General features: G+C 36.5%; 1 protein-coding gene across 1 annotated transcript; it reads right to left on the reverse strand.

Annotated features, from left to right (window-relative positions):
* Positions 1-47,848: 47,848 nt before the first annotated feature.
* LOC137246988 (uncharacterized) lies at positions 47,849-57,990 on the reverse strand. Its single transcript, XM_067778055.1, has 3 exons — positions 57,871-57,990; positions 48,153-48,323; positions 47,849-48,070 (listed from the first exon to the last, which is right to left on the reverse strand). Exons 1-3 carry the CDS (start codon positions 57,898-57,900, stop codon positions 47,903-47,905), a joined length of 369 nt encoding a protein of 122 aa, XP_067634156.1. The 5' UTR covers positions 57,901-57,990; the 3' UTR covers positions 47,849-47,902.
* Between the last annotated feature and the right edge of the window lie 10,953 nt (positions 57,991-68,943).

Genomic DNA, 68,943 nt, shown 5'->3' on the forward strand with positions numbered 1-68,943 from the left:
TGCACATTATTGCATTTCATGTGGTATACACTGAAATGAGTAATGAATTGGTGCCACAGCAACATCAACAGAGGAGCATAAGAAGAAGACGGCGGGTTAACACAAATCCGCCGGAGTTACCTGCTTTTATTCTGCAAAGCAATTTTCTGGCGGCCACGTCGAGTTGAGTTCGCCTTTCGCCATATGCCAAAATCTAATTAAGCATTCTTTAAAAATCCTTGCGCAATTTCTGGATGGATGCATCAAATATACAAAGAGCTCTTCCGTTGCTTATGATATACTTTTCGACTTAAAATAAAGAATATTGTTGCTGTTGTTGTTGTATTAACAGTGAGAATATTGTGGTAGAATGTAAATACATATTTTGGCGCAAATTTGTACAAATAAGTGTTCTTTCTTAAAAGAACCAATTTCCTTTAACTATTTTGATGCATTCCCTTCAATTTAACTAGTGAAAAAACTCCTATGAAATGGCAAAGAAATCTCCCTCTCCCTCACATTCATAATACCTACTTTTCTCCCATAACCGGTTCCTCTTTTTCGAACATTGTTCAGAATAGGAAGAAAGGGAGAAGTGAAAAAACTCTCAAGGAATTTTTATTTAGAATACGAGGAATGGGAGAATGGAAAAAACTCGCACGGAATTTTCGTTTAGAATTGGGCTGTAAATTTACTCAAGCAGGTTACCACCCGCTGCGTCTTGTCTCATTGTTTACTTACACATTTGCATTAGCAAGGTTACATATTTGCATATTTTCTTCCATACAAGAACAACAACAAAATTTAAATAATCCTTGCACATGCTTCCGCTCTTGTTGCCTCATCTCTACAGCTCTGTGCTTACGTCTTTTCCTCTTTTTGCTTTTGTCAACCAGTTCTGAACGGTATTTCCTCTTGAAAATTTGTTCGTAAGTTTTATTTTATTATGTTCGCATTAAAAGCTGTAGATCTTTGGCGTACAGTCCAGTGCATATGAATAGAGATAATAATTTGGCGATAAGGCTTTGGGATTCAAGGGGTTGATAAGCGCAATTCAGAGCTACCGCAACCCAAAATTCAACCTCACCTACGCCTTGGCGAATTCTGTTACATATATGAATGTATCATACACATATTTAACAGACGAGGCCCTGGAGTCATGAAACTAGGGAGTAGGAACCATGGCCTACAAGGTTCAAAGTGGTTATATGAAATAGTTCCTGAAATGGTCGGGCAAGTACCTTAATGGTGCTTGTTACCGGAACGTACTGAATCTATATCCTGCAAATGACCAGCAACATCGATAGCACTCCCCAAAACATTCCGAAAATATCTTTATCGTTACAAAAACAACAACAACATAAAGCTTTGGTATATGGGTCGCTTTCTCCAGTTTTTTCGCATCGCCCAACCTGACATTGTCATCGACCAAATCATCGGCGACCTTATTCACAGCGGGGATACGGCAAATGTCGACCATATTAGATATCCACGTCCATGGCATTACACTGCCGCCTCTCTTACACCCAAAAATATGTGTGTGGCCTTCAATCCGGATCTATATTTTGGCGCGAATGCAACTATAATTGTACCTAAAATTCATAACCGTAATAAAATCCTTAAATCTCTTGCCTGCAGCACTTGGGGCAAAGACAAAGGAATGCTCATTACCACTTACAAAGAAATTGGGCGGCATATTGTATGCTACGCGTCCCCGATATTGTCGCAAAGCCTAAAAGTCACTCACTGGAATAAAATACAGGCCTGCCAAAACACTGCTCTCACAACCGCTACGGCCTGTCTTCTTATGTCCTCAGAACACCACCTACACAATGAGGTAATACTCTCACCCATTAGGGAGACAAACGAAATGCTGAACAAACAGTTTCTTTTGAATACCTAGAAATCTGGGCATCCCAACAGACATCTGATTGATGAGCCCACATCTCTCGCAAAAGAGGTCATCTTCGTAAGCATCACACGGCACCAGAGAACACAGCCGTGTGAACCAAAAAAACACAAACAGCTCCTCAGTGACCCCAGGGGGTTAGGGGGCTTAGAATATACCCGACGCAGGTATGCCTGTCGTGAGAGGCGACTAAAATACCAATTGTCAACCTCGCCTACCCTTGGCGAATCCTCTTTCTTTGACAGCCGGGGCTGTGGCGGCCCCAAGTTCCTTATGAATACATGGGGTGGGAGGAGTTATGGCCTAGAAGGTTTCTTGTGGTCATACCAAATCGTTCCCAAGAATGTTTGAGCTATAACCTTAATGGAGCTTGTTACCCCAACATACCGGACCTGCATCCGGAAAAGGACCATCAACATCGCTAACACTTCCCAAGGCTTCCGCAGAATTTCCTTATCGCTACAACAATAACAACAAGGTCCTCAGTCATATCCACAAACAGGCGTCGGACCTTTATGCAAGAAATTGCCCGCCGAAACCAGTTCTTAAACAAAAATACCCAAAACTCGAAGAAGAGGAACGCACTCTCCCTAGGGAAACAAACGTTACTCTAGCTCAACTTCGATCTGCGTACTGTAACAGGGTAAACTCTTACCTATCCAGAATCAACCCCGACATACATAATGTATGTCCTGATTGCAATTTGTCCCCATATAACACCAACCATCTGGCCAATCGCAATGTGGAACCAATGCCTCTAACACCCCTCTCACAATGGTCCACCCCTGTTGAAACTGCAAGTTTCATTGGACTCCCGTTCGAGAGTTATGATGACAAATTGTGATCGGTCTGATCGGTCGCGCGTATTGAATGGGCGAACAAATTCAGAAACAAACAACAAATTCGAAGCTATTCGTTACAACTAATGTGCGAAACTGTCGCTTTGCTGCTGGCTTTACCTATTCATGTGACGGAGACTGTACATTTTAGATGTGTACTTGTGTGTAGGTTGTTCACCACAACGGGGTGACTTAATATTTAACCACATTTAGCATGTCCTTATTTAGGGTAATTATTTGTGCAATTTTCATTGTTGTCGGCAAAAGTTAATAATATCATCATCAAAATCAGTCGCAGCAGCAGCTAACTAAGATAGTCTAAGCGACGACGAAAGATTCACTTAGTCTTTGTGATGTATAATTTTGATTTTTTACATGTTTTTGCTTTTTATATGTTTTTGACAGCAAATAACCAAATAAGGAAGCATTTCGAAATTAATGTAGTTAATGTGAAAAACCATTCGCTTTGGGTATAGTTATTCGAAATTAAGTAAGGTCAAATAGAATGCTTAGCGTGTGTGTTTTAAAGGGCTAGTCAAAGTGCTTCGCCCCATTCAATAGATGCGACCGGTTACAAATTGTCATCAATATCCTCTAACGGGAGTCCAAGGAAACTTGCTGTTTCAACAGGGTGGACCATAATGTGAGGGGTGTTAGAGGCGTTGATTCCACATTACAATTAAAGAGATGGCATTGCAAGCAGGGCATACATTTTGTATGTCGGGGTTAATTCTGGATTTGTAGGAGATTAACCTGTTACAGTATCCAGATCGAAGTTGAGCTAGAGTGACTCGCCTTTCCCTGGGTAGTGTACGTTCCTTTACCGCAAGTTTTCGGTACTGTTCCTTGAGTACTGGATTCACCGGGCAATTCCTGGCATAAAGGTCCGGCGCCTCTTTGTGGAGTTCACTGAGGACCTGCTTATGTTTTTTTGCTTCATAGGTGCCGTGCTGAGTTCACAGGTGCCGTATTTCCTCATAATGCTTGCGGAGATGACTCCTTAAATCCCTGGGCGGTGTTGGCTCATCAATCAGATGTCTGTTGGGATGCCCAGGTTTCTGGGTATTCAACAGGAACTGTTTGGTTAGCATCTCATTTCTCTCCCTGATGGGGAGTATTCTCGCCTCATTATGTAGATGGTGTTCTGGGGACATAAGAAGACAGCCAGGTTTCGCGCGGCGAAAAAACTGGAGAGATCAGGGAGGCAGCCGTTTATTCTGTTGCAAAGCTCATCGATCTGTGGGCCTGGGCCTGTGGCCATTATTGTGCAGTCATCGGTGCAGAAAACAATAGTCACTCCTTCTGGTGGCGAAGGTAGCTTTGATATGTAGAAATTAAACAAAAGTGGGGATAAGACACCGCCCTGTAGCACCCTTGTTTAATTCTTCTTGGTTTTGATGTTTCGTTTTTAAATCCACCTTTTAAGACATGGGGGAAGGGTAGAGCCTTCCAGGTCTTGCAGTAACGTACCATGGTTGACCGTATCAAAAGCTTTTGATAGGTCTAGCGCAAAGAGCACTTTTCTATGATGGGGGTTTTGATTTAAACCGCAAAGATGTTGTTGTCGTTGTTGTTGTTGTTGTTGTTGTTGTTGTTGAAGCGAGAAAGACACTCCCCGAAGGCCTTGGGGAGCGTTATCGATGTTGGTGGTCAGATCCGGTACGTTGCGGTAACAAGCACCATAAATCTACTAGCCCGACCATCATGGGAACGATTTGGTATGACCGCATGGAACCTTCTAGGCTATACCGCCCTCCCATCCCCTAGATCAATCAGGATTTCGGGGTCGCCAGAGCCTCGGCTGTTAATGAAACAGGATTCGCCATGGGTAGGTGAGGTTGACAATTGGGTTGGAGAAGCTTATATTGCGCTGGCAACCCCTTGAGAGGGGTCGCCTCTTACGACAGGCATACTTACAGTGATTATATTAGTTAACACCACACACATTCAAACTTCACAAACATTCACATAGTGGGTTGCCTGCATTCTCTAAGTCACATCGCAGCACACGAGAATGCGATAAACGCTGACTAAGCATATTCACATCATGGGAACATTACTGGTGATATGATATCAACAACATAAGCCACCTGCATTCTTCACTCCAGTTACAAAAGCGCATGCATATGAAATAAATGCTGATGCCTCACTACCGCTCCGTGGGAACATAGTTCACACTGCCAGTACTGCGCATACCTTAGCTTCATATTTCTATACGAGCATCCAACAAACGTCAACCGCGCGTCACCAGCGGATGGGAACATTGGCAGTGATACGATACCACTGCAACATATGAAAATACCAACAACGATGCGACGCCGCTGCAATTGGGCCGTCGTTAAGAATTAATAAAAAGCCATACTAATATAGTTTTAAGTTCAGTTGAAGTTCAGTTGTATTTCAGTTGTATTCTTCTCATGTAAAAGTAATAAAGTGAAAAACACCGGCATAAGCCGGCAAAAAAATAATTTTTTTTAAGTTTTAAACCCACAACGGGTTAACTGGCGCCCAACGGCCCAGTCGCGAGTTAAAAGGCCCTAAAGTAGTGCCCCGCGAATTTAATGCTCCAAAAGGCCCTAAAGCAGTGCCTCGCAAACAGATTCGCGGAAAACTCATCGCGACAACGGGAATCCACAACTGAATAGCTTCAGTAGAAGAAAGTCACGCACCCACGCAGAGTGCGCATCGAGGGAACCAGAGTAGCAGAGAATTTCTATAACTATCGAGAAAAGATGCAAAAAGGACCAAAAACCCTCTACGCCGTGGGACTAATGTAAGAAATAATTAAATTAGAGTAATATATAGTTAACCAATAAAGATAGAACTAAGTTAAGTGAAGTGAAAGTGAACTGCTATCGTTAAATAATTTTTGTTTTTACTAACTTGCGAGGTTGGTAAGCGAATGAGAAAAATGGCTCAGAATAATATACTTAGGCCTCCACTCCTAAATACAGGAGCAACAGCTGCCTCAACAGCACCTGCAAACCTTTCCCCTCCCCAAGTCGTAACAACGACCGAGGAATTTAGGGAAGTTGTAAGAAGCACCCTAGCCGAAATCCTTCAGACCGACGCTTCAGTCCTGACCAGAATCAGTGCTCAACCCCCTTTGCTAACTGATCAGACAATTGACGAGAGGTTCAGAAATAGCATTTCCGACATGGACAAAATCCCTGACGTCGTCCGTTCCCTAAGAGAGTTCAGCGGAAACCCTACTGAGTTCAGTAGTTGGAAGAAGAGCGTAGAAAGAGTACTAAAAATTTACGAACCCAGTGTAGGTACTCCAAGGTATTTTGGTATCCTGAACATTATCAGAAACAAAATTATCGGTGGTGCAGATGCCGCGCTCGAAGCATACAACACCCCGCTCAATTGGAAGGCAATTTCGCGTTGTCTTACAACGCACTACGCCGACAAGAGGGATCTCAGCACCCTCGAGTACCAAATGACCTGTCTCATCCAAGGACGGAAGTCGGTACAGGAGTTCTACGCAGAAGTTTACAAGCACCTATCTCTCATCCTCAATAAAATTTCCTGTATGGAAATTAACGACGAAGCCATGCGTGTACTCACCAATACATATCGCGATAAAGCACTAGATACCTTCGTAAGAGGATTATCAGGCGACCTCTCCAGGCTTCTCGGCATGAAAGAACCTGCAGACTTACCCGAAGCATTACATTTATGCACTAAATTAGAAAACCAAAACTTTAGGTCTATACATGCTAACAACCAATATAGCTTTCCGAAGATACTGAGTTCACCTGCAACCCCATTCGACACCCACCAAAAACCTTCTATTCCCGCAAGGAAGTTCCAACACGGAAATCATCCCTTCTACCCACAGCTCGCCCACATACCTCAACCAACCCCTCCCATGATACAGTTCCCCCCACAGTTCCAGCATACCTCATATCAACAACCCATATACCAACAACACATATACCGACAGCCCTATCCTCAGTACTACTATGGGCAAGGTGTACCTCCTGGTAGACCTCTTAACAACAAACCACCTCCAAGACCAACTCAGCCAAAGCCGCCGGTACCAATGGAAGTAGACCAGTCGCTGAAAACGAGGAATGTTAACTACATCAACAGACCTAACGACAACAATGCTACGTCGAAACGACCACCGCCCACGCAATCCCATCAACATATTAGGAATTTCCCAAACAAAGTTCAACGTGTAAACCATATTTCCCCAACCCCCGATTCCACCACAACCGACTCCGGCCAATACGAAGGCGACACCAACACATACGATCCGGAGAGCGAGGAACAATCATGGCAGGACTACTACAACACTTACGAACAACAGGAGCACCAGTATCGCCAAGACGACGCAAACGAATACGTGGACGTTCATTTTTTAGATTAACTCCCTCATCGCTTCCTTACTTTGAATGTAAAACAAGCGATGGCAGAATACTTAAATTCCTTATCGACACTGGTTCAAACAAAAATTACATTCAGCCCGCGTTAGTTACAAACCCTAAACCAAATGACAGCGTGTTCTTTGCAAACTCCGTAGGCGGAAAAATAAGGGTATCACATCATACCGAACTTAACCTTTTTGGCCTTAGAGATAAAAAGCTAAAGTTCTTTATCCTACCAACCCTGAAATCCTTTCACGCCATAATTGGCAACGACAGCTTAAAACAACTGAAAGCTGTTATTTACACCTCTAACGACTACATGCTTATAGAAAACAAAATAAAAGTCCCCATTAAGCAACAAATTTCTAAGTCAGTGAACAACATAGAAATAAAAACTGAACATATGAATCCAGAACAAAAAGTCATTATCGGGAATTTAGTGCAACAGTTCCCCACATTATTCGCCGAACCTGATAAAAAACTAACATACACCACTAGAATCGTCGGCGAAATCCGTACAACAAACGACTCTCCAATTTACACCAAATATTACCCTTATCCAATGTCTCTAAAAAATGAGGTTGAAAAACAGGTCAATAAACTTGTCGAAGATGGGATTATACGACCATCTCACTCCCCCTATAATTCCCCCGTTTGGATCGTTAACAAGAAACCAGACTCTGCAGGAAATAAACAATACAGGCTAGTAATTGACTACAGGAAGCTCAACTCGGTTACTATTGCAGACAGGTACCCCATCCCCGAAATAAACGAAGTACTAGCGCAACTAGGACGTAATAGGTTCTTTTCCGTCATCGATCTGAAAAGCGGATTCCACCAAATACCCCTGAAAGAATCAGATATCGAAAAAACCGCATTTTCCATAAACAACGCAAAATATGAATTTACTAGACTCCCTTTTGGACTGAAAAACGCACCATCAATTTTCCAACGCACCCTCGACGATATACTACGGCAACATATAGGGAAGTTGTGTTACGTCTACATAGACGATATCATAATTTTCAGCAAGACAGAACAAGACCATGCTAAATCCTTACAAATAATTTTCGATACACTAGAGCAAGCCAATATGAAAATCCAGCTAGACAAATGCAAATTCTTCGCGCAGGAAGTAGAATTTTTAGGATTCATAGTCACTGCAGACGGCATTAGAGCAAATCCATTAAAGATTGAAGCAATAGAAAAGGTACCTATACCAAAAACACTAAAGGACCTCAGATCTTTCCTAGGAATGTCTGGGTTTTACAGACGTTTCATTAGGGACTACGCCAAAATAGCAAAACCTCTTACTCTCATCTTAAGAGGGGAGGAAGGACGAATGAGTAAACATTTATCCGCAAAAACAGCAATAACCATGAACAGCGAAGCAATAGACGCCTTCAATAAAATAAAAAGGACGCTTACGTCCAACGACGTGATGTTACAATACCCCAATTTTGGTAAAGAATTCCATCTAACTACCGACGCCTCCAATTACGCAATAGGAGCAGTGCTTGAACAAGATAATAAACCAATTCTATTCATATCTAGAACCCTATCAAAGGCCGAGGAAAACTACGCAACAAATGAGAAGGAAATGTTAGCCATCATTTGGGCCCTCAAATCTTTGAGAAGCTATCTTTACGGCCCTGCCGTAGTCAAAATCTTCACAGACCACCAACCTCTTACATATGCCCTCAGCAACAAGAACAGCAATAGCAAACTGAAGAGATGGAAAGCCATCTTGGAGGAGTACAACTATGAGATCAAATACAAGCCCGGCCACACAAACGTCGTAGCGGACGCACTTTCTAGACCACCACAAGAAATAAATTCATTGACACCCACCCAACACAGCGACGAAAGTTCATGTCAAACCCTTATTCCCTACACCGATGCACCCATCAATGCATTCAAGAACCAAATTTTTATTTCAGTAGGAGAAATTCCTTCATACCAATTTAAGATAATTTTCCCCACCTACCACCGTCATATCATAATCGAAAGAGATTTTACGGAGGAAACTCTCACCACCCTACTTAAACGATACTTAAATCCTTCAACAACAAACTGCATAAGAACCGAAGATGGCATTCTGGGCAAAATCCAAACAATATACCAAACTCATTTTAGCAGATACAGAGTACTCTATACCCGCAAATTCATAAAGGATATCTTGAACGAAGCGGAACAAGAAACAGAAATCATAAAGGAGCATAATAGAGCTCATCGAAATGCAATAGAAAATAAAAAACAGCTTTTAGATAAATGCTATTTCCCGCAAATGACTGCTAAAATAAAAAGAATCACAAAACAATGCAAAATATGCAATGAAAATAAGTACGAAAGACATCCGACTGCCCCAATCATACAAGCAACCCCAATTCCCAATTACCCAGGACACATTGTCCATATCGATATATATCACACAAACAATAAGGTTATCCTCACAGCCATCGACAAATTCTCTAAATACGCCCAAGCGAAAGTACTTAGATCAAGGGCGACAGAGGATATAAAACAACCCCTTCAAGAATTGCTAACCTCTTTTGGTATCCCAGAAAAAATCGTTATTGATAACGAAAAATCCTTAAACTCTGTAACCATAACCTTTATGCTCGAAAACCAATACGGAATAGAGATTTACAAGACACCCCCTTACACCAGTACTGTCAACGGCCAGGTTGAACGCTTCCATTCCACCCTTTCAGAAATAATGCGATGCGTGAAAAGTGAAAGGACGTACGATAGCTTCGAAGATCTACTTAACAGATCACTCTGCAAGTACAATTATTCCATCCATTCGACAATTAAGAGAAAACCAATAGAAGTATTTTTCGGAAGGACTGTAAGTACCGACCCCGAACAATTGGAAAACCACAGGCAAGAAAACATAAAAAACTTAGCTGAAAAACAAATAAAAGATTTAGAATTCCACAATAAAAAAAGATCAATCTTCAAAATTTACAGTCCCAATGACATCATCTATGTCAGAATAAACAAAAGAGTAGGCAATAAGCTTACACCCAGGTACAGGAAGGAGGTCGTCAGAGAAGACAGGAACTCCACAGTCATAACCCAATCAGGGAAGACGGTGCACAAAGGGCTGATAAGGAGCTGATAAAAAAAAAAAAAAAAAAAAAAAAAAAAAAAAAAAAAAAAAAAAAAAAAAAAAAATTTTTAAAAGAAGAAAAATCACTTTTTCTCATTTCTTATCTTACCTCCATGTAACGAATTTTCCATCGATTAACACGCCATAGGCGAACGATTTAACAAATAAATTTCACAAAACTTCGAATAAATAGAGTAAGGAAATTTCATAAAATGGTCGTATCCCCAAAATTTTTATTTTTTTTTTTCTCTCCAGCCTACTCGCCTGCACTACCCAGGGAGAAGTCCAAATTCACGACTATTCCTCATCCCACCTAATAACCATCGATAATGGTTTCTCAAAAATCAAGGATGGCACCCTTAACTTTATCCACATCATTGATACCGCAGTCTACCGTCAAGTTCTGCAAAACATTACTGAGATGATAGACAAAGTTTTAACCACCGAAAATCCTATTTATCCCACCTTGCAACACGAGGCCCAACAAGCTATTGAAATGTTGGAAATCGTAGAGCCCCCTCATAGTCCCAGACAAAGAAGATCCCTAGATATCCTTGGCACTGCCTGGAAATACCTGGCAGGAAACCCAGATCATGACGACCTAATTATGATAAATGGTAATTTAGAAAAACTAATTAACAATAATAATAAGCAATATTATATAAACAATGCTTTTAAGCAGCAGATAAATAATCTAACGAAAATCACTAACGATATATTAAGTACCTTTCAGAACGAAGAGGTAATTGTAAACGAAATCGCTTTAAATTTACAAAATAAAATTAGGCTTATAAAAGAAGAAATAATTAACATAAAATATGCCATACAATGGGCTAGATTAGGTATTATAAATTCCATGATTTTGAATAGGAAAGAAATTGAAATATCCATTAAGGAGTTTAATAAGGAAAATATGCCCTTCAACACAATGGAAGAGGCTCTAGAATTAGCCGAAATTAGCGTATTAAGCAACTCAACTTCTATTTTGTATGTCTTGAAAATTCCATTAACTACAGAAGTAATTTATAACAATTTTATTATAAAATCAGTAATAAAAAAAGATATAATGATTAATTTAAAATTCAATAATATTATTCAAAATAAAGAAGAAATATTCGGAATAAAAACTAGTTGTAAAAAATATAACTCAATTAGCATTTGTAAGCAAGACGAATTGTTAGATTTAAAAAATGACTTTTGTATAACTAACCTAATTAAAAGCCTTAATTCTTCGTGCCCCATGATAAATTGCCACCACATACCAAGAGACGAGCTAATTGCCCCAGGAATACTATTCCTTAACGATTACCATGGCAATATAAGTATCAGCGGAGATATGCGCAAAATAAATGGCACCTATATAATGAACTTCAAAAATGAGACGGTAATAGCTAACGGCAGAACTTATAAGAATTTCGAAACACCTCCTTTAAGGGTGATGCCAGCAATAGCACAGCCAAATCCAAGGGAGGAGAGCTTCACCAAACTTTTGTCACTCGAAGCCCTTAGCGAGTTACACCTGAACAACACTATAAAAATCCAGTCCCTCCAAACAGAAAACACGGCCAACCGAATATTCTCAGGGATTACCATAATCCTAGTTATCCTTGTCATTGCCAGCCTCAGGAGGCACTGCAGGAAAAAAACAAATAAACCTACAGAGCAACCATTACAACCAATCACTCAAGGCAGCCAGAGCCAAGAAACAACCAGGCAAGCCCAAGTCCCAGTACCCGAAGTAAGGACTTTTCAAATTTTTCAGACGATCGAGGACAACCGTCTTTAAGAGGGGAGGAGTTAACACCACACACATTCAAACTTCACAAACATTCACATAGTGGGTTGCCTGCATTCTCTAAGTCACATCGCAGCACACGAGAATGCGATAAACGCTGACTAAGCATATTCACATCATGGGAACATTACTGGTGATATGATATCAACAACATAAGCCACCTGCATTCTTCACTCCAGTTACAAAAGCGCATGCATATGAAATAAATGCTGATGCCTCACTACCGCTCCGTGGGAACATAGTTCACACTGCCAGTACTGCGCATACCTTAGCTTCATATTTCTATACGAGCATCCAACAAACGTCAACCGCGCGTCACCAGCGGATGGGAACATTGGCAGTGATACGATACCACTGCAACATATGAAAATACCAACAACGATGCGACGCCGCTGCAATTGGGCCGTCGTTAAGAATTAATAAAAAGCCATACTAATATAGTTTTAAGTTCAGTTGAAGTTCAGTTGTATTTCAGTTGTATTCTTCTCATGTAAAAGTAATAAAGTGAAAAACACCGGCATAAGCCGGCAAAAAAATAATTTTTTTTAAGTTTTAAACCCACAACGGGTTAACTTATTCTAAGCCCCGTAACCCGATGACATTACCTATGTTGGGGTGGATTGTGTACAAGTAAGAGCTAAACCAGTTACACTATCCAGAACTAAGTTGTGCCAGAGTGACTCGTGTCTCGCTGGATTGTTCTCTTTTCCTCTTCGGCAAGGATGGGATAATGTATATTAATAACGGGATTCACCGGGCGCGACCTAGCGAAGATATTTACCAACTCAGTGCGGTATAGGGCCTTCTTATGCTTACCTTAATCAAACGGCTGATTTGGTATGTACCGGATCTCATCTTGGTGCTTTCGGAGATATTTCCTTATCACTCTGGGATCATGCAGTTGTTTGCTGGAGGTTCCGCTTTGTGAAAATTCAGCAAAAATTGTCTGTTCAGCATTTCATTATGCTTCTTTATATAAAGTTCTTTTGCCTCAATATGAAGGTGGTGTTCCTTCAGGGGTCATAAGAATAAATCTCGTGGCCGTGCTGAGTGCAAGGTTTTTTCCAGGTTTGCAGCCTTCTCCAATTTATATTTATTTTTAAGCAGGGCTGCTAAACTGGCGATGGGCAGACATGAGAGGTCGATTAGTTGCTCTGTAAGATGTTGGCAGCGTCTCCACGGTGAGGATTTTGTTGCCGCTTTGTACTTTAAATACCATTTCAGAGGCACTTAAAGGTAAGAGTGCTTTCGAATCACACCAGCGGGTTAAGGGGCGGCATGTATGCCTGTCGTAAGAGGCGACTAAAATACCAAATTGATTCAAGGGGTTGCCAACGCAATTTATAGCTTCTCCAACCCATTTTTTAACCTCACCTACCCGTGATGAATCCTCCTTCTTTAGTAGCCGAGGCTCTGGCGACCCCAATTTCGTCATGGCTCTAGGGAGTGGGAGGGCGGTTTGGCCTAGAAGGTTTCATGTGGTAATATTACATCGTTCCCGAAATGGTCGGGCTAGTACATTAATGGTGCTTGTTATAGCCACGTACCAGATCTGCATCCGGTAAAGGACCATCAACATCGATAACACTCCCCAAAATCGTCACGGAATGTCCTTATCGCTACAACAACAACAAAAAGTGGTTTCAAATGTTATACCTAAGATCTTCCAATACTTGCGTTGTCTGCTTCTTCCACAACGTAAACAGGATGGTTGTGGACTTGGTCGGCGATATATCAGATTTCGCGAGGTGAAAAACTAGGCTGGAGAGATATCTATTTATTTTGGAAATTTATTCGTCTATTTTGAGACCAATTACTATTGCCATTATCGTGCAATTGGCGGCATAGGAAATGATGGTAACTCCTTTTTGTGGGGTACGTTGCATTGATATATAGAAACTAAACAGAAAATGGAATAGAATAGGTTGAAGCGGCGCTTGACAACCATTCAGATAATTTGGGGTGCATTTTTTTAGACAAGAGGGAAGAGGTGACAGGTCTTCTGCCACAATCACAGCCCAATGATTGGTTTAGCTTGTTTAGTCCGTAATTTTTTTTGGGTATTTTATATTTTTCAGAACCCATATTGATGGTCGGCTAATAGAAAATTCGCTTCAGCGACAAGTTGAAAACGTGCGCTAGGTAGCATACTTCCCCATCACCAAGGTGTTTTAGCATCGGCTAGGCTAAACTGGCTGGGACTGTTGAGTTGAAGGGCTTCGCCTTTTCATCAGCTTCTTTAACCTCTGTGGCATGACGGCAATGGCTATAACATTGTGACCGTCAATTTGTCTACTTAAGGATGCGTTACAAATTTCCAGAGAAACCACTAACGCATTTCTTCGAGTTCGACAGAGTTTTATCGCCAAATGCGATGCATATTTTATATTTGAATTTTGTCGGGTTGGGCAAAGGGTTTAATGGTTGATCCCAATCTATCTACACCCGCAGAGAGAATAAAGCTGTTTAGATGCGTTTCGCATTTGGAACGTTTGTGTTTGTTTAACAGTCACATCAAAGTTGAGACTCCCTATAGAATCAGCAATCTGTCTGTCATACCATCAGCTTTATTCTTTCCTTCGGTATTACTGTGGCAGGGAGCTCAGTACAGAAATTTTAGATTTTATTTCAAATTATTTCAATGCTGGGGATGTTCATACGCTCAGTCTATAGTATTGAAGTCCGCTGAGAACTCACTATATCGCCTATAAATCATCAACTAACATAATATATTCCATGTCGGAGTTTAACACCATTTAAACCGGTGTGGCTGGAGCCAGGGCTGAGGGAATGGGTTGTTGTAGCAATAAGGCGACGAGCTTTGAACACGGGCGAGATAACCGACGAAGGGTGACATGTTTGATCACCACCAGTGGTGTGTTTTGCTGTGGTTGCCTAGTTGTGAGATATTTGCCCTAGTTGTAACAGTCGTTGCTCGCTGCGGTACACTTTTAGGCGCGGGTGCAGTGACAAAGGAGGTCGTGCTTTTGTAACCCTATGTTGCAGGTTATGGTAATACATCTAATTTTGTCTATGGTTGCAGTTACTATTACGGCTATACAAACGCCTTTGGTTACTGTAACAGTCACTATAAGGGTCACGGTAACGGTTATGGTTACCCAAACAAATTACCTGTTTATACTACCAGCATTCCGAAAAGTTTGTACCCACAACTAAATACTTTATATACATAATTAATGACCACCGTGGTGGGGAAGTAGCGGCCTCGCTTCCAACACCGGAGTATTTCATTCATGTCCATTGAAAAGCATAACGCAAATTAGAAAAAAGCTCGCTTAGATATTCTCGGAGCTATACTCGCATGTATACCCAATTTACTGCAGTAACCCATAGTTGTTACTAATATCGTTTACCACGTAAGCATACTTATTATTTTTAAAAGCTTAACCGCACACAATTAGTTATTCAATGGCTGCCATAATGGATTTCTTTGCTGAATATAATAGAATTCCATAAAAAGGATTCAAGTGGCTTGTAAGCTAAGTGTAAGCCAATACTTACTAACGAGTATATTAGCAAAAAATCTTGGTAAAATGCATTTAACGCATAGAATCGATTGTAACGACATTTGTTTGATGTTACGAGCTTCAATATAAAGAAACAATCGAATAAAAGCATTACATACTTTTAGGGGCATTAACACTATTTTACTTCCTTTATATTAGGTCGGTTGAATGTTTGTCCGCTTTTCATACAAATCTTGCAATCGATTTTTAAATAACTTCTCATTAAGCTACAAACGTGAAACTTCACATATAGATTAAGACATCGAGACAATGCAACAAAGTGAGGGAAGAAATTCGTTAGGTGTCGCACGGATCGAAATAATTAGGTGAGAACTTAAACCTGCTTTTAGGTAATTCTCGATGAGCTAGAGACTTGAACTTTCAAACTCGATTCAGAGGCCGATGACAGTCTAAAACGCATAATAAAAGGTTTCGCTAGGTGGCGCACAGATCGAGATATTTAGAAAAATCGTACGGAACGGAGCAATTTTGCTATCGATTTTTCAGCTACAAACGTGAAAATTCATATATAGATTTAGACACCGTGACAAAAGAACAAAATCAGAAAAAATTCCGTTAGGTGGCGCACGGATCGCAATAATTACATGAGAATTTGAAAATTTTTCAACATTGATATAGATTTTTAAGTAACTTTTCATTGAGCTACAAACGTGAAACTTCACAGATAGATTAACACACCGAGACAATGTAACAAAAGTAGAAAAAAATTCCGTTAGGGGGCTCACAGTAGAGCTGCAAAAGTATCGATATAAATATCGATACATCGAGTACTAGGTTCATGGTGCGATTATCGATGTTTTTTTTCTAAATATCGAGTACTGTATTCCCATTTCTTATACCTTTTTCTAGCGGCAGAATTACCAGCGTCTAAAACTTTGGTAAGATAAATAAAACATGAATAAATAAAATTACATACATTATGTCAGATTTGTGTTTATTTTAGATGAATACCTAACAAGTTGATGGCTATGAATATTGAAAAATTCTTACAAAAGTTCAATGTGAAAGGTACGTTATTTTTTCATCTTATATACACATATATACATGTATTCGTGTATGTAGATATACACGCAACAGAAGACGTCATTGAGTTAGAAGACGAAAATTGTGTTGCCAAAAAGCTACGAAGTACAAAGTCAGGCATTTGGATCCATTTTGACAAAATCAGTAATACTTTTGAAAAAAATTCGATATATGTAGATCACGATATATTGATACCCTCCCTCTTAAATATCGAAAATATCGAGTAAGCCGTATATCGATACTTTTGCAGCTCTAGCTCACAGTTCGAAATAATTAGAAAAGAATTTGGAAATTTGGAATTTTGAGATTGATTTTTAAGTAACTTCTAATTGAGCTACAAACGTGAAGCTTCACATATGCATAGGTTAAGACACCGTGACAAAGGAACAAAATGAAAAAAAAAATTCTGTTAGATGGCGCACGGATCGAAATAATTAGATGAGAATTTAGAAATTTGAAACCGGCTTTTAATTAACTTCTCGATGTTCTGGAGGCTTAAAATTTCAAACTTTATTCAGATGACAGTATAAAAAAGTGGACTTATCTTTTATATTTTTATTTCTCATAAATATTTTTACTATTTCTGCGTCAAACTTTTAACATCAAAGTTCAGCAAAAATATGTTTTTATACAAGGATACATTTTTCGCTCACCTTGTCCATTTATATAAAGGAAATAAATGCTTATAATGATATATGTAAAATGCACTTTTGATGTTTTTAATTGTTTTTAATCTTTTTAGTCCTGAGGATGATCTCAGATTGAGGTCGAAATAGCGATCAATTATTAAACAAATATATTTATCGAAACATATAAGATATTTGGTTTTTTATTTATGCGTGGCCTTGAGGTCGAAGAATTGAATAATTTAAGTATTGAAAGCCGAAAAACAACAAATAAAAAAGGAAATGCTTAAAAAAAATTTTTTTTTTTTCATTTTATTATTCTCCGAGATGAAAGAAAACAAGTAAGGAAGGATAAGTTCGGGTGTAACCGAACATTACATACTCAGTTGAAAGCTATGGTGACAACATAAGGGAAAATCACCATGTAGGAAAAAGAACCTAGGGTAACCCTGGAATGTGGTTCTATAACATGTGTATCAAATGAAAGGTATTAAAGAGTATTTTATGAGGGAGTGGGCCATAGTTCTATAGGTGGACGCCATTTGGGAATATCGCCATAAAAGTGGACCAGGGGTGACCCTAGAATTTGTTTGTACGATATGGGTATCAAATTAAAGGTATTAATGAGGGTTTTAAAAGGGAGTGGTGGTAGTTGTATAGGTGGTCGCCTTTTCGAGATTTCGGCATAAAGGTGGACCAGGGGTGACTCTAGAATGCGTTTGTACAATATTGGTATCAAACGAAAGGTGTTAATGAGTATTTTAAAAGGGAGTGGACCTTAGTTCTATAGGTGGACGCCTTTTCGAGATATCGCCATAAAGGTGGACGAGGGGTGACTCTAGAATGTGTTTGTACAATATGGGTATCAAATTAAAGGTATTAATGAGGGTTTTAAAAGGAAGTGGTGGTAGTTGTATAGGTGGTCGCCTTTTCGAGATATCGGCATAAAGGTGGACCAGGGTGACTCTAGAATGCGTTTGTACAATATGGGTATCAAACGAAAGGTGTTAATGAGTATTTTAAAAGGGAGTGGGCCTTAGTTCTATAGGTGGATGCCTTTTCGATATTTCGGCATAAAGGTGGACCAGGGTGACTCTAGAATGCGTTTGTACAATATGGGTATCAAACGAAAGGTGTTAATGAGTATTTTAAAAGGGAGTGGGCCTTAGTTCTATAGGTGGACGCCTTTTCGAGATATCGCCATAAAGGCGGACCAGGGGTGACTATAGAATGTGTTTGTACGATATCGGTATCAAATTAAAGGTATTAATGAGGCTTTTAAAAGGGAGTGGTGGTAGTTGTATACGTGAAGGCGTTTTCCAGATATCGACCTAAATGTGGACCAGGGTGACCCAGAACATCATCTGTTGGATACCGCTAATTTATTTATATATATAATACCACGAACAGTATTCCTGCCAAGATTTGAAGGGTTTTTTTATTTCGCTCTGCATAAATTTTTTATTTCATTCTACTTAATAAGGTAGGTGTCACACCCATTTTACAAAGTTTTTTTCTAAAGTTATATTTTGCGTCAATAAACCAATCCATGCGGCCACCGTGGTGTGATGGTAGCGTGCTCCGCCTGCCACACCGTGTGCCCTGGGTTCGCACCCCGAGCAAAGCAACTTCAAAATTTTAGAAATAAGGTTTTTCAATTAGAAGAAAATTTTTCTAAGCTGGGTCGCCCCTCGGCAGTGTTTGGCTAGCGCTCCAGGTGTATTTCTGCCATGAAAAGCTCTCAGTGAAAACTCATCTGCCTTGCAGATGCCGTTCGGAGTCGGCATAAAACATGTAGGTCCCGTCCGGTCTATTTGTAGGGAAAATCAAGAGGAGCACGACGCAAATTGGAAGAGAAACCAATCCAAATACCATGTTTCATCCCTTTTTTCGTATTTGATATAGAATTATAGCATTTTTTTCGTTTTTGGTAATTTTCTATATCGAAAAAGTGGGCGTGGTCATAGTCGGATTTCTTCCGTTTTTTATACCAATATAAAGTGTATTCAGATAAGTACGTGAACTGAGTTGATTTTTGCTCAAGTTATCGTGTTAACGGCCGAGCGGAAGGACAGACGGTCGACTGTGTATAAAAACTGGGCGTAGCTTCAACCGATTTCGCCCTTTTTCACAGAAATAAGTTATTGTCCCAGAATCTAAGCCCCTACCAAATTTCACAGGGATTGGTAAATTTTTGTTCGACTTATGGCATTAAAAGTATCCTAGACAAATTAAATGAAAAAGGGCGGAGCAACGCCCATTTTGAAATTTTCTTTTTTTTTTGTATTTTGTTGTACCATATCATTACTGGAGTTGAATGTTGACATAATTTACTTATATTCTGTAAAGATATTAAATTTTTTGTTAAAATTTGACTTTAAAAAAATTTTTTTTTTAAAAGTGGGCGTGGTCGTTCTCTGATTTTGCTAATTTTTATTAAGCATACATATAGTAATAGAAGTAACGTTCCTGCTAAATTTCATCATGATATCTTTAACGATTGCCAAATTACAGCTTGCAAAAATTTTAAATTACCTTCTTTTAAAAGTGGGCGGCGCCATGCTCATTGTCCAAAATTTTACTAATTTTCTATTCAGCGTCATCAGTTCAACTCACCTACCAAGTTTCATCGCTTTATCCGTCTTTGGTAATGAATTATCGCACTTTTCCTGTTTTTCGAAATTTTCGATATCGAAAAAGTGGGCGTGGTTATAGTACGATATTGTTTATTTTGAATAGCGATCTGAGATGAGTGCTCAGGAACCTACATACCAAATTTCAGCAAGATACCTCAAAATTTACTCAAGTTATCGTGTTAACGGACAGACGGACGGACGGACGGACATGGCTCAATCAAATTTTTTTTCGATCCTGATGATTTTGATATATGCAAGTCTATATCTATCTCGATTCCTTTATACCTGTACAACCAACCGTTATCCAATCAAAGTTAATATACTCTGTGAGATCTGCTCAACTGAGTATAAAAATTTTCAATGTAGAAAAATTACAACATAAAATTTAAAATAAATGTAAAATATATATAATTATTAATAAATATAATATGATTTAAAGAGTAAATAAATAAAAAAAAATGTAATAAAATTTTTCAAAAAATGTACGTCTCACAAATACTCCCTCTCCCTTTGAAGTAAATCCTCCGCTATTTCTTAATAAATTCGTATTTATTTTCACTCATCATTCATTGCACGTCGACTTCCACGAAAATCGTATGGTAAATAATAAAATTTCAATAAAAGTGAATGTTTTTCAAATTAATTCTATACCAACTTCGTTTTTTCATTTCCTCTGCGGCAATGCCTTGTCAACGATTCAACCGCCCACATCCTTCGCCCTCATTCCATTTTCTAGTTTTCCTCTTCAATTCACGTGATTACAAAGTAATTTATTGGCAAAACAGCTAAAACGAAGAATACCCACACATAGACAAAGAGAGAAAAAAATGAGAAATATAACCTAACTAAATAAATATACGATTGGCTAAAGTAATAAAATTGAGTTACTTTGCTCACTTATTTTTATTTCGTAAACGTTTGTATTGCACTTCGTTATTTACTTTTAATACCCTGTAGGAAAATATGTAAGTAATTTCAATATTTCAATCAACAATACCAAGAAAATTGTGCACCTTGTGCTTCCCACCCAATCACCGATAAAGGATAACAAAATTAGACACCGTCCATAACTCCGAGCCATACATCAGGACAGGTATGATGAGCGAGTTGTAGAGCGTGATTTCCGTTCGTCGAAAGAGAACTTTACTTTTTAATTGCCCATTAAGTCTAAAGTAGCACTTGTTGGCAAGAGTTATTCTCCATTTGATTTCCAAGCTCACATTGTTTTTGCTGGTAATGCTCGTTCCCAAATAAGCGAAATCCTTCACAGTCCCGAATTTACATTCGTCAAAAGTGACGTAGTTGCCAAGGCACGAATGCGCCCATTCTTTCTTGGATGGCAACAAGTACTTCGTCTTGTCCTCATTTACCGCAATACTCACTTATTTGCTTCTTTATGTAACACAGAGAAGGAAGAGCGTTTGTTAAGGTCAATAATATCTATATCATTAGCAATTGTGCGCTCTTATAATAGATTGTACCATCACAATCTTAGAATAGTTTGTACCATCACGGCATGAAAGGGAGTCGTCTCTCCCTAGAGCGCATGTCTGCAGATTTGAATTCAAGTGTGCTCCCCCGTAAACCGCACAAATTACCCCAGAATAATTGCGGCTTTATACCTGGTAATTCTATTATCGACCAGATACTCACGATGTGCCAGATCCTGGAAATACTCACGAAAATAGAATCGATGGTTATTATAATTTGTCTAACTTTGATAGCAAAAAATATGTGTTTGTATGCTGCCATATCTGAATTGAAGTTCCCCGAAGGGTTGATAGGGCTCTACCAAATGACGTTAAGCAACACCAGCAGCGGATTGGGAAGGACCGCTTCGAGCCATTTAAAACAAGACGAGGCTTCCTACGTAATGAGAGAGAGAGGTGTCAGCAGCCGCGATACCGCATAATGAGAGAGAAATATGCTGCCACTGCTCGGTCACATCGTCAGGTGGAAGGGTGCTCTTAGTGAGCAGGTGTGAGAGCCCAGTGTAAAAATCATGAGCTGTCTGTTTCGTGAGCAACTTTTCAACGGAAAGCTTTACATGCTTGACACTGCACGCGAAATGAGGGAGAGCCCTCCAAGGCAACAACCTACTGCAGAAATAAAGTATGAGTAGGATTATTTCACCGTCAGCATGATTTTCGGAAGAAGAATTACCCTAGGTTCAACGAGGCTTAACAAAGGTAAAATGTAAAGTTCAGAAGAGCTTGCAGATGGACTGAAGGGGAATATTTAGATTAGTTGCAGTAGTCATAGAGAATTGGGTTACCAGGATCCACAGAACCTCATACAGTAGCTACAGCTATTCGGGGGAAAATTAGCGTTAGATCACCTACATTGCGATTAACGGGTAAATAAAACAGGATAGTAAAACATTATTTCCACTATATTTATACATATATGTCACACAGCCCGCCATCTAGGCAAAAGAGTGCGTAGGGTGGCATCTACAGGCAATCATCTAAATCGTTATAACTCTCGGCTTATTTCATCTTTACCAATCATATTTGGTATGTGAGTATTAAAAATCAAGTCTTAGCAGTTCGGGAAAATGAGCGGTGGCACCTTCACCCTCTTACCAAACCTAACCCCCCTCCCCGTACCAAAACTCTTTTTTTTAATTGTTATAAATTTCAGTGTATTCCAGAATTTTTAAAAAGGAAGCAATGCCACCCGCATTTTGGGACTATCTCCAGAACGATTGGGCATTTTACACGTTATTACTTATTTTGAAGTTTGAAGAGTGTCTCAAGTATCATAAAAGGACTCTTTTTAGGAGACGCTCTATAAGATCAGTTTTTTTAATACAAGCTTGGAAAACAATGCAATGTTTGGCACAAACTAAAAGTATAGTAACCTACAAGTCTCCACGTAACGCTGGCAATCTACAAGTCTTCATGGCTGCCTTGCATGTGAAATAGGGTATGGCTTCCATGTTTAATGATTGATTGGAAAATTTAATGCTCCTAACGGCATTGTCCTAGCATAGATGTTGCCTATAGCTCTAAAATTATGCAACAACCTCTTAACATCGACTTTCCCTACAGGGTGCGTACTTAATATACGCAGTAAGTGTACTTCCTCGTTGTCAACTTAGCTGTGTTTGTGTGTCCCTGGCGTATACTAATCGAGCCAAATCCCAAAAATCAACAAACAAATGAAAAGAAAATTCAATAAAGAAGAAAATCCAACATTGATAAAGCAAAGAAAAAACGCACAAAAAAAAATAAAGAAAATGATATCGAATTCAACAGAAGCAGCCATTATGCAAACAAACCAAGAAGCAAAAAAGAATATCTACTACTGATTTCTTGGAAAATTGCGACAACGAGAGTGCGGGTGGAGGGTGCAACTTTGCAAAACTAATTACAACACTCGTTGTTGCTAAGTGGGCGTGACCAATGTCTCACCGACACTCGCACCAACCAGAAGAAAGTCAAACGATTTTTCTCGCACTTACTAGATTCATGCACGACCTAAGCTCACACCCATACTCCTTTACCCATCTCTTTGCCACACTCGCTCACGCTGCTTCATTTGCCGGCGACCCTAAAAAATTGCCTTTCGCTGCTTTCGGTTGCGCATTTCACACTTTTATTTGATTGTGTTTGCGTGAAATTTCGTGGAGAGGTTTTAATTGCGAATGCTGAATGCGTACTTGCGGATGCTGCAGGAAAAGATGAAGAAGAAAAAAAAACAATGCGTAGAAAAAAGAGTAAAAGAAAAAAAGGAAATAAAATAAAAGCTTACAAGAATAATCTACCACGCGCCTTTGCCAACCCGAGTGCAAGCTAACAATCCAACATCAGCAAGAGAAACTCTACACTGCCTTCCTCTCTCACTCTTTGCCACTCATCGCTGTACTTGCATCATTTACCATTCAGCAATTGTGTCAACATTTAACTCGAAACTCGAATAAAATTAATTATTTTGTCAGTCAAATGTCGCTACCCGGAATTGCGGGATTACATTTTTTCCACCTACCTAACCCCTCGACCGACCGGAGCGCTTTCGCATAGTTGTGTTCTGTGTGTGTATGTTGGCAAGCAATTTCATTTCTTTTGTGGGCTTCCTTTTTATTAATACATCTCGTATAAGAAGAAGAAGAAAAGCTTGACGCCAACACCACCACCACAACCCCAAGGTCACACAGCTTCAATTGACTTAACAAATACAACACTAGTAAGGGAAGCTGTAGCCCGTATGCGTTGTCTTTTCACTGCCCTCGTTGCTATGTTATGTCAACACAGACACTCGTCTGCTCACTCTTACCCACCACCAAATAACGAATCAACCAACCTTACAACCAACTCTCGCACCCCAACAACTCCAGTTGCCTGGAAGCTAAGTTATTTTTCGCAATTTAAATGTCATTTTTGTATCATAGAAAAAGAATTGAAAAAATCCGCAACAAAGTCACGAGATCTGTGTAATTTGGGGGACCAAGCACTTTTTTCTTACTCTGTCGTGTCGTGTAATCGTAACTCATCTGCCAACTGTTGGATGGCAGGCTGTTTCTCGTTGTACGTATTTTGTACTTATGTTATCTTTACTTTGGCTATAATAGTTGTTGGTTAAGTCCCTCATTGCTGGTGCTGGCTATATTTGAAGTGGTACATTTTCGCCTCTGCAAAGCTCCGTGGCTACTATTTACTCACATAGTCAGTTACAATTTCGTCCTTTAACAGACACATCAAAATAATAAAAAAATAAAACAAGCAATATGGTCTGTTGAGCATTTTCCTGCCGTTCACAGCGCCATCTTCCATTGGCCAATGGGTGATACCCTCAAAAAGGCTTCATAAGCTCAATATTGTGTTGAGTTTGTACAATGTAATAGATGGTAGTTTGTGAAAATGTCGCTCAAATTAGAAAATGAATGAGATTTTCATGTTTTATTGAAGCATACTTTTTTTATTCTTGGATTCTTAAAGTAAATAGAGTAAATGTAAATAAAGGTTCCGGCTTTGGCAACATACGGTTGGATTGACAAGGCGTGCATGAGAACTTCGCACGCTATCACTCCGAGATATAATTATACAATGTGAATGCGCTCGCTGAGTTCAGGTCACATTCGTCCAACTTGATACTTCCTAATATGGCCAAAAGGGCCGCGAGACTTCTTAATCATTCGAGTTGATTCACAGTAATTTGGTTACTTTAGTAGATCATTCTGCAATTTTCCTAGTAGATAAAGCTGTGGTAGCCGTACGGAGCTGTATCTCTGTTGTTGTTGTTGTTGTAGCGATAAATATACTCCCCGAAGGCTTTGAGAGGTGTTATCGTTATTAATGTTTCATTGTCGGTCCTTCCGGTATGCTCCGTTAACAAACGTCATTAAAGTACTAGGCCATACAACCCGCTCCCCCTTTACGCCCTTGTTAAGGTACTTGCTAGGCCAGAGCCTAGCATGCTTAATATGTCTTTGAAACATACATATTTGTAACAAGATTCCTCACGGGTAGATCAGGTTGACAATTGGGTTGCGGAAACTGTGAAACTATAAAGCTTTATATTGCGCTTATCGACCTCTTCAATCCTGAGCCCAGTTCGAATAAAATGCTGTATATCGCATGCATGATATATGGCGACAGTCCCAGTTCCTCCCGACGGTTCTTTTGCAAGTATAGTACATTGCTAGAGCTTTCTTTAATCTCTGTTCACGATTCGTTTTTCAGTTTACTGGGGAGTCAAAGTCTATTCGAAGATATTTTACTGCTGAAAAGGGCTTTATCGGTGTCAATCTATTATGAATGAAATATTTAAGTTGTTCTGGTTATGCGGAGCACTGGCTACAAATAGAAATCATTCACTTAATTTCATTTATGAATGGCGTACTCTCCATTCGTCCCTTCTTAACGATTACTAACGCTAATAAGGAGCACAAACCTTCTTCTAACTCTATTCCCCCATCAGTGGAGGTATCCGTCTTTCTCTATTGGCAAGTTCGGGTGTCTTCATCCATTTCTTTATACGATGTGCTAATCTGTGTATAGATCCAGGATTTCATTATAGAATTTTCTTGAATACAAGCTGTTGTCATCATGGGATGGACCGTAAAGCGGCCAAAGAAATGTTTCTCTATAATACGCCAAGAGGTTTTTCCCTATGAGAACACTGGATCTATACAGCCATTGAAAGCTCGATTCTACTGTATGTGCTCTGATCTCGTGATCTGCACTTAAAAAGTCCACCAACCTCAAGCGCTTGCAAAGAAGTTCAGAGTTCTGCTTAAGTTGCGCTCTCATTTCCACGGAAGCAAAAATACGCTGGATATAAAGGTGCTAGGAAGTAGTTTTTCGCTGGCCTGGAGGCCTCTTTTCACCTACGCGACCATTATAGCTCATATAAGGTTGAAATCATAGGAATTCGAGGTGGAGTACACCAACTGACGTGTGTTTGTTTCCTCAGGTAGCAGACGAACCAATATTTCTTGACTTCGGTGCCAACAACACAAAGTCGAACGCTGAATTCCGCGGATATTTGAATGATATGGCCCAGCACTTATATGTTAGATGCAACTGTAGAGCTTATATGCTGGTCAGGAGGGGTATGACATGATTCGGTATGCATGTCTTTAGCCTCTTTTAAGCATCTTGCATGCCTCTACGCTACAAACAGGTTATCAGGTCTGCACTTTTCACGTGCGAGACATCAATTCTGGCTTAGCATTTTTATGAGACTTTTTATCGACTCTTCGAAGTATTTTGACCCATGGTAGTTGATGCAGCAAGGGATAGAGATCATTTAGGGCATCACAATGGATCCCTTAGTGGCCTAAGTGTGCGACTGGGAAAGTCGTTTTTCTGTTTTGTTATTTCAACCTAGCCTAACACAGCAACTTTTACTTTCTAAGCTAATAGAATATTTTAGAACGCAGTGGTGCGTACCCACAATAAACTGCAACACTCTCTGCTTTCACATGGAGTAGTTGCGGGAGTGGTTGGGGAAGTTTTGAGTAGTCTGTTTCGTGAGCAGATTTCCGACGAAAAATGTTTGCTTGTGTTACTGCGAGCACTTTTCTTGGCGACGTAGACGTAGTGGTAAAATAATACGAGTACTGCGTGAGTAGTATCGATACTTTTCAAAAAAATACGCGAGTATTTTGTACTCGATGCTTTTTACCAAGTAAAAGTAAAGTAACGAAATTATACCTCGGTACTTTTCCCTGATACTTTACCAATTGCCGATGGTCTGAAGGTTTAAGTTCAACAAAGTACAGTTCAACACCATAACTTGAGCAGAAATTGGGATGTATTCATAAAATCTGGTACGAAAGCTTGCGGTAAAACCTGCTACCTCCACCGTTCACTCAAAACGAGTTTTTGATAATGGACGGAGTGTGAGGCGAATCACTAAACTTTTATAAAAACAAAATTTGCTAAATCCATAAAATGTCAATACATTTTAAAATGTAAAATGTAGAGTGACATTTTTATTTAATTCAAGGCTGTTAAAAATGTTTACATTGAAGTGCAAATCACAATGCATACACAAAATTACACACTGAAACTTTTTTAAAATGAAAATAAAAATAAAAAATTTTGTTTTAAGTGCTTACAAAATTTTGAGGTTCCCTTAACGAATAAATTTTAAATTAAAATCGATTGTCGATTTATTAGTGTACCTAAATTTCATACCGAAGTGCCTTGACTTCATATCGAAGTGCTTTTTCTTTTCACTTTCATATGAAATTCAGGCACTTTCATATGAATCGAATTTAGTTTATTTAAAATTTAGGAAGTGTAATGAAATTTTGTGTAAATTCAAAGCGTGAATTTGTATATGTGCCTATTCTTCAGGGAAAAACATTAATTAGTGCTGTAAGTGTATAAGCGTTGAGCAGCTTGATTTAATCGAATTTTCCGTTATACTTTGAAATTTTGCTGTAAGTTAGCAGCTTTTACAGCATTGGCGAATGTGGCCTTAAAAATCAGATTATAGCCACGCCCACACTCAGAGAAAAACGCCGTTCTGAAATCCAGCACCACCGGACACAATTCAAGGTTTTCATGTTCTTACTTTTTGTTCTTGAAAAACGAACTGCCTGTTCTTAAGACAACAACCTTGTTCTTGAAGTGACACCATTTTCCTGAAAAGAGAACGGCTGGTCTTAAAATATGAACAATGTTCTTAAATTAAGTTCAAGAAAAAAGAAACGGTATAATTCGTGTGCACTAAAATGATAAATACAACATTTGGCACAAGCTATCAAGCAGTTGTAGTGGCCCAGCGGCTACGGTGTTCCGGCTTTGATCGTGTGGCGCGAGTTCGATCACCGTCAAACCCTGAAGTTTTTTAAAACAATTTTTTATACCTTTGAGAAATTTAGAAGATAAACTCATCATTAAGTATACCGAATTGATCAGGGCGACGAACTGAGTTGATATAGCCATGTCCGTCTCTCCGTCCGTCCGTCTGTCTGTTTGAACGCAAACTAGTCCCTCAAATTTTGAGATATCTCAATGAAATTTGGCACAAGGATGTATTTTTGTATTATATTAGACATTTGTCGGATCCGGTAGGATCGGACCACTATAACATATATCTCCCATACAACCGATCGTTCAGATAAGACGAATAATGAAATAATCAACATGCGTATGCAATTACATGTAGTTATGGATATGTAAGTACAATGTGCTTGCGAATACATATGTAAATTCTTACATATGCTGTAGGGACAATTTAACTAGACAGAGTTTATAACTACAGTAGTTGAGTTTACAACTAGGCTGAACTAGTCTAACGTTGACTAAACCTGTAACGTAATCTCCATTCACCTGCGATTTTCGGAGAGTGACTTAAATATTAAAGGAAATCGCAACGAACGCTTCGAAGAAATCTCCGGGAATGCTCTAATTTATTATCGGCTTATAATCGAAAGAGAAATAATCGTCGAGCTATCGCTTTGTTGGCGGCTTGTTGTCGCTGAAACATCGGCTTCTTATAAGTTTTTATCGGCTTTTTATAGACGAGTTACAGATGTGTCATTGATACTGAAGTTTTGTCGATATCTGTTGTTTTATAACAAACCGGTAAATGATCGATTATAAAGCGAGACCACGTAATTAACAAATTGGTAACACTGTGATAGCGAACCGATAATTTTTCTTTATTTTTATCATAACTAATTGATAAAATCGTTATCGAGGTATTATCGATCGATAACATACCGATATCTTTTCGATAGTTAATCAATGGATAACTTTTTGATAGTTAATCAATAACTTTTTGATAAGAATTCGATCAGATGCCGAAATGTCTAACTTTATTTATCGATACCAAGTTTATAACCCATCGGTAACAAATCTGTCACTTGTTAAAACACTTGATCAAAAAATATATAATACGTCACCCAATTTCGATTCCGGCTTCGGTTTCGGCCTCTAGTCTTCCCTTTGCTATCCCTCATTTTCTTTTCCCATTTCCTTTTTTAACTTTGCCTTATCTTCGCAACCTTGATGGTAATCATTTCTCGGTGTTTGCTTGAGTGTGAAATTTAAATTAAGTTATAGATTAAGGCCAACTGGCCTCAGAGGTAGATACTTTCTTGTGGACCGGGCAAATAACACTTAGATTCCAATCGTCGGGCACCAACTCCTCCATGCCGTATTTGAATAGCTCTGGTAGCCCACCAGCGCTCGCAGCCTTGTTGTTGTTTAATCTGGTTATTGCTATGCTGAATAGATCAGGTGGCGTTAGTTCCATCGTCATCGATTCCGGGATCGGGCTCAACTTCCTTCTGTCGCCAAATTGTTGGTAAAATTTTTCGGGCGTTATTCCTGGTGGCTAGCAGATCAAACTCCTCGCACTCACGCCTTTCTGCCTCTGCCTTTTTCTTCCTGTAAAGGAGTCTCGCTTTTAACGTAGCCCTGTAAGCAGCGTCTTATCTTTCGGGCGCGTATTTTGCCTGCGACGAGATAATGGTCCTAGTCGATGTTAGGCCCTCGGATCGCGCGCCCATCTAAAACTCTTGGGCATGCTGTCCGCCTATCACATTTTGGTCGATCTGAATTCATGTATTTCGATTGATTTCTTGTCATTCCTTGTCCATAACATTTCTTGGATGGCGGTGATGTCGGATTTCGCTTCAATGAGGACATCAACCAGCCGGGCATCTGCAGCAATCCCAATTAGGGGGGCGGACATTCCGGGCGCATGCCCTCAAATTGTGGTACTTTAAACATTTGCATGACTCGTCATCAGTAAAGGGTTGTTTTCTTATCCGAGGTCTGTATTTTTTTTCATTGGAGTGTGATTTGACGTGGTGGGTTCCAAACCCAGGATGGAAATAAATAGCGAGCCGCTTGACGCAAGACGGACGCCCGCTTGTAGCCGCACCTTGTGGCGGAGAGAGGCTGACGACGAAAATCTCCCAGGTAGGCTTTGAACAAAGTATGTCATACTGGCCTAGCAAGTGTTTCGCCTTCTTACATTACTCCACCAATAAAAGCATGTTCAGTGGCTACCCAGAGTATTAGGCCGGGTCGATTTGTGGGGAGGCAAAAAAATCGCCCATTGTTCTATGAAAATCATATTCTAGGGATCAAAATAAGAAACTTTGCCGAAGGAACCATACCTCTAAAACGAATTCTGATGTCACCCCCCCCCCCCCCCCCCCATTTGGGTCGTTTTTGGAGTTTATTTTTATACTCAGTTGAGCAGAGCTCACAGAGTATATTAAGTTTGATTGGATAACGGTTGGTTGTACATATATAAAGGAATCGAGATAGATATAGACTTCCATATATCAAAATAATCAGGATCGAAAAAAAATTTGATTGAGCCATGTCCGTCCGTCCGTCCGTCCGTCCGTTAACACGAACTTGAGTAAATTTTGAGGTATCTTGATGAAATTTGGTATGTAGGTTCCTGAGCACTCATCTCAGATCGCTATTTAAAATGAACGATATCGGACTATAACCACGCCCACTTTTTCGATATCGAAAATTTTGAAAAACCGAAAAAGTGCGATAATTCATTACAAAAGACCGATAAAGCGACGAAACTTGGTAGATGAGTTGAACTTATGACGCAAAATATAAAATTAGCAAAATTTTGGACAATGGGCGTGGCACCGCCCACTTTTTAAAGAAGGTAATTTTAAATTTTTGCAAGCTGTAATTTGGCAGTCGTTGAAGATATCATGATGAAATTTGGCAGGAACGTTACTCTTATTACTGTATGTACGCTTAATAAAAATTAGCAAAATCGGAGAAGGACCACGCCCACTTTTAAAAACAAAATTTTTTTAAAGTAAAATTTTAACAAAAAATTTAATATCTTTACAGTATATAAGTAAATTATGTCAAGATTCAACTCCAGTAATGATATGGTGCAACAAAATACAAAAATAAAAGAAAATTTAAAAATTGGCGTGGCTCCGCCCTTTTTCATTTAATTTGTCTAGGATACTTTTAATGCCATAAATCGAACAAAAATTAACCAATCCTTTTGAAATTTGGTAGGGGCATAGATTTTATGGCGTTAACTGTTTTCTGTGAAAATGGGCGAAATCGGTTGATGCCACGCCCAGTTTTTATACACAGTCGTCCGTCTGTCCTTCCGCATGGCCGTTAACACGATAACTTGAGCAAAAATCGATATATCTTTACTAAACTCAGTTCACGTACTTATCTGAACCCACTTTACCTTGGTATGAAAAATGAACGAAATCCGACTATGACCACGCCCACTTTTTCGATATCGAAAATTGCGCAAAATGAAAAAAATGCCATAATTCTATACCAAATACGAAAAAAGGGATGAAACATGGTAAGGTAATTGGATTGTTTTATTGACGCGAAATATAACTTTAGAAAAACTTTATAAAATGGTTGTGACACCTACCATATTAAGTAGAAGAAAATGAAAAAGTTCTGCAGGGCGAAATAAAACACCCTTAAAATCTTGCCAGGTATTACATATATAAATAAATTAGCGGTAGCCAACCGATAATGTTCTGGGTCACCCTAGTCCACATTTTGGTCGGTATCTGGAAAACGCCTTCACATATACAACTACCACCACTCCCTTTTAAAACTCTCATTAATACCTTTAATTTGATACCCATATCGTACAAACTCATTCTAGAGTCACCCCTGGTCCACCTTTATGGCGATATCTCGAAAAGGCGTCCACCTATAGAACTAAGCCCCACACCCTTTTAAAATACTCATTAACACCTTTCTTTTGATACCCATATTGTACAAACAAATTCTAGGGTCACCCCTGCTCCAGCTTTATGGCGATATCTCGAAACGGCGTCCACCTATGGAACTAAGGAATACTCCCTTTTAAAATACTCATTATCACCTTTCTTTTGATGCCCATATTGTACAAACAAATTCTAGGGTCACCCCTGGTCCACCTTTATGGCGATATCTCGAAAAGGCGTCCATCTATAGAACTTAGGTCCACGCCCTTTTAAAATACTCATTAATACCTTTCATTTGATACCCATATCGTACAAACGCATTCTAGAGTCAACCCTGATCCACCTTTATGGCTATATCCCTAAATGGCGTCCACCTATAGAACTATGGCGCACTCCCTCATCAAATACTCTTTAATGCCTTTCATTTGATACACATATCATACAAACACATTCCAGGGTTTCCCTCGGTTCATTTTCCTACATGGTTATTTTCCCTTATGTTGTCACCATAGCTCTCAACTGAGTATGTAATGTTCGGTTACACCCGAGCTTAACCTTCCTTACTTGTTTCTTTAGAAATTTATTTAGTCAGAACATATGTAAATGAAAAAATGAATTTAACTTAGTAATAGAAAAGAAATTTAAAAAAATTATTAGAAATTTGCGTTTTTACAACCCCCTTTTAAAACCAAGGCATCACTGCGACACAATTGCAGATCGTAAAATTGCTTGTATTGTTTTTTTAAGCCACCACAAGACACAGCAGGTAGAATTGAAATTGCCCCTACCCAAAAGTTCGACCCAAAGGGGGGGACATCAGAATTCGTTTTAGAGGTATGGTTCCTTCGGCAATGTTTCTTATTTTGATCCCTAGAATACGATTTTTACAGAGCAAAGAGCGCTTTTTAAATCGACCCGTCCTACAGAGTATACTTGGCCACAAGCGACCAGCAGTATTGAGCTGCTTGAAACGCATGCAAAAGGATCGATCTGACCATTCCCTAGTGAATGGTGGTTTGAAGCTTTCTCCAGTTGCATGGACTTCTTTATTATTGGTATTATTTACGAGATGTAAATTTTCAGATTTCTGACAGAAATCTACCATTTTAAAACTAGTTGCGGTGAGGCCCAAAAAAGTTCTAGTTCAAGCATAGTAGGTGGAAATAATTTTAATTATACCGGGATATGTATTCGGGTCATATGAAAGAAGTCCTGGTTTCAAGCAAAATTAAAATAAATATTATAGTGTGATTTTTAGAGCACTGGGAACTCTTAATTAGAATTGGTGCAAATTTGATCCTTTTGGAACTAGTTATGTGTTTAGTTTGTCTGGGGTTAGTTTTTATTTTATTTTATTTTATATTAATGTATATATTTAATCATTATAAGCTATTGCGTATTACTTTATCAATATTCATTTAGGGCATTTATATTAAATTAGTATCATAAACTGCAGTATCAATAATATGAACGGCTGTGCAGCAAAATGAAATTCCCACGCTTAAAAAAAGTTAAAACATGAATATATACAAGTCGGGAGATACTGTTATAATAATTATCTATAAATATGTCTGTTAATGGTTTCTTTGTTGAAATTTACACAATACATTTATTATTAACAACATTATATTACCAATTTATTAAACAATTTTATGGTGTTATCGCAATTATTACTAAAAACATAACAACATGTATATGAGACGCTCAGCGCCAAAACGGCCTAACCCTCATTTAAAAAAAAATCAAACTGACTATGCTGATCTAACCGGCACCGTTTGAAATAAATACTAAACAAAAACTCCCTATTGCACAGTATAACACTAGGTTATACTACCTGCTGAAACTGTTTTTCCTCTATGCAAAATTCAAAGAAATGTGGATGCCATAATAGCCTAAGCCACTTAGGCCAAATCGAATCCTAGAAATAAACAAGTAAGGAAGGCTAAGTTCGGGTGTAACCGAACATTACATACTCAGTTGAGAGCTATGGAGACAAAATAAGGGAAAATCACCATGTAGGAAAATGCTCCTAGGGTATCCCCGGAATGTGGTTGTATGACATGTGTATCAAATGGAAGGTATTAAGGAGTATTTTAAGAGAGAGTAGACCATAGTACTATGGCTGGACGCCATTTAGGGATATCGCCATAAAGGTGGGCCAGGGGTGACTCTAGAATATGTTTGTACGATATGGGTATCAAATGAAAGGTATTAATGAGGGTTTTAAAAGCGAGTGGCCCTTTGATGTAAATGGGGACCAGGGTGATCTAAAAAATCATCTGTCGGGTACTGCTAATTTATTTATATATGTAATACCACGAACAGTTTTCCTGCCAAGATTCCAAGGGCTGTTGATTTCGCCCAGCAGAACTTTTTCATTTTCTTCTACTTAATATAGTAGGTGTCACACCCATTTTACAAAGTTTTCTAAAGTTATGTATTGCGTCAATAAACCAATCAAATTACCATGTTTCATCCTTTTTTTCGTATTTGGTATAGAATTATGTCATTTTTTTCACTTTTCGTAATTTTCGATATCGAAAAAGTGGGCGTGGTTTTAGTCGGATTTCGGCCATTTTTTATACCAAGATAAAGTGAGTTCACATAAGTACGTGAACTAAGTTTTGTAAAGATATATCGATTTTTGCTCAAGTTATCTTGTTAACGGCCGAGCGGAAGGACAGACGGTCGACTGTGTATAAAAACTCGGCGTGGCTTCAACCGATTCCGCCCATTTTCACAGAAAATAGGTATCGTCATAGAATCTATGTCCCTGCTAAATTTCACATGGATTGGTAAATTTTTGTTCGATTTATGGCATTAAAAGTATTCTAGACGAATTAAATGAAAAAGGGCGGAGTTACGACCATTTTGAAATCTTCTTTTATTTTTGTATTTTGTTGCACTACATCATTACTGGAGTTGAATGTTGACATAATTTACTTATATACAGTAAAGATATTAAATTTTTTGTTAAAATTTGATTTAAAAAAATTTTTTTTTTAAAAAGTGGGTGTGTTCTTCATCCGAATTTACTCATTTTTATTTAGCACATATATAGTAATAGGAGTAACGTTCCTGCCAAATTTCATCATGATGTCTTCAACTACTGCCAAATTACAGCTTGCAAAATATTTAAATTACCTTCTTTTAAAAGTGGGCGGTGCCATGCCCATTGTCCAACATTTTACTAATTTTCTATTCTGCGTCTTAAGTTCAACTCATCTACCAAGTTTCGTCGGTTTATCTCTCTTTTGTAATGAATTATCGCAATTTTTCGGTTTTTCGAAATTTTCGATATCGAAAAAGTGGGCGTGGTTATAGTCCGATATCGTTCATTTTAAATAGCGATCTGAAATGAGTGCTCAGGAACCTATATACCAAATTTCATCAAGATACCTCAAAATTTACTCAAGTTATCGTGTTAAGGGACGGACGGACGGACGGGCATGGCTCAATCAAATTTTTTTTCGATCCTGATTATTTTGATATATGGAAGTCTATATCTATCTCGATTCCTTTATATATGTGCAACCAACCGTTATCCAATCAAACTTAATATACTCTGTGAGCTCCGCTCAACTGAGTATAAAAACACGTAAGTAAAGTTCAGAGAAATTCCAGAATATCTTATAAAACTGTGAAAGGAGTTATGAAGCCAGCTAAAACACTTAATGCACTTGAATGTCCATGTTTGTTAAAATGGCATCAGCATTTCAGTGAGAATAATTTGCGAAGTATTTTTGAAAATTTTTATAAAATTGGTGATCATGATTTGCAAAATGCTTATTTATGTGGAGAAATTGCAGTAATTGAAACAAGATGATCTTATAAGAAGTCTATTGGCGAAAGTCGAAGATGTAATACAAGAATTTACAAACTTTCTGGAGTAAATAATGTTGGAATGAATGTCTGCAAAAGATATTTTAAGCAGATCTAACAAATAACCAATGGTCGTATTACACGTGCACTTAAACATAGAGCACCTGGAAGTGGCAGAACTACACCAAAATTGGACCAAAGAGGAAGACAACCACCTCATAATAAGACCAGCGTTGAAGCTACAGAAATCGTGAAAGAATTTATCAATAAATTTCTGAGGTATAGCTCTCACTATTCAAGAAATAAGAATATTCAAAGAGAATTTCTCGCGCATACCTTAAACATATCGTTTATGTACGAGCTGTAACGTGGAACTGTAGAAATGGACAAAGTTGTATCTTAATTCGTTTTCACCAAAATCTTTTCAGAAAACTTTAATTTGCATTTTCGAACTCCAATTTCCGACAGCTGGAAAAAATGTGATTATTTTAAAGTAAAAATCGAAGGCGCAGGTGATCCTTCTGATCATTCATGTATACCTGGAATCAGGGAATAGCTTCACGTGGCCCACAGGAAATAGGGTTTTGCGTTATGCATTACGTGAAAGCCAATGTCAAATGTAAGAACATAGTAATGTATAGTGATCAATGTGGTGGCCAAAACCGGGACATAAGAATGAGCACTATTTGGACATACATGGCCAATAATTCGACCTTCGCAGTGGAATAGATAGACCACACATTTTTAGTATCTGGCCACTTATTCCTACCATGATTAAGATTTTGGTGTCATTGAAAAGGAAAAAAATATTATAAGGACATTCTTACGCCTGATGATTGGGATCGTGTAATCGTCACGGCAAAAAAAGGGAACCATTTCGCTTTGGTAAAGATGACGGCAGATGATATCGAAACCAAATCCTTAATAGAGAACCAAGTGACAAACAGAAAAATCTCCGCAGACAAGACTTCAAAAGTTGATTGGCTTAAGATTCAGTGGTTTCGATACCAAAATGTGAAGTCATTTATAATTCAATACAAATATTCAAATGACATAGATGTTTTACTTCAAGGAGTTGATATTTCAAAGAGGAACTCCAGCAAGTTCGTAGATATGGAATTCGGACCGCTTTATCCTGGAGGAAGATTCATTGAAGCTGCAAAGTTTAAGGATTTACAGGAACTCAAAAGGTTCATACCTCCCATAAAGAATGCTTTTTATAATAATTTAAAAACAAATTCGAAAGCCGAAGACGAAGATATTCAAGAAGAACACGAATAATAATTATTATTAATTTGTATTATTTAAAACGCTAAAAATTATTATTATTATTTATCTGAGTAAGTTAATTAACACCTAATGATTAACCTAAAACAAATATTACAACTAGTCTTTATTTACGATTAATAAAAAAAAAAAATTATAATAACTTATTTGCTTTTAACTTCGTTTTTCTCAGAACCATTTTTTTGGGCTTAGGCCATTTTGGCGCTGAGCGCCTCATATATATCACCACATATACATATGTAAATGTATATGTGCGGTAAAAATATATTTACTCAAGTATTTACGCAATACCTGATAAAACAATCCAGCTCTTTATCGTTTATTACACAAGCTCGGCACTCATTTGGCAAAATAATGAAATTTCCGTGTCCAATGAGGATGTCATTGTGCCTTAAGGACATCCTGTTGGATTCAACTGATTAAATCACACATACAAATATACATTTGTATATCAGTTGCTTAAATCTTTAAATATTTGCATCTTTCGACGGAGAAACACTAAATTCATTTTTTTCAAAGCCAAAAAAGTAACGCCTCATTTAAGTCTAAACTGTACCTCTCATTCATAGTTCACATTTTATTCGACGTTCAAGCTTCAACTGAAAAGCGAACTACATCAAACCTGTTTGTAATTCTGATCTAAGTCGTGAACTCGTGAGCACGCTTACATCAAGTATTTCTCGGAGGCACTTTATGCTAATAAACACATTACGAGTGAGTTCCGAAAGTACCGTATGGACAGAACAAATCACAATCAATATAGCGAATTATTATGTACAGTGTGAACAAAATATCAAATTACAGACCACAAGTACATAAAATCAAAGTGTCATTGAGTGGAGAGTAGGAAAGTTTTGTCTATGGTGCTGGCTTCATGTGATCAATTTCGGTGGTGATCTAAACATGAGCTGCGGGCATCAGGCAAGATCTGCCGTTAATCCATCTGTGAATCGGCTAAAGAACAAAGTCGCAACAAAATGCTTAAGTCGATTTGCGGCACCACTTGGGTAAAGATAAAGAAACATTTCTAGCCACGCACAAAGCAATTGGCCGGCCGCTCATGTCCTACACGCCACCAGTTTGATCGCCTCGTCTTCAAATAACATACTGGAAAAGGCTGCTAGCCTGTCACAATACTGCAATCAGAACTACTACTGAATGTCTCATTATAACCCTTGAACATCGCCATTTGATCCACACAAGCATAATGAGGCTCTAGACAAAATCCACACAAAATCGGTAAACACCTCTACCAGGACGCTCCCAGTGAAGGTTAGAGTAGTCACGAGCATCAGTGCACATAGACGCATAAAGGGCCCGTTGTAATACCACGTGAATCTCGCCCTACTTAACCCAACAGGTCGATTCAGCAAACGTCAGGAATTTATTAGTTTCCACCTTAGCCAGATCATAGAGATCGTCAAAGAAGGGAGGTCCCAGAGATTTCTTCCCCTTGTGCCAAAGCGCAGAGCAATCACACAGAAAATGCTTGACTGTTTTTATTCCCTCTTCATCTTTGCAGCTCCTGTAGTAGTCATTATAGGCAGCACCCAGCCGTTGTGCATGCCTTCCGATTGCTATGTGGCAGGTTATAAATCAACCATCAGAGATATGTCCCACCTTCCACGAAGAAGCCTGGTGAAACCGATTATCAATATACAACATTCTACTCTCGCAGAAGAAGGAAGCACACTCCCAAGGGAGACACGAGTCACCCTGACCCAACTTTGTTGTGGATACTGTAGCAGGTTAAACTCTTACTTGTCCAGAATCAACCCCGACATAATTAATTTATGTCCTATATGCGATGTGTTCCCACATAAGAACAACCATCTTTTCAATTGTAATATGGAGTCTACGCCTCTAACAACAACCTTTCTATGGCCCGCCTCTGTTGAAACTGCCGGTTTCCTTGGACTTCCGTTAGAGGATTTTGATGACAATTTGTGAGTGCTCGCGCCCTTGAAATGGGGCAAAGCACTGTTAGCACAAAAACAACAACATCTTTTAATCGGCGTAGCCAATGAAGAACACAGTTATGATTTGCCTTGTCTGTTCTATTGAGTAATTTCATACTGTTAGACTTCAGCCAGAAGCACTCAAAGAGTTGGTAGAAATGGGAAAGGCAGATAGAGTGGAAAGGTTTGCCCTCTAACTTTAAGTATATTAATTATACTGAGTTGAGCAGAGCTCACAGAGTATATTAACTTTGATTGGATAATGGTTGGTTGTACAGGTATAAAGGAATCGAGATAGATATAGACTTCCATATATCAAAATTATCAGGATCGAAAAAAAATTTGATTGAGCCATGTCCGTCCGTCCGTTAACACGATAACTTGAGTAAATTTTGAGGTATCTTAACGAAATTTGGTATGTAGGTTCCTGGGCACTCATCTCAGATAGCTATTTAAAACGAGCGATATCGGGCTATAACCACGCCCACTTTTTCGATATCGAAAATTTCGAAAAATCGAAAAAGTGAGATAATTCATTACCAAAGACGGATAAAGCGATGAAACTTGGTAGGTGAGTTGACCTTATGACGCAGAATAGAAAACTAGTAAAATTTTGGACAATGGGCGTAGGACCGCCCACTTTTAAAAGAAGGTAATTTAGAAGTTTTGCAAGCTGTAATTTGGCAGTCGTTGAAGATATCGTGATGAAATTTGGCAGGAACGTTACTTGTGTTACTATATGTATGCTTAATAAAGATTAGCAAAATCGGAGAACGACCACGCCCACTTTAAAAAAAAATTTTTTTTAAAGTGAAATTTTTACATAAAATTTAATATCTTTACAGTATATAAGTAAATTATGTCAACATTCAACTCCAGTAATGATATGGTGCAAGAAAATACAAAAACAAAAGAAAATTTCAAAATGGGCGTGGCTCCGCCCTTTTTCATTTGATTTGTCTAGGATACTTTTAATGCCATAAGTCGAACAAATATTTACCAATCCTTGTGAAATTTTGTAGGCGCTTAGATTCTAGGACGATAACTGCTTTCTGTGAAAAAGGGCGAAATCGGTTGAAGCCACGCCCAGTTTTTATACACAGTAGATCCTTTGTCCTTCCGCTCGGCCGATAACACGATAACTTGAGCAAAAATCGATATATATTTACTAAACTCAGTTCACATAATTATCTGAACACACTTTATATTGGTATAAAAAATGGCCGAAATCCGACTATGACCACGCCCACTTTTTCGATTTCGAAAATTACGAAAAATGAAAAAAATGCCATAATTCTATACCAAATACGAAAAAAGGGATTAAACATGGTAATTGCATTGGTTTATTGACGCAAAATATAACTTTAGATAAAAACTTTGTGAAATGGGTGTGACACTTACCATATTAAGTAGAAGAAAATGAAAAAGTTCTGCAGGGCAAAATCGAAAGCCCTTGGAATCATGGCAGGAATACTGTTCTTGGTACTGCATATATAAATAAATTAGCGGTACCTGACAGATGATGTTCTGGGTCACCCTGGTCCACATTTTGGTCGAAATCTGGAAAACGCCTTCACATATACAACTACCACAACTCCCATTTAAAATTCTTATTAATACCTTTAATTTGATACCCATATCGTACAAACAAATTCTAGAGTCACCCCTGGTCCACCTTTATATCGATATTTCGAAAAGGCGTCCACCCATAGAACTAAGGCTCACTCCCTTTTAAAATACTCATTAACACCTTTCGTTTGATACCCATATTGTACAAACAAATTCCAGAGTCACCCCTGGTCCACCTTTATGGCAATATCTCGAAAAGGCGTCCACCTATAAAACTAAGGCCCACTCCCTTTTAAACTACTCATTAACACCTTTCATTTCATACCCATATCGTACAAACGCATTCTAGAGTCATCCCTGGTCCTCCTTTATGGCGATATCACGAAAAGGCGTCCACCTATAAAACTAAGGCCCACTCCCTTTTAAAATACTCATTAACACCTTTCATTTGATACCCATTTCGTACAAACAAATTCTAGAGTCACCCCTGGTCCACCTTTATCGCCATATCTCGAAAATCCGTCCGCCTATAAAACTAAGGCCCACTCCCTTTTAAAATTCTCATTAACACCTTTTATTTGATACCCATATCGTACAAACAAATTCTAGAGTCACCCCTGGTCCACCTTTATATCGATATTTCCAAAAGGCGTCCACCCATAGAACTAAGGCCCATTCCCTTTTAAAATACTCATTAACACCTTTCGTTTGATACCCATATTGTACAAACAAATTCTAGAGTCACCCCTGGTCCACCTTTATGGCAATATCTCAAAAAGGCGTCCACCTATAAAACTAAGGCCCACTCCCTTTTAAACTACTCATTAACACCTTTCATTTCATACCCATATCGTACAAACGCATTTTAGAGTCATCCCTGGACCACCTTTATGGCGATATCTCGAAAAGGCGTCCACCTATAAAACTAAGGCCCACTCCCTTTTAAAATACTCATTAACACCTTTCATTTGATACCCATTTCGTACAAACAAATTCTAGAGTCACCCCTGGTCCACCTTTATCGCTATATCTCGAAAATCCGTCCGCCTATAAAACTAAGGCCCACTCCCTTTTAAAATTCTCATTAACACCTTTTATTTGATACCCATATCGTACAAACAAATTCTAGAGTCACCCCTGGTCCACCTTTATATCGATATTTCCAAAAGGCGTCCACCCATAGAACTAAGGCCCATTCCCTTTTAAAATACTCATTAACACCTTTCGTTTGATACCCATATTGTACAAACAAATTCTAGAGTCACCCCTTGTCCACCTTTATGGCAATATCTCAAAAAGGCGTCCACCTATAAAACTAAGGCCCACTCCCTTTTAAACTACTCAGTAACACCTTTCATTTCATACCCATATCGTACAAACGCATTTTAGAGTCATCCCTGGACCACCTTTATGGCGATATCTCGAAAAGGCGTCCACCTATAAAACTAAGGCCCACTCCCTTTTAAAATACTCATTAACACCTTTCATTTGATACCCATTTCGTACAAACAAATTCTAGAGTCACCCCTGGTCCACCTTTATCGCTATATCTCGAAAAGGCGTCCACCTATAAAACTAAGGCCCACTCCCTTTTAAAATACTCATAAACACCTTTCATTTGATACCCATATCGTACAAACAAATTCACCCCTGGTCCACCTTTATATCGATATTTCCAAAAGGCGTCCACCTATAGAACTAAGGCCCACGCCATTTTAAAATACTCATTAACACCATTCATTTGATTCCCATATCGTACAAACAAATTCTAGAGTCACCCCTGGTCCACCTTTATGGCGATATCTCGAAAAGGCCTCCACCTATGGCCCACGCCGTTTTAAGATATTCATTAACACCATTCATTTGATTCCCATATCGTACAAACAAATTCTAGAGTCACCCCTGGTCCACCTTTATGGCAATATCTCGAAAAGGCGTCCACCCATAGAACTAAGGCCCAGTCTCTTTTAAACCACTCAGTAACACCTCTCGTTTGACACCGATATTGTACAAACGCATTCTAGAGTCACCCCTGGTCCACCTTTATGGCGATATCTCGAAAAGGCGTCCACCTATGGCCCACGCCGTTTTAAAATATTCATTAACACCTTTCAATTGATACCCATATCGTACAAACAACACATTCCAGGGTTACCCTAGGTTCATTTTCCTACATGGTGATTTTCCCTTATTTTGTCTCCATAGCTCTCAACTGAGTATGTAATGTTCGGTTACACCCGAACTTAGCCTTCTTTACTTGTTATTATATTTATTTCTTTGTACATCCACTACTATCTCAAAAAATTTTGTATATAGAGAATGTGCTTTATTCCATACTTAGGTGTTGCCATTTTAAAAAAAATCTCACTAAGTTGCCACCTATTTGAAATTAAAAAAAAACCTGATATGCCATTATAGATATCAAAAGAAAGGTTCTGTAGATGCTATTTTTTAAATTTTTATTTAAATAGGGCTGCCACATAAATAATATTATAGATAATACTTATTTTTTGTTTCTTATATCGCCTATTGTTTTGAAAACTACAGATTTTCTGAAATGTCGTCTGGAAGCATGTGGTAATCCTTAACTTTCATACCTAGGTGTTGCCACACGGGAAAATTTTGCAAGGTCACCACCTAACTATGATTCTTAAATAAAATTTGATACTGCCACTAAGGGAATCTGCCGAAAAGCACGTGATATTTCGAAAAATTATAGATGTACAGTCATGTTAACTCAAAAAATGGGGAAAACCAGCAAATCATACGCAACTTGTTACTTGCTACAAGTTACACGTAACCTCGTGTTTGAACTTATTTGAGCTCAATAAGGTATCGAAGGAAAGATTACGTGAGTAGATATAAATCATAGCAAAACAAGATAGTCTAGTATTCCAGAAAAATGAAATGGGAATGGAAAGGAAATTTAAAGGGAATATAGTTGGTAATAAAAGACTAAAGATAAAAGAAAAGATACAAAAAGATAAAGACAAGAATATGAGGAATAAGACGAAATAGATATAGCAATGATGATAGTGCCTTAGACCATGATAACAATGGTAACTATGAAGAGAATGATGGAGAGGTACTGATGGAGAGGTACTGATAGAGAGGATATGGCTAAAGATCCTGCGTTCTTATCTTGAGGGTTACAGTTTAGGTTATGGTCAATATTGTGGTTTGGTGACGGTTTTAGTTATTATAATGATTGTGTTCATGGTTACAGTTACTTTAAAAATTACGGTTATGGTTAGATTTACTGTTATGGTCACGGCTATGGTGTCCAATATGAAACCATTTACACATGGAGCTTTCCGCGAACTTGGTACTTACGTTTTTTTAGAACGCTTATATAAGCTTCACTTATAGGTATGTATGTATGTAAATCTCTTTCAAAAATAATAGAAAAGAACGTTACGTTTTCTTTTCATATGGTACATATATATTTGCTTGTAATTTGTTCATTTTTAATAAAAGCGACGAGCTTTATTATTTTTACGAAGTTTCGCTTGAACGAATTATACAGAATTCCAATGAGCTACGTGATCGCCAGTACGGTTTCAACTATGGTTATGATTACAGTACCATATGCGCTAAAGGTTACGCTGATTATTATAGTTACCTTTACGATTTCATTTGTGGTTGTAGTTAAGGTAGCTACTGTTGCTGTCATTATTGGTATGGTTACGGTCACGGTTACGCGTTCATTATAAATATACCGTATAATAACAATATCGATAATATAGCGGGTGATAACACCGATGCTTATGGCAAGGCAAGGAGAGACGGAAAAGGTGGGGAGGAGGAGGTGGTGGTAAAGGAAAGATTAGAAGTCAAAAGCGACGCCAAACGGAAACCGTGCGGAGTGTTATAAATTTGTTATAGCAGTGTATGCGGGTTTGTTATGGATGATTCATCGGTTTTTTATATGTCTTTTATTGACGTGGTATAAACGAGATATCAATTATTATTGAAAAATAATCAATTGTTTATCGAAATTTTATCGGTATTATCAACAATTTGTCGATTTACTATCAGAAGTTTATCGATTTATTATTAAATGTTCATCAGCAAATAATCGGTTTGCTATCGAAAAGTTATCGATTTGTTTTTTGAGTGTTAGCAATTTGTTGCCGGCGTATTGTCGAAAAATTATTGATTTTTTATAGAAAGATTATCATATAGTTATTAAAAATCTATCGATTTTTAATCGAAAAGCTAAAAATAATTGTAATCTCATTACAAATAAATTAATCTAGAATTTTGAAAAAGGAATCAAACTCTTTTCTCCAGCAATAAATGCGATTTGATACATAATCTCTTCCGACCGCCTAAAATTATGCAACTAAAAAGCCATCTTCATGTTATTCCTCAAAAACCATTGCATTATAATTCGCTAAACAACATTCCTCCTCACCCCTCATCAACATAGTGAGTACATCTAGCAAATGTCCTGATTATGTAAGTAGAAAATTGGCTCAAATTATGCGCCATATTATGAAATTATGAAGTGCATTGTTTACAGCGAAATGTAATTACGGCAATTGTATGTAGTATTAATGCTACTTTGGGAAGCGCATTCCGCACACCACACACACCCCTTCATCATCCGATGAGACTGGCTCCTGAGTGTGTGTGTGTGTGTGTTTAACTACATCAGAGCAATCATTCAAGCAAAAGAAAAGCAATGCAAATAATGTAACTAGATGTTGAGTACTATTTGCAGCGCAGAATCAAACCAACAACAACATGAAACAAGTTGAAGTGAACATTACAATGCGCTAATAACGTTTATTAAATGCGTACAAGATTTTAATCATCTCTGCTACCGCCCAACTCCCACGTACACGTCTTTCAACAGCGATGTAATTTACTATGTTCAAATTAGGGGTGTTACAAAAGCGCGTTTGCCGAAAACGAAGTTGGAATGTTGGAAATTTTTCCTTGTTATCGAAAAGCTATCGATATGTTGCCAAAAAGTTATCGACAAGTTATCGATTCGATATCACAAAGTTATCGATATGTTATAGAAAAATTATCGATTATTATCTAAAATTTATCGATTATTTATCGAAATATATCGAAAATTATCATTTTATCGACTTATTATCTAAAAGTAATCATGTCGAAAAGTTATCGATTTTTTATTACTTATTTGTTAGGTAAAAACCCTATAAGAAACAATAACAAGCCGATGACTTAGCGATGACATGCCGATAATACATCGATACATTGGGTAGACACTTTGTTGGGGGTGTCAGAGATTAGTTCAACTTCATAGCGGCCGACTATAAGGTTGACTAGTTTGGAGGTCTCCATCTACGTCATCATGCCTCATAGGAGGGCGGCAGAATATCGGTCACCAAGAGATTCCAACTCCCCTATTCCCGGATGTTATACGGACGATTCCTGTTGGAGAGTTTGCAGTCAGGGAGTACTTTCATATTTGAACTGAAACTTCCCGATATCGACCCACCTCGGGTAGTAATGCTGGTCTTAATACAGCAATGGGTGCTTTTATGCCGGACGGTCAATTTCTCCATATTTCTCGTAAACCCTTTAGCCCGAATTACCCACCCAGTTTAACTCAAAATCTTTTACCGACAGTAGCAATTAGGAAAGAGATAAAGAGTGAAAAGCATTGTAAGCCGGTAAATGATAATTCATAGCTGGAAGGCGACTGAAGCATGAAGTCGGTGAGCTCGGTGAGAGAAAAGTTTGTGAGCCTGGAGAATTAAAGAGAGTTGAGAAGAGACTTGATAAACAGTCGAATATAACCCTCCCACAATACCTGGTAGTTTTAAGAAGCATACATCGACCAAGACTTCAAAATATGTCTGAGCTAAAGATCGGAAACATGACAGGGCATATGAATGCAATAAGAAAGTTCATAGAAAACTTCATATTGCACCTACGTGATGCTCCTACGCTAAGAATCTTACGGAATTTTGGTGTGTACATTTTGGACAAAATTATTTGGGAAACCTGAAATCCATATACTGACCCTGACTCAGAGGTCTTGTTCACGGATGGATCAAAATTAAATGACGGAACGAGAGCTGGCATCCATGGACCGAGCTACAAGAAATCGACACCAATGGATGCCACCCCTCTATTTTTCATGCAGAAATCCATCTGCATCCAGCATTCTTTGGTCAAGAGCTCTTCTAGAGTCACAAAGGAGCATATCAAAGGAAACCATAAGTAGCTGGGAAACAAAGCAGAGCAAAGACATGCGAAGTAGTGTATATAACCACCAACGAGAGTATCATTAATCTAAGCAGAAAGCACCTTCGAACTCTCACCCGGTACTATAAAAGACACTATACGAAACGATATCATCTAATTAAGTTAAGTCTATTCGGTACACAAATCTGTCCCTTTTGTGAGCTGGAGGATGAATAGCCGGACCACGTTCTCTGAGAATGCGCTCTGTCAAGGCAGAGAGACTGACATCTATATGGCGTGACTCTGAAACCTCTCGGAGTAAAAAGCCTGAGCCTGAAAAAGTAATTGAGTACATTAAAAGCCTCCACATGCAATAAAAGGCTTAAAGGTCAAGCACCATAAATCCAAGCAAAGGTCGTTGTATAATAATAATAAAGAAACATATATTTATACGGGATCGCAGATCATAAGGGAAAGTTGGCAAAAAAGCTTGTGGCACTTGATGCAAGGTTTAAGTCTATGAAGATTTAATTGCCTAACCAATTAACCTTACTTTACCTTTACCTTTGCTTAAGCTTTTTTATTGATCGACTTCGTTTATTTATCCGATTCCAAAAAGTTGGATGGAGAATCGGAATCGAAAGGGGTCGGAGCTCTATAACTACATCTGATCCTCTCGTATACTGCCTGTACTTCTGACTTTTGTTCCGATTGAGATACAAAAACTTTGAAAAAACCGATCCCATTTTTGACTCCAGGAAACTGACTTTCGTAACACCCCTAATACATATTTATACCTACTCATAGAAATTGTATTTATCTGCTGTCAATGACAAATTATGCAAATCCTTGTGAAGCGCATTATAAATAATGCCACCAACAATAAGTAGAAATGAAAATTAATCGTAGCAAATTAAAATGATGACAATGCCCCATATAGCAGACACACACACTAAAATATATCCATGTATGTACGTATATTTGAATATGTTCACCCAAATCACCGTTTCAACCATAAATGGTCTCATCGTCGTAAATAAAAAACATTTAATAGAACGAAAATTTTGCCTTCCTTTAAACCCAATATCAGTCAGGGGTTATAAGTATTTGTGGTTCGGGTGGAAAATTAATATTATGCTCGCCATTAAGACGCCCAATATCACGCAGTTGTTGCTCTGCACGTCGTTCTTCTTCTCGCCCATCTAAGCCCAAGCCAATGCGTTCAATGAATTTTGCGGCACGATAACCATGTGTCTGGAATTAAAGAACGTAACAATAATTTTTATCATTTGAATTACCAATAAATTTTTTTTAATTAGGCGGAAAATGTCGTAACCTCATAGAAAAGCCCTCTTCGCTTTTGACTTATTCCCGGATCGAAATCCCATTCGGTACGCTTATGTGTTATTGGTTCGCCAGCAACATTGTTCTGTAATGTCTCTGTAATTAGGCGGACAATGAACGCGTCACTGTTGGGAAGGCATTGTACGAAGATTGCAAATGCTAACTGCAAATAAAAAAGAAGTACAAAATGGGAATGCACCATTTTTAGTGTATGATAATATGTATAGGAATAGGAATAGGAATAGGAGTCGGAATAGAAATTGGGTTAGAAATAGGAATAGGAATACGAATACGAATATGTATAGGAATAGGAATAGGAATAATAATATGAATAGGAATAAGAATAGGAATAGGAGTAGGAACAGGAATAGGAATACTAAAAGGAATATGTATAGGAACATGAATAGGAATGCGAATAGGAATAGGCAATTATAATGTTAACTATTATAACAAAAATATTATACTTTGTACCTAATACATTGATTTTTAAATAATTTTTAATTTAGTTGTATTTTGAAAATGAAATTTATGAATACCTTCAAAAATGAAAATTCTAATTAGTATTAAAATATTGAAACTCAAAAATAAATTGAAATAAATTTTTAAAATAAAATAAATATTTGGTTTATTACCAAATATAATGGCGATCCTGCCAACGATCCTGCAATCGAATCAATAAAACCTCAATAAGTTCAAGAACGATATAATTTTCTTTTGACAAAAGTGGTGTGGTACTTCAGCGCAACCAATTTTTCTCATCTAGCTGAAAGTAGCTACCAACAGAAACTCATGCGAAGTTTTAATATATCTTCAACCATCACCTTGTCAATATTAAATGCAAAACTAAAAATATAAAAGATACGTGTGGTTCGAGTTATAGTGAATTGTTGAACGTAAGTTAAAAATATATGAAGAAAAATGAAGACAACCCAGTGTAACTCATGAACAATTGCTTTGTAACCAAACAACCAGTTATTTACATATATGATCATTAAAACATGTGCTAAACTTAATTTTTTTATAACGTGACGTAGACAACAGCAAAATGAAATCGCTCCAGCAAGCAAAAAAATCATATCACAAAATTATTCCTTAAATTTACCTAAAATTCCGACATAAAAATATTTCCACATAAACACACAAACTAAAATAAAAGTTTATCATCTAAACAAAATTATTCTTAAGAGATAAAAATACAAAAATTAATAAAAATCAACAAAAAAAGAAATTTTTTAAAATTTAACAAACAAAACGTCATAGTGCCGATTTCAAAGACAACACTGAAATGTCATCCACAAAAAAAAAAACAAATTATAATTTCCTCCTCTCCAGATATTTACATCATTTACTGCTGTATTTTTAAAACAATTTTCACATTCGATATCACTTATTGAGCAACAAAATCATAAATTCCATTGCATAACAAAGCCATTGCATTAACAACAACAACGATGTATTTAATTTCTATCACGTCAAAAAAACGCAATTGATTCGCTTAAAATCTTTACAATCATCAATCAACTATTTATTAATTTAATATTTTTTTATTAAATTTAATTTTTTTTAAGCATAATTTTTATTTTAATATTAGATAAAAAATTTTTCATTTATAATTTAAATTAAAATTTTAAACCTTTTAAATTTTAAAAATATTTTTATATTTTAACAGTTGTATATAAATTATTTAAATTTACTTATTTTTTATATAAAAAAATTTGATTTAAACTGTTAACTATCTAATTCTTAAATACTTCCTAATTTTCAAATAATTCATTTAAATTTATTTTCATATGTTTTCATACGTTCACCAATACGAACTCGTAATTTTATAAATTCGGAAAATCAAAATAACAACTATACAAATAACACAATGACGCACAATACAACACAAAACAACATCTCTAATATAACACAAGATACTTCAACACAAGATAACTTAAGAAATGTTTTTTCTACTAAATCTATTAAATTACCACAATTTTGACAAGAATCTCCTGATGCCTGATTTTAACTTGTTGAAGGACAATTTGAAATTAACAATATCAATGATGATAATTTAAAATTTCAGAATGTTTTAGTTACTCTTCGACGAATTATTATATCTAAAATTTTAGACGTTATTAACCCTCCTCCTCTTTTCAATAAATATGATACAATCAAAAAAATATTATGTGAAAGATTTTCTCTTAGCGAAGAAAAACGATTAGAACAATTATTTTCAAAAAATGAACTTGGTGATCGTTCACCATCTGAATTATTCAGATTTACGAAATCACTTATATGTTATGACTCCATTGTTAGCCAAGAATTACTCTTTAAATTTTGGATTCGTAAATTACCACAAGAAATACAAATTCATTTGAATTCCAATAATAATCAAAACAGAGATGAAATTATTATTTTAGTTGACAAACTTTTTGATTTAATCAATAAACCTCATTCTTCCAAATCTCCTGTAGTCTCAAGTATAAATAATAATATTTTAGAACAATGTGTTAAAAATTTAACTCAATTAACTCAAAATTTAAATAAAATTTCTAATGATACTAATCAATTACAAATCCATTCAAGATCCAAAGAAAGAAACAGATCTAAATCTCGAAATTTTTCAAGATCCAGAAATTTTTCAAACAGTCATAATTTTTCACAAACAAATTATTGTTGGTATCATAAAATATTAAGAATAACACTCTTAAATGTATACCCCCATGCAATTTTAATCAAAATCATAATTCAAATTCCGAACGAAATTTAAACCGAAACAATCCATTATGGCGGTGACGGATAATGGAACTATTATTAAACCTACTCGTCGCCTATTCATATTTGATAAATTCAATAAACTTAATTTTCTTATTGATACCGGCGCAGTCGTATCAGTTATTCCTTTTTCTAAATTTTAAATTTATAAAAGAAATTCGGATCTTGCTTTGACTGCAGCAAACGGTTCTTCAATTGGATCTTTCGGTACAAAACTACTTAAAATTGATTTAGGTTTAAGAAGAGATTTTGAATATCCATTCATTATTGCGAACATTGATACACCCATTTTAGGAGCAAACTTCTTAGAAAAATTCGGTATTATTGCCAACATAAAAAATAAAGAAATAATGGATTCTACTACAAAAATTAAAGTTGCTGGATCTTCTGGATTTTCTGATATTTTCTCACTCAAAATTCCTATTGTCGAAAACTAGTTTTCAAAATTACTTAATGAATTTCCATCTATTACCTCTGAACCAGATTCTACTAAAAAAGTTAAACACCATGCGGTTCACAGGATAGAAACAAAAGGTGCTTTACCATTTTCGAAACCCAGACGTCTTGATCCAATCATAATTAAAATTGCTAAAGCTGAATTTTATTTTTTAGTTAAAACGGGTATATGCAGACCCTCAAATTCCTTAAAAAGGAACCAAATGATTGGAGACTTTGCGGAGACTATCGTAGACTTAATTTTATTGATACACCAGATCAGTATCCTTTACCACATATCCAAGATTTAACAATTGCTTTAAAAAACAAACAATTTTTTTCCAAAATTGATCTTTTGCGTGCTTAAACTCAAAAAAAACTGTATTTTTAGCAGTATCATTTTTTAGTATCAATGTAAAGATGAATCATATAAAAATGATAGTGAAAAGTATTAAATCTATATCTTGTTTATTGAATTGCTGAGGAAAAATATTAATTTTACACCTCAAAAATGCCAAATTGAGACCAGTGTAATATCTTCAGTATTAATATAGCAGCATAAATCATCAAATTGATCCTCAAAGATATTAGATTACAACTTAGCTTATTATTTTGATAACTAATTAATTCGATTTTATCCTCAACAATATCAAATTGATATTCACCTAATTATTTTAATAAGCAATAGTAGCAGATTGAAACTGTAAGCACATCACAGACTGTTCGAAAAGTCGAACTTCGCTGTGTACGTGACTCGATAGTTGTTCGGGGGTAATTATTTGTCGTTTGTTGCCGTGAATAGTGTTGTCGTGATCGGTTGGTGCAAAAATAAAAAAATAAAAATTGCCTGCAGGAATTGCAACAAAACAGAAAAGGTGAGTAATATTAAGTTTTGTTGCAAATAAAAAGTGATATACAAGTGCATAGATATGTATGTATGTATATATCTTTGTTGGGAAACTAATAGCGTTTTCTTTTCTGGCTACAGTGTTACGCTTTTTGTACGCCGCGCAAGGGTTGTTGTTCTATTCAAAAAAACAGGCAACGCCTTTACGGGGTATTTCGTTCTTTTGTGAAAATTGTTGCCTGCTCGCAACGCAAAAGGGTTACACTTTTACCCTGTATAAAATGGCGGTGTGGCAGTGCAACTCTGGGAAACTCTCAATTCGCTCTTGACTTCAACATATACTCTGTTAATATGAGTGCACAGAACATCTACCAAATCACGCATTCACGAGTTCAAAATTGCTTCGTTCTGCGCATCTACGTTACACTTGACTCTTTGAGCGAATGAAAGAAAGAGAGAAAAAAAAACAAGAGCTAAAGGAAGTTGACGTAAGAATTGCCCATAAAAAAGAGATTATCTAATGTTTACATGCGCAATGCGCAATCTTCTTGTGTGATTTGTGATATCAGTGAATATGGTGAGATGAAATGTTCTTTGTATGCACTATAAATGTTGAGAATTTTCTAGGGTAGGAGTAACACTATTAAGGCTTTACCATTTACTTAGGCAACAACTTATTTCAGAAAAGAAAACGCTATAAGTTCATATGCATGTACGCTGCAACAATTGTTAAGCAATTTAAATTCAGGCATAAGAAAATAATTTATGACTTGTTTTTCGTGTAAACTAGTGTAAATGTGTGTTTTGTTAAAAATTAGAATCAACAAAATACTAACTCAAATATGAAAATATTTTTTCAGATTGAAGTAGATTTTAAAGAACTTTACCCTGAAAAACAATTCGTATTAACGTCGAAATGGTGTGAAGCATTACTAAAGCTTACTGCTTACTTTGAGCACAACGTAAAGGACAAATACTACAAGAATCTATTGACATCTGTAAAAGCCGAGATCGACATAAGTAAGTCACATAATCACCTATTTATAATGAAATACTCGTCTAAATTAATCTTTACTTTAGATTCAAGAGACTCCATTTATTTTATGCTACTTCACACTATTTTAAAACCAACACACCGGTATATAGTAAAAGAAGGAGAATTGAAAGTGCATCGTAAAGCAACAATACAAAACTCCGTGAATAGCTCCATTTTACATATAGCAACGGTAAATGATTTACAACACCAAATATAATTGCGTACCAAAAATTCCACAGAGTCGAAATCGCCAATACAGCCATTTATAATTGTAGTGGGTCTTGATCTGGGTCTTGATCTTTTTAATTTAACAGATTTTTACGTGAGCTTTGGTTATCACAAATTTAAATTTAGCTCGTTTGTAGTTTCATTGGACATTGGCTTTAAAATTTATCAAGTATTTTCCTTGAAATACCCAGATGAATCCCATCCAGTATGGAGTTTTTTACAACATTTTTTGTATAATATTTCGACTTCTTATGATGTAAAAAAAACATGTGTAACTAATCTTATTCGTAATTTAAGTCATTGTATATATGTAAAAGCAGTAACATTGTTCAGTTTATTTGGGCAAAAATGTTTTGTTTTAAATGCCATAAAGGTTTTGTTAACTTGAGAGATTTATACTCACATTTCAATTTACATCATGGGTTAAATGAAGTAGATATTTACAAATGTACTCACAATAATTATAATCAAGAATATACAAGTTTAAAAAGATGTCAAGTACACATAAAAAGGCATATGTATTTAAAAGTATTCAAAAATACTAAAATTATAAGCAATACTGAGCTATTGAAAACTAATATTGACACCAGTGTAACACATAAATATTCGAATAATAATTTTGAAAGAAAAATGTACTCCTGTATTGAGTCAGTTTTCTGTTTCCAGACAACAACTAATAGTAGTGAAGATGATAATGATATGACTATATGTAAAGATGAAGTATTTTCAAAGTTTGAAAGTCTCATCACACAAGCTTGTCAAGATATTTTAATGAAATGTTACGCAAAGGATAATTTTTGTAGAAAAGATGTCTTGTTTATACATGAAAAAGTAAAAGGAATTTGCTTTATAAGAATAAAAAAATTTTGAAACTGAAAAAAGGATTTTGTTTTTGGGAAATGGTGGAACTTATGGAAGTATCAAAATGGTACTAAAACTGGTATCAGTTTTATAAAGAGTAAGTATCATATTAGAGCGCAAAAACTATCAGTTTAATAAAAAAATAATTTCAAACTGATACCAAAAAGGTATCAATTGGATAAAAAAAAATTATCAAATAGATACTATGTTATGGCAGAAATAATAGGAGAGAATATCAAGTTGATAACACATACAAAATATCAAATTGATACTTGTTAGTATCAAATCATAAAGTTCGAAAATATCAAATTGCCAATTTCTAAAATATCAATTGCATAACACAGTTGATGAAGAATAATTGATTCTCGAAAGTTGCATATTGATGACTATTTAGCATCGCCCTGATACCAGCTTTTTCTTGACTGTACAACCAAATTCCAATGGCAGAAAAAAAAATTCATAAAACTGCAATAAGTACCCCTTTTGGAATGTTTGAATTCGTAGGAACGAATGCCTTTCGGTTTACGAAACAGTGCTCAAACTTTCCAACGCTTTATTAATAAAGTATTTTCTGATTTCGATTTTGTATTTACATACATTGGTGACATTCTTATTGCCAGTGATGATGAAGAACAACATATAAATCATATAAATCATTTAAAATCAGTTTTCAAAAGACATGAAGAAAATAATTTAAATATCAAAACTTCAAAATGTATTCTCGGTGTAAATAAATTAAATTTTTTAAATTACGAAATTTCAGGCGAAGGTATTAAACCATTTTTAGATCGAATTGAAATCATAACAAATTTTGAAAAACCGATTTCTATAAATAAGTTGCAAACATTTTTAGGTATGGTAAATTACTATCACAGAAATATTAAAATGTTAGCAGCAGAACTTATTCCTCTGCATGAAATGTTAACACATGCAATTAAAAACAAACTCAAACAATTAAATAGGACAAATGAAACCCCAACAGTTTGCGAAAATGTTAAAAAACTTTTTGCTAAAAATACTTTACTTACACATTTCGACAAAAATGGTACTTTATCATTAGCATTTGATGCATCAAATGTTGCTATTGGAGCAGTTCTTCAACAAACTAGAAATAATATACTAGAACCCTTAGCTTATTTTTCAAGAAAATTAACTACAACAGAATCTAAATATTTAACATTTGATCGCGAACTTTTAGCAATTTATAATTCAATTAAATATTTTAAACATTTTCTTGAAGGTTGAACTTTTACAATTTATACTGATCATAAACCTTTAACTCATGTTCTAAATTCTAAAGTGGATAGATCTCCTCGTCAACTACGTCATCTTGAATATACTGCTCAATTTACAAATGATATTCAATATATACGTGGAAAGGACAACATAGTTGCCGACACACTTTCGCGTATTCTAGAAGTAAATGCAATTTCAACTCAAGATATAAATTTAGAAACTTTATATAAAGAACAACAAACTGATAAATTTTTATAAAAAAACATTCCTGATCAAAATTCTAAAAATAATTTAAAAGAAATTCATATTCCAGTTATTAATTTAAATATATGGTGTGATGTTTCTCTACAACCTTTTCGACCTTATGTTCCACATTCTATGAGAAGAATTACATTTGACAAAATTCACTCATTATCTCATCCAAGTATAAGAACAACTAGAAAATTAATTCAAAATAAATATTATTGGCCTAACATGCGTCAAGAAATTTACGATTGGACTTCATCTTGCATCAATTGTCAAAAATCCAAAATTTCAAGACATACTAAATCTCCTATTCAAAAAATTCAAATACCATCAGGTCGTTTTGAACATATTCATATGGATATTGTCGGACCTCATCCAGTTTCAAATGAAAATTGTTATATTTTAACAATTATTGACAGATTTTCACGTTGGCCTGAAGCTTATCCACTTAAAGACATTTCAACAAATATAGTAAAACCGTTTATTCAAAATTATATACCACGATTTGGTATACCATTGAATATTACAGTAGATCAAGGTTCAAAATTCACTTCAAAATTTTTTACGGAATTAACTAAACTTTTAGGTTCTCATAAAATTCATACATCTCCTTACCATCCCCAAGCAAATGGCATGATAGAGAGATTTCATCGAACTTTAAAAGCAGCAATTATAGCATCAAACGACTCAGTTCATTGGTCTGACATTTTACCATTCATTCTACTTGGTTTGCGAACTTCTATTAAAGAAGATTTAAAATGCTCATCTCCTGAACTTTTTAATGGCCAAATACTTAGAATACCTGGTGAATTAATTGTTTCAAATAGTAATAAAGAACATAATTTTTCTAACAACTCTGTTCACAAAATAAGAGATTATTTTTCGCTAGTTCGTTCTAAAGTTTTTCATCATAACAAAGAAAACTTTTACGTTCCTAAAAAATTAAAAAATTGTGAGTACGTTTTTTTTAAAGTTCTTCGTAAATCTAATTTAGAATCACCTTATGAAGGACCTTTTAAAGTTATCTCTAAGAAACCTAAAACATTTACAATTCAGTACAAAAATATTATTAAAAATTTTTCGATTGATTTACTTAAACCAGCAAATATACTTATTAACATTAATTTAAATGAAAATACAAATACATTAAACAACAAAAAGCAAAAAAAGGTTACATTTAATATTAATTAATTATTTATTTGTTTTAAATTTTCTTGGAGGGGGAGTAAATATAGTGTTAACTATTATAACAAAAATATTATACTTTGTACTTAATACTTTGATTTTTAAATAATTTTTAATTTAGTTGTAGTTTGAAAATGAGACTTTTGAATACCTTCAAGAATGAAAATTCTAATTAGTATTAAAATATTGAAACTCAAAAATAAATAAGAATAAATTTTTAAAATAAAATAAATATTTAGTTTATTACCAAAGCAATCTAGATAGAAACTTTTATATACCACATTAAGTTGGTTCATTCTGCGGTAATTAAAATCTCTACAACTTCGCACTAGCGCCGTTCAGTCGCAAGTTCTTTCAAACTATCTATCCTATTTGCATCAAGATAGCAAATAAAATAAATGGCAACTGTTTCGTATGATTAAAGTCGAGTTTTACAGTGAGAATTTAAACAAAAATTAACGGTGACTAGAAATTAACTCTGTCTTTTTTGATGCATATAACATCAATTTTTTAGCGCGGGTTAAAGCTGCTGCTAAAGCTAATCTTAATCTTATCCTGCCAAAAAAGCCGTTTGCTTAAAATTTTACAGCTCTCCTCAGTGAAAGTGGCCACAGTGACAGGGTTAAACTCTGGTTAACTTGAACTCGCGCCGAAAAATCGAATTTCGTACTTTCATTTATTGTTCATCTCACGGGTTTTGGGTTAACTCGCTTTAAAACTTTTCACTATTTGAAGATAAATACCATTCAAACGCAGTTTTACTCAAATGCGGTCCAATCACTGCAATCGAATTTTGGTTTAACTTATAAATACTAATAATAGTTTTTTTTTTTCAAAAGTTTGCTTTTATTAACTTTTTTTATCAGCACAACTTACTAATAAACATATCCATCGTTTTGATAACATTTCAATACAATTGAATATTTATGTATTTATTCAACTAAAAATTCAAATCCATACAAAAATAATTGTTTGTCTCATGAAACTCCATTCTCCACAGCCACTTATCGGCAACTGGTAGCCTAAGTAAGCGAAACAGATCAAGCCATACATTTAACAAACTTTAACTTCAGGAAATGGTAACATACGTACATATGTTGAGGAATAAAACGTTGGTTTTACTCTAAAGAGTCTTAGGCCGTACTTTCATATTCAAAGCCATTTCGAATGTGTACTGAGCTCAAGATTTCAGCCGCATGAGACATGATTCAGTTAATGGTTTTTGTAGATTATTTGAAACAACATTTTCACATATTTTTGCGAAATCATATTTTGAGCAAAAAAGAGAATGGTTTAATATAAAAATATGCTTTCAGTAAGATTCGTTTACCAACATTTATACCCAACTAACAAATTCATAAATGCTTAGTATAATAGATTTTAATATATATGTAGCTTAAATTTAGCGCTTAGGAGTTTAATACGAATTCTATGTATGTATGCATATTGGAATAATTTTCCGCCATGCTTTGGATACAAAATGATCCACTCAAAGCCTTCGAATTTTATTTTTTATAAAGAAAACTACATAAATTTTAATTTTTTCCCCCAATTTTTCCCAAAATTTTTTCTACACTGGGTGTAACAAACATTATTATTATCATCATACTTGTATCGTAAATAACTAAGAATCACCTGCTACACATTCGCAGATTGACTCTCAGCGCTCATTGCAATATCTGCTTGCTTAAATGACCAACTCTAATTGCTGCAAACTTGTTTTACAATTTTTGTTTTTTTTTTAGTAATATTTGTTGTTGTTGCTCAAAATGTGCGCTTTGGCTCATTTTCGTTAATAGAGAGTAAATATAGGGAGCCAATTTAATACTGAATGAATTTGTATTAGGAAGTGATGCATCGGTTAACCCAATCACTTACAATTTAGGTTAAATGTACAGAAATGCAAATTCATTAGACCGTCTCAAAAAAAACTCATAAAAAAGAATATTATTTTAATGAAATTTCCAAAAACGTGAGGTGTAGCATAACCTAATTAAGATTTTGTTGGTCTTATTTATGCATATATGAAAATATCATTCATAAAGATATGAGCCGTTGACTATCAATAGGAAGACACGAACCACGCTTTATTTATTTTTCTGATATATGCTCTGGATTGATGAGGAGTGGGATGAATAGTACCTACCTAATTATTTTCTAGCTTTTAGTAGTATGTATTATTACTTAATGTAAGTAAAAAATTTGAGCGCCGACCATATGGCCATAGTAGTATAGCGTCATCAATCACAAGACGAACAGACTACATGATTCCCTATCTGCGCTCCGAGGGAGATCTTAAGGCCACAATAGAGGTGGACGGTTGGCGCAAGGGTGCGCAAATGGCGGACGAGGCGATACATGTGTACACCGATGGTTCCAAAGTAGTGGAAGGAGTAGGGTCTGCGGTATACTGCGCTGATCCGGAAATAAGCAGTTTCTGGAGAGAATCGGGACAGGGAGAAGTATACATCTATATTGGGTCCCAGGGCATATGGGAATAGATGGGAATGAAAAAGCGGACGAACTAGCTAAAAAGGGCGCATCCCTTGAAGCTTGCTCCGTAGATGTCCCAATTATATTGGGCGAGATTAAGCGAAGGCGAGAGGTGCACATGATCGACCAAGCGGGAAAGGCGTGGGTTCAAGCGCGGGGCTGTAAAATGTCGAAAATTATGTGTAGGTCTTACAACCTTAGACTAACACAGTTGCTCCTATCATTAAAAAGAGAGGACTGTAGACTCATGACGGGTATTCTGACTGGACACTGCCTTCTGGCGTCACATGCCTTTAAACTAGGCTTGGTCAGTGATAGCAGATGTAGGAAGTGCGGGTTGGAGGAGGAAACGATCGAGCACGTTCTGTGCTCGTGCCCTGCACTTGCCAGGCTAAGACTCCAGCTATTAGGAGTGATACAGCTGTCAGATCTAGAAGCAGCAAGTGGCTTAAGTCTAGGAAGCTTCTAGTATTTGCCAAGAGGACGGAGTTATTTTATAACATAGGTCCTTGTTTTTGATAGGGTTTTTCAGTTTGGTCGTTAAAACAAACTTCTGGTAACACTACGGACTCAATCAGTCTATGTGAGGTCCTCATGGACCGGCCAGTTCAACCTACCTACCTACCTACAAAATTTGAACTTAAGTGCTCCAAATTATTTTGAATTTTTATCGTAAAGTTCACTTACAAAATTTGAACTTATGTGCTCCAAAGTATTTCGATGTCACTTGTGCCGGACTGTATGCAATATTTGTTCAATGAGCCAAATCAACCTCGATCTTAGCGCCACCTGGCGGCCATTGTTTTCTTAGGTCGTTTTCTGTTCATGTATGTATGTAATATGTGTTCCAAATATGAGCCAAATCGGATCACAAATACGGTTTTTTTAATATCTCGATCCCTGCGCCACCTGGCGACGATTTTTTTCGTAGGTCCTTTTCTATTCATGTAGGTAATATGTGTTCCAAATATGAGCCAATCCAACCACAAATTTTTTTGAAGATTACGATTCATGCACCACCTAGCGATTTTTTTTTTTCTTTATTGCATTGTCATTGGGTTCTGAGCTGTATAAGCTTGTAGCTTATCGGGAAGTTACTTACATTTCAAATACAAAATTCGTAAACAACGCTACACAGCTAAATAAAACCGTTTAAAAATAGATCGGTTATCGTCACACTAATTTTCACGTTGCTTGTTGTCTGCATGAGATAACTTTCACTACGAATCACTTGTCTGAACTACATATGTAACTATGAAGTATGATTAGGTTTTTATGAGATGATTTGAAGCTTCTAGCTATTAAAATTGAGCAGAAATTACGAAATGCTTCTTATCTGAAAAATCGGTTTTAGCGGATATAAGCTATATATATAACTGATCTCTTCGATTTTTTTAGACAACAATATCTGTCGTATACTAAAGAATCTGGCGAAATTCAAAGCTTCAATGTGATAAACTGCGGAATATATGACAAAAACCCTCTTTTCCGAAAAATCGTTTATATGGGGATATACGCTAAAGTGGTCTAATCCGACCGGTTCCGACAAATATCTAATCGGACACCTAAATATATCCGCTCATTAAATTTTATCAAGATATCTCAGGGACTAATTTGCGTTTAAAGAGACAGACCGAAATAGCTAAATCCAATCATCCCGTCATCCGGATAATTTCAGTACACTTATTGGTCTATCTCTTATCCTACACACTTGTAATTTTGAGATTCGTGGCAATGTTAATATACCATTTCATTTACATGAGAGTTATAGAAACGCAAGGTGCAATACCCTCGGAAGAGATTTTAGGTCGAGCTTTTCTTCCAATTTGCGTAGTGCTCCTTTTTTGATTTCCCCTTAAGTAGGCGGGATGGGTCCTACATGTTTTACGCCGACTTCGAACGGCATCTGCAAGGTGGATGAGTCTCTACTGGGAAGTTGGTCATGGCAGAAATACACCCGGTGCATATGCTAAATCATTACTGAGGGGCGACCCCGCTTAGAAAAACTTTTTTCCTGATTGAAAAAACGTTTTTCTAAACTTTTGATGTTGCTTTGGTAGGGACTTGAACCCAGGATCCTCGGTGTTTTAGCCGTAGATCGCTACCACCACACGAATCTCTGCCTTAATCTTGTTTATTTAGTCACCGAGAAGTTACCTAAAAGATTTTTTTCAAAAATGTCTCAGCTTCGTAAATATTTTAGAAATGTCTCGATACGTACACCATCAAGCGGTTTTTTCTTTATATTGCAGTGATGTCAGATGCATAAAAAGGATGAGTTGCATTGCCTTTTGCCTACACTAGAACTGAGATTTTGAGCCTGTTTGAAAAATCTTTTATTGTTTTTATACTCAGTTGAGCAGAGCTCACAGAGTATATTAACTTTGATTGGATAACGGTTGGTTGTACAGGTATAAAGGAATCGAGATAGATATAGACTTCCATATATTAAAATCATCAGGATCGAAAAAAAATTTGATTGAGCCATGTCCGTCCGTCCGTCCGTCCGTCCGTCCGTTAACACGATAACTTGAGTAAATTTTGAGGTATCTTGATGAAATTTGGTATGTAGATTCCTGAGCACTCATCTCAGATCGCTTTTTAAAATGAACAATATCGGAATATAACCACGCCCACTTTTTCGACATAGAAAATTTCGAAAAACCCAAAAAGTGCGATAATTCATTACCAAAGACGGATAAAGCGATTAAGCTTGGTTGGTGAGTTGAGCTTATGACGCAGAATTGAAAACTAGTAAAATTTTTGACAACGGGCGTGGCACCGCCCACTTTTAAAAGAAGGTAATTTAAAACTTTGCAAGCTGTGATTTGGCAGTCGTTGAAGATATCATGATGAAATTTGGCAGGAACGTTACTCCTTTTACTATATATCTGCTTAAAAAAATTACCAAAATCGGAGAACGAACACGCCCACTTTAAAAAAAAATTTTGAAATCTTGGCAGGAATACTGTTCGTGGTATTATATATATGAAAAAATTAGCGGTATCCAACAGATGATGTTCTGGGTCACCCTGGTCCACATTTTGTTCGATATCTGGAAAACGCCTTCACATATACAACTACTACCACTCCTTTTAAAAGCCTCATTAATACCTTTAATTTGATACCCATATCGTACAAACACATTCTAGAGTCACCCCTGGTCCACCTTTATGACGATATCTCGAAAAGGCGTCGACCTATAGAACTAAGCCCCACGCCCTTTTAAAATACTCATTAACACCTTTCATTTGATACCCATATCGTACAAACACATTGTAGAGTCACCCCTAGTCCACCTTTATGGCGATATCTCGAAAAGGCGACCACCTATAGAACTAAGGTCCTCTCCCTTTTAAAAAGACTCATTAACACCTTTCATATGATACCCATATTGTACAAACGCATTCTACAGTCACCCCTGGTCCATTTTATGCCGATATCTCGAAAAGGCGACCACCTATACAACTACCACCACTCCCTTTTAAAACCCTCATTAATACCCTTAATTTGATACCCATATCGTACAAACAAATTCTAGAGTCATCCCTGATCCACCTTTATGGCGATATCCCTAAATGGCGTCCACCTATAGAACTATGGCCCACTCCCTCATAAAATACTCTTTAATACCTTTCATTTGATACACATGTCATAGAAACACATTCCAGGGTTACCCTCGGTTCATTTTCATACATGGTTATATTCCCTTATTTTGTCACCATAGCTCTCAACTGAGTATGTAATGTTCGGTTACACCCGAACTTAACCTTCCTTACTTGTTCTATAATGGTTCAATGCCAATTTCACACAGATGCTTAATGAAATAATTAGTCAGGTTTCCTACATTAAAGCCCTAATTGAACTCAATCCTCCATGCAACATACGAATTCTTAATTATCTCATTATTGCTTTATTGAATGCCTCATTAGTGAAAAATCCAGTCGGTTTTGCTGGTGCTTCAAATTTCATTGTCAATGTAACAAATGACAATCAAAAATAAAGTATTTTCAACAATTTACGAAAACTAGAAAATCACGAAAAAATTCCAAATTTAATTTTTGCTGCATTTGTTGCAAAAGGTAATATGGCTTTTTCGAAAATAGGCACATATTTGGTTAGGTGCAACATCTATCGATAGTTCCACATGCATTTTATTTTAATTGTATTTATAGTTAAGAAGGAAACGGCTGCTTTCCATTTTAACAATTTTTTGTAAAAACGAAATATTTTTTTGGGGCTGCTGTCAGATGTTCGCTTAATGTAGCAAACGCATAAACAAATGAGCCAAGATCTAGCATTCCGTAGTTGTTGTATATGTAATCGCATTTGAACATGATGGAATTATGGCATTTGAAAAAAAGTTTGATGACGTAGCGCTTTTGAAATATTTCGATTTATTACATTTCTTTCACATTTCGCTACCAGTGTTTGGAGTATTTAAAACTGTTACACGACGTCGCCCGAGTAAAAATTGTATTTTCGGAGTATATTTTTCTTCCTGTTTTGGAAGCGGGCGAACAACTACATCAAATTGATTTGATGGCTTGGCAAACCCTTCGATTGTGTTTCTGTCATAAAATGTTTCTCAGAAAAAAAGGTATCTGCCTTAGAAAATTCACATGGAGTCCGTTTAAAACGTGTAGGATGACCAATTATGGTTCCCATTAGCACACCACATTCTGGAAAAAGTGGGCTCTACCTCCCCGGACATTTATCGAGAGAAAATATTATTATTTTCGGTTTACCATACATATTTCACGGTTTTTTAATGACGGAAGGTTTCAAGACCGGGGCAGATTCCTGCAGGAACGATAATGGCAATCTGGTAACTGACGAACAGAGTGTGGGGGATGACGAACCCGATGCTCCGATCACCGATGATGAAAAACAGGCTGCGGCATCCAACTATGGCGAAGTGAGAATACCAATATCCCGGGTAAAAAATCACAAAGTACCAGGTAATGGTGACAAAACGAACTACTTGCTGTCATCGCGGCTCTTGTAGCCATATGACTGTTGACGGATATAAATTAAAGACTGTGAAGGATTTCGTCTATTTGAGAAGCAGCATTAAAAGCAAAAACAATGTTGGCCTAGAAATCAAACGGAGAATAACTCTTGCCAACAAGTGCTTCTTTAGGGAATTGAAAAGTAAAGTCCTCTCTCGACGAACAAAAATCTCGCTCTACACGATAGAAGATGAGATGGCTCTTGGGATATTCGAGAGAAAAGTTCTCCGGAAGATTTATAGTCCTGTCCGTGGTGCCGACGGAGAGTATTGAAGGAGGTAAAATGATGAGCTACATATATGAGCTTTTCGCAGATATGACGATACTGCAGCGAATAAAAACAGAAAGCTTCGTTAGCTTGGTCATGTTATTCTGATGGACGAATACGTTCAACGTACTTCGTTTTTATATAAATCTTCAAGAAGTGCTGTTTTACTCCTATTTTCATTCCGTACGAAAAAAAAACAAAAACTGATGTAAGTAAAATGTGAACAAATATGTCATCCAATCGACACTTGTAAACAATCAGCTTTTCATACGTATGCAATAAAAACTTTAACCAAAAGATATTAGGTAGTAATACTATTTAGTTTTCAACTCGACCCACATAAACCTTTGAGATAAAAAATGTAGTAGGAGGTAAGAGCGGAGTAAAATACTCCGATTGGAATAAAGTCTGAACAATGCGTCAGCAATGAAACATGTTGTCAAAAGCGTGACGTTACGCCGACAAAGTTTATTTCACAGCTAACTATGAATTTTTGCTCTCTCATTTTTTAATGCGAGATCTGTTTAGGTTCATGAAGCAAACGGCCCTGTATGAAAAGGGAAACTTAGTTATTTCATTAAACAGAATTGTGATTCGATTAAATTTCTGTGTGAAACGGTATAAAATTAATATAATAAATAAAAAATTATTGGTTTTCGAGTGGAAAAAATTTGGTAAATATCCGATGCCCTAGTGCATATGTCCGTAAGTACTACCAAGTAAAAATGGTTAGCTTTCAATCATTTTCCACAAAAACCGAGACAAACAGAGCCACCATGTGGATCCAAAAATGACCCAGATAGATGTAAGGATCACAACGTTGTTGTTGCGTTTGCCTGATAAACTGTTATTGGTATCTGGATCAGGCTTCATTGTAACGCAGCTATTATTGCTCTTAACTGAAGTGGACCTAGTTTGGAGACCCATGCTTTAAACCATGCCACATGTTGAAGTCCACAACAAAGGGAGCTTTCCTATATAATTTTCATATAAAAAATGTTGTTTTTTTTTTTTTTTTGTGTGGAAATGCACATATATACCCTTGACCTTTTAATAAAATGTTTAACAAATACATCGGAAGGTTTTGCATCGTACTTTTCAATTTTCTATGCAAATTGCTTCACTTTATTCGGTTTACTGTAAGACACAACTTTTGGCATATTTTGGAGAATGTGACGATAAATAAACGTCATAAAGTGAAATTTGACCTTGATGAACTTTTGAACAACAAGCCAGCTATTTTTCAGAGTGGCACATACTTTTAAAAGCAGGGACGTAAAATAATAATTTTTTTTTTTTCGGAGTCAAAAAAGTCCTGGTCAAAAAATTGTCGTAGGTGAAAATTTTTGAGTTCCCAGGTATCCCTACAGCAATATCATGTCGAATCATGTATCCTTTTTATTTTTCGAACATTTTTCAAGTCCACATATAAAAGGAAAATCTGTATTTTTATTTTTTGAGTCCGATAGAACTAGTTAAACTCGGACTTTTAAAAATAAAAGTCCGGAAATAAAAGTTAAATCCGGACTTTTATTTTTTAAGGCCAAATAACAAAGAAACGGCTTATCCGAATTAATAAAAATTGTTTGTTTCGTATGAGCCGTTTCTTTGTTATCAAGCCGGCCTTTTTTTTTTTTTTGCCTTAAAACATAAAATCCGGAACTAACTTTTATTTTTAAAAGTCCGAGTTTAAGGGCGAATTATTGGTGACTTATAACCATAAAGCCATAACCAGATAAATCAGCTGATCGAACCTACCTTATGGAAAGGAATGTAATCGATTAATGGTGCCATACCAGAACGCTAACACCATAGCCAATCAATTGGTTTTTGGTTTCTCGCCATATCCATAACCTAAAAATATTTGAGTTGGTGAATTTAATAACTTTTTTAGATTTTCTTCATTGTTTTGGATACGTTATGACTAAGATACTTATTTTTTGTGGAATATGTTTGTAATTTTTTGCGTTTTCATCATTTTTATGAAATTTTCACCATTTTTAAGTTAAGGCACCATTAATCGATCACATTGAGATGGTTATGGATATGGGTATGGTTACGACTATGGCGTTAGGGTTAAGGAAGTTTAATATGGCTTTTAACTAGTTCTATCGGACTCAGGTAATAAAAATTCGAAAATAATTTTTATCTTGATCCAAATATATCCAAAATTAATAGTTTTGCAAGGAATTATATTATAAAAGGAATAACAGTTTCCGGTCCTGTTTAAAAGCCTATTTTGACATCGAAGAAAATCTTATATTGTACCGAAGATTATAGACTATCACTTTTTTTGACCGCCCTAATGTAAAAAGATATTCTCACGCCAGTATGCTTTACATATTTACTTAATGACGTGCAATAACTTCAAATGACTATTAGAGAACGATGAGTTTTTATTGTTTCCATTTTTTTACTAATATTAGGTAACTGCGTTTTTCAAGTTCATTGGGGCAAAAATCTCATTATCAGCTTAATTGCAATTGACCTTTAACAACTAATTTCCTTAGTTGTATTTGATGAGCAAATGTGCCCTCGCTTTGGCCGGACGCGAATCTAATGTTAAGCATTGAGTAATATGCAGATAATATTATGTGTTTATATTTGATACACTTAAGGCGTTCCAATAAAAGAATTGGTCAATATCGGATACCTTAGTGCATATATCCGTAAGTGCTACCAAGTAAACAGGGTTAGATCTCAAATATTTTCCACAAAAACCGAAATCAACAGAGCCATCCTGTGGATCTAAAATTGATCCAGATAGATGTCAGGATCACAACATTGTTGATGCATTTACATGCTAAACTTTTAACGGTATCTGGATCAGGCTTCATTGGAACGCAACTATTATTGCTCCAAACTGAAGTGAACATTGTTTGAAGTTAAAGAAGTTTACTTAATCTTTGGTATTTTTGAGGTATCTATAGTAAATAATATTCTAACCGGTAAAAATTAACCATACAAATGCATCTGGACCAATTTCGTATCTACAGTGTGTCTGTGTGTGCACTAGGGTGTCCGATATTTACCAACTTTTTTCCAGTCCGCATCCCCATAATTGTTTATTTTAAGTCTGAATACGAATTAAATCCTCGTCAATTTTTCGTGTCTTATTGTCGATAATTTAAGAAAGAATTTTCAAAAACGTTTTCCAAAAAAAAATCCAAAATTAGAAAAAATTACGAAATATCCAAATTTTTTATTTGGAGTTTTCTGAATTTTTTTGAGTATACAGTTTTGAAGCCCAATCAACATTAGTATGTCAATATACAAGTTAGGGCGACTGTTGCAGATTTTCTGTCATATAAAAAAATCCCCGCTCCCTCGGTATGGAAGAAAATATATAACACCCTTCGGAAAAAGTTTTCAAAAATCAATACGAATGTTGAAAAATTTATAGCTTGAACTTTGACTGATTTAAATTGGTTGTGCTACAAAACTGCATGCTAAAAAACGTTCAAAACACTCTAAATAAAAAACTGGAAAATTTTGTGAAACTATCTCGAATTTGTTTGTTTTTTTTATGTTTTTGAGATTGGTTGACATAGTTTCAGTTATAAAATTCATGAAAGTTTTATTGCAAATCATTAAATATAAAAAAGAGCTTAATTGTTAAAATTTGATAAAATTTTCCACTCCCATTTTCGTGTTCGCTGCTGTAGGTGTGTGTATTCCTATGTACGCAAGGTATCTTGAAAGTAGATTACTTACTAATAATTATCCATGTCAAGCTTGCTTGAGAGCCGAGCGTTTATTTTTGCTCACAAATTGTGGATATGCGTTTTTTCACTAAATTATCTAAATTATCACGCTAGCCACAATTGCCGGTACCAGCAATACAGCAAAAGCGCAAATGAAAAAAAAAAATGAAACAAAAAATATTTCCTTGAATCTGGCTACTTTGTAGTTACGATTGCATAATTCAGCGCAGCATATATACACAAACATACATACATAGATACTTATACGTAATACAATTACTCGCTTTTCTTGATATCTCTCAGCGCATTAACTTTTTTTGGTTTTTCTTATTTTATTTTACTTTTTTGCGCGAACTTAAACCCCATTCCAAATTGGCCTGTTTACTCTTCATCAAAAAAAAGTTTCTTCGTCTTCTTGTTTTGCTTGCCAAAGCATATTCGTTGCGCTCTTTCATTACAGATCTTCTCTTGA

The sequence above is a fragment of the Eurosta solidaginis genome, chromosome 3, assembly GCF_040869045.1.
Source record: "Eurosta solidaginis isolate ZX-2024a chromosome 3, ASM4086904v1, whole genome shotgun sequence".
In the NCBI taxonomy this organism is placed as follows: Eukaryota; Metazoa; Arthropoda; class Insecta; order Diptera; family Tephritidae; genus Eurosta; species Eurosta solidaginis.

Excerpts from the sequence above, each read along its gene's own strand:
- LOC137246988 (XM_067778055.1), bottom strand. The coding sequence starts at position 57,900 with ATGTTATCAAAACGATGGATATGTTTATTA. Across the intron at positions 48,324-57,870 it reads AACGATGGATATGTTTATTA|TTAGCATTTGCAATCTTCGT; the intron begins GTAAGTTGTGCT and ends TTTTATTTGCAG. Across the intron at positions 48,071-48,152 it reads GAAGAGGGCTTTTCTATGAG|ACACATGGTTATCGTGCCGC; the intron begins GTTACGACATTT and ends CTTTAATTCCAG.